The 59,252-nt window shown below is 35.2% G+C and overlaps 1 protein-coding gene across 1 annotated transcript; it reads left to right on the top strand.

Moving 5' to 3' along the window:
• The first annotated feature begins 33,240 nt into the window (after positions 1-33,240).
• LOC106710218 (organic cation transporter protein) lies at positions 33,241-54,920 on the top strand. Its single transcript, XM_014502226.2, has 6 exons — positions 33,241-33,458; positions 36,204-36,429; positions 42,428-42,683; positions 47,262-47,894; positions 53,628-53,806; positions 54,642-54,920. Exons 1-6 carry the CDS (start codon positions 33,289-33,291, stop codon positions 54,828-54,830), a joined length of 1,653 nt encoding a protein of 550 aa, XP_014357712.1. The 5' UTR covers positions 33,241-33,288; the 3' UTR covers positions 54,831-54,920.
• The last annotated feature ends 4,332 nt before the right edge of the window (positions 54,921-59,252 follow it).

The raw sequence follows: 59,252 nt of genomic DNA, 5'->3' as shown, positions 1-59,252 counted from the left end.
AATATATTCTGTGGCCTCATTTAACTTATGTTTGACGTTGATAGGTGTAATTTTGTAAAATTTTACAATTAATAATTGCGTGGAAACTTTAAAAATATAAATTCGCATTTGTAAGTAAAAATAAGCCATAAGTTAGTAGTCCGATAAACTTATTTGGCCAGGTGAGAGCATTGTTATCATTGCTAGTACTGTTGTAAAATATAGAAAACCTGATAAAGCATTACTCTTAATTGAAGATAGTAGATAAAAACAGAAATAAAATATCCAAACATCCTATGCCCTGTAACCCAATATGAAATGAAACAAATTGATACACTAGTAATTACAGAACTTTTACGGAAACCCTAACCCATTTTAAGGCTCAAGTAACTAATGGACGATCTCTAGATCAAGTGTAATAAACATCCATCGAAAAATTTTACTTTGGAATAAAAATATGTGTACTCCTTACCTTTAAAATCGTAAAGAAATCAAGAAAAATCTTATATCGGTAACAACATTATGAAAAGCGAATCATTGTAACCGCATTATTGTTGAGTTAAAAGAAATCGTGTCCAAGTAACCGCGTCATTCGATTTACACTATGAATACGGACGTACACTATGAATACGGACGTACACTATGAATACGGACGTACACTATGAATACGGACGTTACATTACATTGTCATGTTGTATAATAAACATTTATAGTACATTATTGGACATAGTTCATTTGTAACTAGGTTTTGCCTGCAACTTCATCTGCCCAGAACTAACAAAAAGGTGCAAAGCATCTCATGTATTATTTGAGATTATGTTCTATATGTGCCAAATTATAAGATATATTGAACCGTTACGGAATTATCAGTAAATGTGAATTAAACGTAGCCCACGGAAACTGTACAAGTTTCCGGGATTATACGTGTTTTGTTCCAGACTGTGTTACACATATATACACAATTTCATCAAGATCTGTTAAGTTCTGGAGATACCTTCTAACAAACATCCATCCATATAAACATTCGCATATATAATATTAGTAAGATGAAGTAAGATTAATGAGATAAGATCTTTTACCTGTCTTATCTGATTGGCCTAGGAAGTTAAAATGTTTGTCTTTTGTAAACAATAATGTTAGTCAAATTGCAAATTGCAAGTCAATTGTAACAGGCGACAAAGACTCGAAATATTCCGGAACAATTTTGGTATTCTTAGTAGCAAAGAAAGACGATAAATGATCAATCTGTGACCTATCGTTTCGTAGTACATACCCGGCAGTTAGAGGTTCGCGAAGTTATTTCACATGCTGAAAGTTTGAGTTAAAATTTTATGCATGGTAGAAAATACTGGCAACTTTTAATGATAATAAAAGAAAGAATAAATAGATTCGAAATTTAAAACGGCTTTGAAAATGGAACAGACATAGACAATAAAGGATCGCATCGCAATATTTCCGCGCAGCTTTTTATTGATATCGCATAGATATTAAAAACGGGGAAGTCCCTTTCGCAACGGTAATCAACATTGGGGGGAGGGCTAATTAAAATACGATCCCCGGGTATTACTCTCTTTCTATTAATTAAAACAAAGCTGCTTTCTTTTGACTCGGTTTATTATCTCGCTGAAAAATTGAAATGCATTTCAGAGTAAAGATTGCCTGGAGCGTAACCTGTTATTGGATGAAAAATTTTTATTGATTTTTCCAGGACTAGCTAGCTATTCTTTTATTTTATACTGTGGATTACTTAAAAATATGGAAAAAAATAATAGTTAAAAAAAATATAGAGCACGGTGAGTGTGCAAAAAATATATTTTATTATGAAACAGTTGAATAACAAGATTCCAGTTTCTAGAATTGTAGTCATTTTATTATTGGTACAAGCTGGATCGGGGATTAAATTCAATCTAAAATACGGGCGACATGCCATCGCTACTTCGAGGTTTTCGACTTACATTCTCCTGAATTTCCAATTGCTTTTTGCAAGCTACTACGTAATAGGTACCTGGTAGCGTTTAATTTATTTTTAAATTGAAACTTTTTTTTTACAAAGCTAATTTTGTAAAATTTATGGTTTATAAAATTTTAATTTTAGGCACCTAAAGTGGACCTATAATGAATATTTGTGATAATCACCTTCATATCGTCATCGACAAAATGAGAGTGAGATTTTTAGTGTCCGTACTTTACGCCCGATTTATGCTGCAAAAATTTTAATATTCGTGCCACCGAAACAGTTTGATACTTCTTAACTTTTTTATGATAGAAGAATAAAAGAGGAGACTTCATAATTACTATCAAATGTTTTTAAAAACGTTATATAATCCGGGTAAAAACAAAAGCTTAATCGATAACAAAATTTTAATATTAAAATATCTTCGTATCAATTTCTTCTTGAAAAAAAAAACTTCTTAAGATTTTTTTCAAGAAACAAACGAATAACAATAATAGTTGAAGATCGGGACGAGAAAATACACTTTATGTTTGGAAACTGTGTGCTGTCTGTGAGTAGTTCTTACTCCGTTTTGTATCGGATCCCTTTTTATTTTTCCGGAAATCCTTCTCTACTAAGTACTCAAAGTTTATGTGGCACGATGATAAGCAAGTTAGTTGTTTTGAGTGCTTTAGAACGAGCCTTTTATTGGGATATTTCGGTGCCAAATAACTTAGAAGTTTCAGTAGCTGTCTATTGAGGTATTCACGTTCCTTTAGTATATTTTTTCAAAGAGATTGGGTTGACATTCTTATAGCTTCCGTTTATTAAGAAACTAGCTGTTGCCCGCAACATTTAGTAAGTAGTCTATGTGTTCTTCCAGGCTATGTTCTACATGCCAAATTTCAGTGAGATCCAAGCAGCCGTTCTGGAGATACTTTCTAACAAACATCCATCCAAATATTCGCATCTTATATCTATATATATAAAAGAAAGTCGTGTTAGTTACACTATTTATAACTCATGAACGAATTATTGGTACGAATTGATTTGACTGAAAATTGGTGGGCAGATAGCTTAGAACCAGGAAACAGACATAGGATAATTTTTATCCCGTTTTCTATTTTTTATTCCGCGCGGACGGAGTCGCGGGTAAAAGCTAGTTTATAATATTAGTGAGATTAATAGATTCTTAGTACAAACAATTAAGTTGATAATATGTTAAATTATAGCAAAAAGTGTTCTATTCTTGTATTTAGATAATGATATGTTTTGTGAACAACACATAAATCATCTTAATTGCAGTTCTTTGTATGTGTTATTTTGAAATCGTAATTTCAGTACTGAACAATTATGCTCGTAGATTTTTTAGATATACATTTTATGACATTATGCGCACTGTATAATGACTGCATTCACACTGATGACAGATGACACTCATAATTATTTCTACAATCATCTAAATATACCTGATGTTTTTCTTTTAATTATTCTTAGTTGTTAATTTATGCAATTTTAAAAGCATTCCACGAAACATATAGAATCAAATGACACCTCATTTACCAAAATCTGTTAAGATTTAACAAACGTATAAACTTACATATCTTAAAAATATTATAAATACAATTGTTTAGATAGATGGATGGATGATTGCTACAAGGTATCTCCAGAACGGCTGCATGGATCTCGATGAAATTTGGTATAAAGTTTTTTTTTTAATTCAGCTAGTAACCTCTAAAAACTGTGTTAAAATAAAAACAACACATTTAAAATATTGTAGAATATTCAAGAGAAGATGAGAAAGGAAACAATCAAGTGTTTCTAGAGCACGGCACATATCTTACCGGATGCATCTAAGTATCAAGATGTGTTGCTGTAGTTCACCGGATGCATGCTGCAGTATCAAGATGCATCGCGTTGTACCGCGACACTCGCCCCCTTTGTTGTTGCACCGGGTCGCGGTAGCCCCGAATATTGCACTTCTCTTAATCGTTTACTAGTGTTGTGTGTTGTGCTATAGGATATCGATAGATATTAATTGAAGAAAAAATGTATTGGTGTTAACAAACGAATTAGATAAAGAACTAAAGGCTTCCATCTAAAAACACCATTTATAGTTATTATGTTCGTTGACTGTGTGAAGATGGAAATTGTTTGCGTAAAAGTAGACAGTAATTTAACCTCAATAGAAGTATATGTTTTCTTAATTTTTATAACTGATTGTACTCTCTAGGTTATTCCTCTAGTATGCTATGTTTCCAAAATACAAACAATTCATTCAAATGAAGCAACGTGACGCATAGTTTTTACCTTTTGTTTGTCGATATCGATAAAAAAGATAGAGCACTTTACTATTACCACCAAGCAGGCATAGAACGTAAAAGGCTCTTTGTGTGATTGAAACGCAGTAGTTTCGGAGTTATTATACTAGCGTACTGTTTGTTTTTGTCTTGAGATGATGAGACCCCAGACATTTGATGCCACATTCTTACAAGCACGTAACAAAGACGTTAAGAAATGCACACCAATAGCGGTTTGTAGGGGAGCTTGCAAATTGTTTTGCCCTATTTCTTAAATTTGGAGTAGAATAATTATTGTAGAGTTTCGAGGATTTATGGAAAGGGTCACTTAATAATGTTTTAATTTAGAACATCAGACAAGGACTTTCATAACATAGTTTAAATACATTTAACAGTTCAGTTTACTTTTTTTTCCATGATAGTAATTTCTGCAACATTTTCTTTTGATTTGGTCATCGTAACCCAAAAGCCAAGAATGTCGACTAATCTCACGACATATCCCTCGTCTTAAACACTAACTTGAATTATATAAATGTTCATGTTTCTTTGTACATAGTTACAATTTATTTTCGTCATCGTGAATAAAACATAATGATTCAGTCCCGCTTTAAATTGTTTACGGTACATAAAATATAAATTTATCTAATTTTGAGCATTTTAGTTAGTACTAAATAATTGTTAATTGTTAATAATTTCGCAATTATTGTTACCTAAATTACTCTTTGTTATGAAATTAGAACCATAATTACTATTCAAAGATACTTTTGTACATGAAATACTTCGACCTTATTTTCGTAACTTTACTGTTGAAATGTTCTTGAAAATAATTCTCTGAATATTTATTTTAATTCCCAAAGTTTAAAAGTATTAAATCTATTTGTTAGTTTCATTTATGAAGCTACTCCGTACGTGGAATTAAAAAAAAAAATAGTAGCCTACTTGTTCTTCCAGACAATGTTCTAAGTCTGTGCCAAATTTCATCAAGTTTCGTTTAGCCGTTCTAACAAACATCCATATAACCATCTTAACTCGCATTTATAATATTAGTAAGGTTTTTGAATACAAAAAAAAAACTGTATACTGATTATCGTATTTAAAATAATAAGAGTTTTGATAAACAAAATAAAGTCATTAAAATTGTTGACTTTGATTTGACTTTGACTTTTGATTGATTATTGCACATTTTTTTTGCTATACTCAGGAAACTATTAAAACGTTAACAGTATAAAAAAAATAGAACAATATATTATTTTTGAAGATCGATTCTTGTTACTAAGGATTCGTTTCATTAAATTTAAGCTTATTACGAAAGTAGACGTGAAGGAAATTACTTATTTCTAAGCGGATTTTCGTTGAGAAACAATTTTCCTAAAAATAACAATTCTTGTTAGGCCTCTTAGTAACGAAATCAACAGGATAATATTTACGATACAAAATTTTAAAACAACAACTAACTTGTTACGTTTAAAAATAACATCTCTTAATCAAAGGAGACAAACCCATAAAAATAGAACCCCTAATCTTTTGTCGGAAAACCTATGGAACTAATTCCTTGTAATGGCATCAACGAATTAAATCTTACTAATATTATAAATGCGAAAGTTTAGATGGATGGATGGATGTTTGTTTGAAAGTATCTCTGGAACGGGTCAATGGATCTTGATGAATTTGGCACAGATGTAGAACATAGTCTGGAAGAACACAGGGACTTATTAAGTGTTTTTAGCCAACTTCAAAAAGAAGGAGGTTATCAATTCGACTGTATTTTTTTTATGTGTGTTACTGCGAATCTCCGCCCCTGGTGGTCCGATTTTGATAAAAATTATTTTAATCAAAAGGAAGTGCTTGCAGATGGGTCCCATTGAAATAATCCATATAAAAATGATGTATGGCGAATTGTAGCTCTTCACTCCGAAGTCAAAAACCGACTCCAAAATAACAATAATTATACAATATAGACACGTTACATGAAAGAAGAGAATTTTCTTTAGAGTTTAGAGGGTTTTTGAAAGAGAGAAGAAAGAAAGAAAGAAGTTTTCATGATATTATTTTGTTTCTTTTTAGTGCATTTTTTATTTCACGCGGACGCGATATCCGTTGCTATGGCATTAACATTGTTAATTGTAGTCTTGTTGTAGAAGTATTTTATTGTAATCGCGGTGTAATTTTAGTGATAATTTGATGTTTTAATATACTGAAAAATATTTATAGCCGAAGAGAAAAAAATTTAAATACAGGAATTCATTTTTAAACGACAATAGTTCGTTAGTTCAACTGACGTTTACGAACAGTGTTACAATATCAATGAAGACAGTGGCGCCCTCATGATAGGATACTTTGAATTTTAAGGTTATATATAATGTTTATTAACTGCCACATTAATGTGTCACATAAGATAACTGTTACAGTGGGTTTTGATTGGCAAAAACATATCACTTCCATATCATTTTCGCAGAGACAACAATAAATTTTATATAATGACTTTTTAAAAGATTTTTCATTTGAAAAACTTTATTAGTGAATTAAATTAAATAAGATTTGACAAGTATTTCTAAAATAACCTTATTTTTAACAATGCTGGATAACAATTAATATTTATATTGGTATTCCGAATCGCTGGAGTATTTAAACTGAATGCAACTGCCATCGTTGCACTGTGCCACGCGACCTGAATACTATTAACATTTTGCTTACATAGATTCAAGTAAATCAGTGACACTGTACAACATCTGTACGACTATAATATTGTTCTCTGAAAAAGACAGTATTCCTATATTCGTACAAATCGTGGATTTAACTTTCAAATCTCTTGATTGTGATACGTTTTTAAAGCTTACATAACATAAATAAAAAACAATCTCAAACAAAAAGCACTGAATAGTAACAAAATAATGTCATGAAAACTCTCTAAACTCTAAAGAAAGTTCTCTTCTTTCTTGTAACATGTCTATATTGTATAATTTTTGTTATTTCGCAGTCGGTGTCGGCCGAAGTAAATAGATGACATTTTATATTTGAAATGTATTAGACATACTTACGTTTATGTCCCTACTTAGGCCGAAAACGACTCCAAAATAACAGAGACACACTTTTAAGATTTTTTTTAATTCCCCGCGGACAAAGCCGCGGGCGACAGCTCGTTAAAACATAAAAGAAATTAGTATTTAACGTGGTAAAAGCTAACAAAATTCCAATTTTAATTTGTTAAGTTGCCATGAAAAAGATTTCTCTCATTAATAATTCAGAAAGACTTACGGCGATGTTGGAAGTTAATTTACAATCACATTAAGTTCTCTAATGGCCGCTCTCTGCGGCCTTTCCTATTTAATTTGCGACCTACACGTAAGCTTAATAAGTATTTTAATTAATTACGAGGTTATTCATCTATGTACATTTATTTATTTTAATTAGTTACTACGATCTTCAAATATGATCACATATTACAATCTAATATTATAAATGCGTGTATGGATGTTTGTTTGTTTGAAGTTATCACCAAAACGGCTTAACGGATCTCTTTGAAAGGCATAATTATAGAAGATAGTCTGAAAGAACACATAGGCTACTATTTTTATTTAATTCCGCGCAGACGGAGTCGCGGGCGACAGCTACATATCTTATAATTTTGTGTCACACCGTAATGAGTTGATACTTTGAGTTGTAGTAACTAAACGGATAAAACATTAAGGTACAAACATCAAGCAAAGCATAAAAAACTATAATCTTCAAAATGTCTTGACTTATCTGGACTTTATAATATTTATCGAAACTAAGCAAAGAAAGGAAAACTAAAAGAAAAGTCTAATTTAAAAAAATATAGCATACATTGAAACATTTTTTAAATCTTTCTAGATCAAAATTAGGGACAAAATAAACATCTATCACTAGTAACAGCTAAATAAATTATTAATGTCACTGAAATAGGGTAACACTATCCGAGATTATATCCACGACAAAAGTCTTTAATTTTCTTAGCAGCCAGTATTTTTTTAAATAATGGACTCTAGAATCATCCGAGAATTAATACAATTTATAATTTCTATCTGTGCTCAGAAGATTTCGACGAAATAAAGCAAAATTTGCATTCCACCAACTTACTTGTTTACACTGCTCGCTTCAAATAAACTCTTCAACTTTTAAGAGACACGACCTGTCAAGCCTGCATAATGCTCTCTTCCAAAAAGAATCAAACACAAACTTGCTTGCGTGTGTGCTCGTTTTGTGTAAGTTTGTAATTTTTTTTTAAGTGACACCATAATGAACATCATCATTGTCATATTTACGTCACTGCCAGCGAAATCTGGCAGAATTTATTTAGAACAACAGTAAACTTTGTCTAGTCCGTTATTCCATAGTCAAAGGATAAGCCTGAACAACGGGCGTAACAAGAAATGTTTTATTGTTTTGCAACAAGACGTGAAAACGCCGCGAGTTACAGTTTTGTCATCTAGCATAACTTGAAAGGCGTAGTGCACGTTTATAATTTAATAAAGCCTTTGTAGTTTACACAGAACGATATATTCACATATGAGTTTTTGATTATTTAGAGTTCCATCCATCCATTCAGCCTCGTTACGCCCACTGCTGGGCATAGGCCTCCTCCAAAGATCGTCACGATGATCGGTCCTGTGCAACCCGCATCCAGGATACTACCGCAAACTCGACCAGATCGGTCCATCTTGCAGGAGGCCTGCCCACGCTGCGTCGATTTAGATTAGATATTATTTAGATTTATCCGACTCAAATGTTTTTTACCTGACTAATAGGGTAATGTTTCTCGCGATTATATATATATAAGTATGTTTTTAGGTTTATGAGTTTGTATGTGACGGCTAAGTTTTTCATTGAGAAATCCTCGATGTCTTCGAATACATCCTAAAATAAGAGTGTTACATATAATATTACAGTTAAATTAAAAAATTCAAATCTATGTTTTTAAATGCGGACAATAGATGGCGCTATTACATCTATTAGACTAAGGAGTAGAGCCTCAGTTAATCGAGTTTTTTATTTGTATGTATATATTTAATGTTTTTAAATATATCGTGCCATTGCCCCGATCGTAGTCTGAATGATTTGATCAATTTGAACTGTACGGTTCTTTTTCTTCAGCGGGGTGTTTTAAGGTTGAAGTCTGTTAGTGTTCTATGATTCCAAAATGAGTAAATAAATAGTTTTATATATTTATATATTTACTAACATCTTAATAATAAAACTCCTGAGAGGTTTGATCTTAACAGAATGAATAAGATTAAATTCAATATAAAATGTCGAGAATTGTTACGTCGACAATTCCTCGATGCGTTCCCGAGTAATGTAATTACTTTGCTCCCGACCTCTGTACAATTTTATTGTTACATTTTTATTTACATATTTTATATATTTAATTTACATTATTTATTTTGACACTTTTAGTATTTTATTCTGTACTAAATGTTACTATTTTTATTAAGTTTAGTCGAATGCTTAAGTTATTTAGTCGGCACTTTGTAACATTTTCATCTCTCAGCCATCATTCTACGTAATTTGGGGTTTGCACAGCAGATATTCGTGGGGAACGTCGGTGGCTCAGGGGTTAAGCTCTTGACTTATCTGCAAGTCCTGAGTTCGAATCCCGCCATGTACCATTATGTTTTTTGACTTTCAATTTACATATATACAACTATCCAACGTTCTTACGGTGAAGGAAAACATCGTGATGTAACCTGCACATATCTGCGAAGAAATTCAATGATATGTGTGAAGTCAACAAACCGGTACTGGGCCAGCGTGGTTGACTATGACCTAGTCACCGTAACTTGGGGTAGGCTCTGAGCCGTTCAGTGGGGACGTAAAGTGAGCTGATGATGATGCTCACGCATACCATATCCACAATTAAAATATTATAACATAGCAGTAGTTATACCATGCTTATCTTATGCTCTTAATTTCTGTATCCGTGGTGGTACCTTGAGGCTTCTCTCATTAAGGGATATCGTATACATTAGAGGACTCCTCTTATATTCCTTTCGTATCTTATCCATTCATGTATCAATATCGTAATTATAAATAACTATTATATCTTCAAGAAAAGTTTAAAGCATAAATTCGATTGGCATATATTTCCGTGTCTCTTAATACTCTTTGAAATAACATTCTGGCCTAATTTATAATTCTGGAAGATTAATTACTGCTCGAAGCTAATCAGATTAACTCTGTAATGGCGGCATCTCCGCAGACACACTTTATGTAGTTCGCAACCATAAGCTGATGAGTGCTTTTATGAACGCCTTGTCTAGACTAAGTATTTAAAACTGGCAGTCTGTTCTGGTTTCACACATTTTAAAACAAAATTGTTGTCTGTGTTATAAGGTTTTTAAATTTTATTTGTTAGAAACATACAAATTTTTACTCTTTAGTATCTCATCGGTTAAGTTAGGAATACTTTTACATAGTCGATGAGGTGGATATTAAAAAACTAAATGTTAAAAAGTTATCAATCGTGGCTTAGGGTAATCCACTACGACAAAGATAACGATGTTAATCCAATTCTAGAATAATTTTTAAGCTAAATTGACATTGATAAAAGATACTTGTATTTAAAAAATATATACGTGTTAGTCGCCAGTATAACCCACCTAAATTCTCGACGAGCAGTGTTTAAGATTTGCTTCTCCTGAAGATACAAAGCTTAATCCAGTGTTATTTAAACTCTATGGCTTCTCAATTAACATCGTTTACATTGTACAAGGGCTCTGAAATCATCCAATTTCCTTTAACGACTCGCGCCCGATTCGGCCGTAATCTTTTTAATTGCACGCCGATTTCATTTACAACGAAATAAAACGAACAAAATTTATGCTCCATGTATTTTCCTGTTTACACTCATTGGTGATTTTAAAGACAAAAGTGGATACAATAATGTTTAATGATGCTTAAAAATCTTTTTAAAATATTTCATTTGTTTATATTTCAGGTGTCTATTACATCTCAATGAAGACGAGCTGTTACCCGCGACTTCATCAGCGTAAAATTAAAAAAAAAACATACATAGACTAACATCAAATAAAAGTCCTGTCAAAATCGGTCCAGCCTTTTCGTAGATTTTACGACGGGAGATCTGAAATGACAGACAGATATTTTATTTTAAAAAAAAGATTTTGCATAATAAGGTACAAAAATATTAAAAATATCTTGTTCATGAAATATATGTATTTTATTACAAACAGACACATTATTTTTTTATATAAATATAATAAAAGGGGACAAACAAGTTCAATGACGCCCAGGACATATATAATACAAGGGGAACCGCAGATGCGTTGCCGGCCTTTGAGAAAAGGATACGCTCGCTTCTTGAAGGACCCCTAATCATAGTATTATCAATTGGAGATATTTGACAACAAAAACTCAATACCACTAATACAGTACACATAAAACTTATTGTAGTCTCAGTTATTTTTATAAAAATGAAAGGGATAGACAATATATTTTTATTCAATTTTTGCCCCAGTGTAAAACTTCACTAAAATTACAACTACTAAAATTATTCGCAACATCACAACAAAGAAAGTCAGAAAAAATATTTTCCTTCTCCACAAACAAAACTTTAATAGACGACTTATTAACCAAACAACACATTATAACACACATGAAAAAAATACAGTCGAATTGATAACCTCCTTCTTTTTGAAGTCGGCTACGAAAAATAAGTACTAACCAATAAGTCCTTAGCATCAAAACTTTACCAACTAAGGATCCATAAAAGTTCAACTGTTGTTTTTCCATAATATCTTTCATCAAGTTACAAGTTCACTTGATAATTAAGTTTGTTGTTTGCGAAGTTATTTCGTAATTAATCTTGCTTCTATACTTCAAGTTTAAAGTACTACTTTATTTCTTATTTGGGTCTCTCCTTTAAATAAGTAGATTTATTCACTGCAATAATTAGAAGACGTACAATTTATATCTTTTTAATGGTAGAAAAATTCAATAACCCACAGAGTTCTTTAGCCACTAATAGAGATCCTAAGTGGAGATTTACTTCAAGAAAACTAAAGGAAAGAATGGGAAGGCGAAGTGCATTTGATAGAGGAGGCGACGCATAGGAAGAGAAAATATTCTCTTTCTGTGCGTCTCCTCCTCCGTCGATTAAAGATCAAGGCAACAAATCTGCAGTTGCGGATGTCTATGGGCAGTGACCGTTTACCACCTCATAATAAAAAAGACTCCCTTTGTAACTCAGAGTTGATTGCACTAAGACAGTCCCTTCGTATAAATTACTATGAGAGGTCTTCATCAAGGGTTCCTTCGTGTAAATTATTACGAAAAGTCTTCAAATATATCCCTTTGTTTAAATTAATATGTCAAATCTTCACCGAGAAATTGCATTAGTAATCATGAAAGTAAGTGTACTGGACGTTTTACTGTATCGATCAATTCCAGTAAAAATTGAGTTTACACTGTCAAAACTGCAGCTTGTTTTACGACATTTATATTGCACGTATGCAATTCATTTCTGAGTCGTGTCCGAACGAGATTTATTACGATGAAACATCTGAAACATTTGCATGTTATTCTGTCGCTTTTTAATGTTTGAAACTGGTGGAATTGAGACAAGGTTCTAATTCTAACCAGTATTTTAAAATTTAAAAAACTTTAATGTATAAAGCAAAATGACTAATCTATTTGTCTAAAATTTCTTTCAATTACATCATTAGTATCAATGTTACCAACATTCCTGGAACTTTGCTTACTTACATTGAATATGCTACATACATAGTTTAACAAGAGGTTCCTTTTTATATCGTAAGGTGGCACAAGAGCAAGCGGCCACCTGAATTCGCCGAAATATCGAAGCGACCGCTGCACATAGACATTTCAATTCCAGATGCGTTGCCTACCTTTAATTAACGGAGGAGGGGACGCACAGAAAGAGAATATATTTCCTTCATATGCATTAACTTCTCCGTCAAATCCACTTCCCCTTCCCATCCTTTCCTTATAAGAAAATGGTGGGAAAGGAAAGGCGACTAAAATTAGGCCTCCGACACCACACTCATCAGACGAAACGTGGAACTTCTTCCACTTTACGCCTGTCTTCTGTGTGGTCGTGGTATTTCAACGAGTGAGCCGACCTATTCGTGCAACAGATGTTGTTGCTGCTGGACCGTCTAGTTAATCTTTCCGCGGGAGTTGAATTTACCTCTCATTTTTAGGTGATTAAGTAAAATCGAAATGTTTTAATTAACGCATACTGATTCCAAAATTTACATATGCAAAACGAGAACACTAGCAATTTTAGACTAGGTATATTGTTAATTATCATTTGATAGAGGGAAATGAGTACGCTTGACAGATCTTGTCTCTTAAAAGTCAAATGGTGTTGCTTGCGTCTACCACTGTTTCTTGCGACTGTCCGTCCAAGTTAGCAGATTAGATAAGAATAATGCTTAATACATGCTCATCCATCTAACTTAATTCGCTGCAGCTAATTAATGCTAAATGATAAATTGCTGCTTTTACTGTTGCATAATGTGTCTAAATTTCCAGCTTAAACTTAGCTTATGTTAGCTGGAGTCTTACAATGAGAATCCTATAAACCTTTGTTTCCTTATTTTTTCAGATAGTCTCCAAAAATACTGGTACGATAATAACGACTTCAATTGTAGAAATGTCTTTCAGTTGCAAGTAACCCTATAATTATTAATATTAAATTGCACCTGATGCTATAACAATTTTTTTTAATTAATTAAAATAAGCATAACACTCCAAAGAATACGACTCCAAAGAATATGACACCTCACTCATCAAACCCAACCAAGGCTAGAGGACTTCTCAAATGAAGTGTGTCAGTCATCAAAAAAAACAAAACTCCGAGTGAAAACATAAAGGAAGCAATTTCCATAGTCTACGAATATGCAAATATTTAATGTTACAAGGATCGTACAGCTCGTTATATTGTGAAACTAAATTATAAGTCTTGTTTCCGTCAGAAGCTTATTGTGTACGAAGGGGCTTATAGCACTTTCTCATTACCTCGCCGCGTAATGAAGCATTGCTTGGAATAAGCCAGACGCTACTAAACAAGAATTTACCTGGTAACATCATGTTTCAAATTGTATATACAAAGTCCATTACCTGACTTACAATACAGCAATATTTTATGTGGATGTATTTAGATATGTCCATGGTATCGAAGTCATGTATATGATTTGACGGACTTTGAAGAATGGTATTTTAATGGTATCATAAGGTGGCAAACGAGCGAGCGGGCACAAGAATTCGTCGAAGTGAAGCAACCACTGCCCATAGACATTCGCAATTGTAGATGAGTTGCCTACCTCTAATTGACGGAGGAAAAGACGCACAGAATGAAAATGTTTCCCATTACTATACATCGCCTACTCCAACAAATCCACTTCCCCTTCCCATCCTTTCCTTAAAAGAAAAGGGTGGGAAGGGAAAGAGGACTAAAATTAGGACTCCAGCACTACATTCATCAGACGAAACGAAATTTCTTCTACTTCACGCCTGTCTCCTGTATCTGTGTGTATTTGATTCGTACTCTTCCCCGAAGTGTCTTATGGTAGAGTTAGACATTAGACATGGTACACTCAGTATATATTTTAAAGTGTCTTCGTATGAACACGAGTGTCTCTTGATTTATGTATCTGTACAATTGGTAAATGGTAAAGGCTTTAAGTCTCGATTTCTGTCATTGTCTATTTGTCACCTTTAGGTCTACAGTCAGGTGTTTTGTTTTTGTTTAAATAACAATGGCTTGTCTTCTACATAATTTTTTCAACATTTAGAAGATTTAAAAGTGTAGATGAAAATGAGTGAAACTCGAAAATTACATACTTGTTTTTAACAGAAAAGGAAATAGGTTTGGAATGAAAATTGACAGTCTGTCGTTCTGAAACTTTTTGCCTTGTTTCGTTTTTCGTTAGATGACATACTGACTGATTAGAATTAAAAAAAATGATTGTACGCGAAAATAATTTCAAACAAAATAACAGTTTGAAAAATTAATGTTGTTAAATTAATTTTCACACTATGTTAAAAATCTATCCATTCGAATGTAACTTATGACGTCATACTTTTGAAAAAATGTGTAAAGTTTAAGTACTCAAACTCTATACTCGTGAACAACCTTATCTTACCTTCGGACAATTAGCAAAAAGCGCTGAAAAAGTACACAAAATAAAGTTATATTAGAGCAAAAAATTGGTTAAAATTACTGTTGGGAATAGTATAGTAAATTACTGTTTTTTTGTATAAAGTTAAAATACAAAAAAGATAACTTATTTTACATTTTGATTTCTAAAAGCAATTCAAATAAAGGTCTTACGTACTTACAATAATCTATCGCTTATCGATATCTTGGTAAAATGGATATATGGACAGCGATCGAGCGTTTTCATAAAGCGCTTTTCAATGACATTAAAAATAGATTTTCTTGATACGAATTTTATGGAGAAGGCGTGTTTGTACTTTACGTATTAGAATCATCTTAACTGCATACAAATATTTTATATTAACTTGATCTATCTCTAAATTATTCTAACTCCAGACTTATAGGCTTTCGGCTTGGATAGGCCTTCGGTTTGAAAAAAACTATATGAACGTATTTACCAATAGTATGTAAGTGTTCATGTTCGGAGACATTCGAACGGATAATTTTTAAAACCAAAGTTTTGAAAATGTATAAATGTTTATGCACCTGACTGTACAACCATATTTATATACTACTAGCTTTTACCCGCGACTCCGTCCGCGCGGAATAAAAAATAGAAAACGGGGTAAAAATTATCCTATGTCCTTTTCCTGCTAGTTCTAAGTTCTAATCTATCTGCCCACCAATTTTCAGTCAAATCGATTCAGCCGTCCTTGAGTTATAAATGGTGTAACTAACACAACTTTCTTTTATAGATAATATGAAAAATGGCCATCAGATTTAACTAAAATAAAGTTTGCTTAAGGTTGCTTAACTTAAATGAATAGAGGAGTGGATGTGCAGAAAGTCTATTTAACTAAAAAACGACAAAAGCATCAACTTAGTAAAGGACAGTTATAAATGTAAACAAGTTATTCCGAAGCGTCAACAACTGGTAATGGAGCGTCTATAGATGATTTCAGATAAGCTCTTATTAGTCAGAGCGGTACGAAGAACGATAATTGCACTCTCGAGTTTTGGGAAATCTCCCAACTTTTCGAACTTCTTAGCAACTATTTGCCATAAAATTATTTTCTCTAATACGGAAAAATTTGTATGTATTATTTATGTTATGTAGTTAAAAATGAAATGATTATATACAGGATCCGGAAAGAATATATATTCCAGTGATAAATTATTGTAAGCTTTTAATTTCAAGGTCAATGGGATTTTAAGAACAGCGTAAAAAATAATGAAAAACGCTTTGGCTTGGACATTAAATATGAACGTTTTAAACGACTTTACTATTTTATATATCTCACTTCATACTTATAATATAAATGCGAATGTTTGAATGTATGAATGGATGGATGTTTTTAGATGGTCTTTATAACAGCTGCATGGATCTCACTGAAATTAGGCATTGGTGTAAAAAAAGTCTGGAAGAACACATAGACTACTAATTAAGGTTTTTTTTTAATGCGAATGCGGATGTTTAGATGGATGTTTGTTAGAAGGTATCTCTAAAACGGCTTAACAGATCTCGTTGAAATTTTGCATTGATGTAGAATATATTCTGGAAGAATACATAGGCTACATAATATTTATTTTTTATTCTGCGCGGACGCAGTCGAAGGCAACAGCTATCTAAGTGTAAATGTATCGTAACAGAGCACATAGTCTTGAAATTTATCTGAGGAACGCTTCAATAACTTAAAGAAAACAACCTTATCGTTCAGACTTTTCGATAGGACTTAATTTTCTTAAGAACATTGGCAAATTACGTGCAAATTAACAAGCTTCTTCTACAACTTAATACCCACTTGTGATGTTCAAACCTTTTAGAGCTTCCTTCAAGTATATTATACTAAAAGTAAGTCAAAGATATGAATAAATCCAGTAATAACTTACTGGCTGTCTTTATTTAAGTCTACTTATATGTATAAAGATAAATAAATAAATAAAAAAACTACTTGTATCGTAATATGTTGACACAGTTTTTTATTATTATTATTTTAAAATGTTTATTACTTACTTTTGGCAGAACAATATGATTTCTGGAAGTTATTCGTTCTATTTACATTAATCTTACTAATATTATAAAGGCGAATGTAGAGATGAATGGATGTATGGATGGATGTGTGAAGGTATCTCCAGAACAGCACAAAGGATCTTGATGAAATTTGGCACAGATGTAGAACTTTGTAGAATGTGTGTATGGAAGGCTACTGATTACGTTTTTTTTTAATTCCGCGCGGACGGAGTCACGGGCGACAGCTAGTGATACATAAAAATATTATTAACCGTTGAACCAATTAGTAAATTTTTGCCTGAACGAATTCTACTATTTTTAGTCGACTTCAAAAAGAACGAGGTTATCAATTCGACTGTATTTTTTTTATTTGTGTTACCGCGATGCTCCTCTCCTGGTAGTCCGATTTTGATAAATATTATTTTAATCGAAAGAAGGTGCTTGCATATGGGTCCCATTTTTTTTAAATAACTAGAAGACTAGTAGATTTTAAATTTAGCTTCAAAATTTGTTGCGAAAATTGGGGACATTTTTGCTTTCAGCGCTTACAAATATATAAAATCTTTCTTCTAAAAGGACTTCAATATTTCTCAACTAACGGAGGAATTAGTATGCGCTTTGTGAGTTATTTTGGTCGTTACTTTAATGTTTAATTTAATTTTAAGTTCCTTCGTTTCTAACGAAGTCGAGTAAAGCCCGTCTCATTTGTCAAAGTAGACAAGTATGAAAGTTCAAAGTAGAGGTTGTCACAGTGTCCGAGAGAAACGAGCTCCGGGAACGCTAAACGATATTTTAATGCGGAAATAAGTTACTACATTTTTAATGTATCCTTCCATAAAATATTAGAAATGAAATTAAAAAGAAAGTAGTTTTAAATAATTCATCTTATATTTTAATTTTTAAAAGGCTTAAGCGCAAACTCCATGTCTATAATTTCAAACCTGAATTACTAACGAAACAATAATTAGTTTTGGTTGTTTTAATATTATTTCTAAAATCAGTAAAACCGACTGACTGACCCTGAAACATTCCGGGGAAGAATATGAATCGAATAACTGTCGCACTTTAAAATTAAGTCATTTAATAAGTTACAATATAACATATTAATAAAATTGGAGCGGCTGTATTTAATATCGATAAAAAAGTTACATTTTGTACACGTGATGTGTTCATCACCTTTCCTTATCCTTATGGAGGGTCGGCACAGTATGTACTACTCCTCCATACATCTCTCTCAGCCCTCATATCTGAATTTACCTCCTACTTACGCATATCATCTTTCACACAATCCATCCTTACTTTCTTTTGTCTTCCTCTACCTTTATAGCCATCCACATTCAAACTCATTACTTTTTTGTTTATATGATCATCATCCCGCCTCATGACATGTCCAAACCACGCTAACCAAGTGATATGTTAGCGTTCTTAATACCGAAAAAGCAATTTTTAACATTTTAATCTGTCTGTACGCATGGCCGTGTTTGTTCCAGGTAACCTGCGGAACGGCTACACCAATTTTGACGGGACTTTGACTTGAAAGTAGTTGATGCATGCTGACATATTATAAGTTACTATTTTAATTCCGCACTGACAAAGTCGCGGGTGACAGTTAGTATCCAATAAAGATTAAAAACATTAACCGTATATATTAGACTAAATAAGGAAAATAAACTTTAATTACCTCAAAGGTTTTACATAAGGAGCGTTGTCTTTTAAAACAAGAGCCGACAATGTTGCACAAAGGTAATTAAATATTGTGAGCTCGACTCACTTCGCTTGTCTAACAACTAATGAAACATTCCACGTTACTGGTACATACTAACTCCAGAAAAGATGGTGGAAATAAAAATAGCATTTATTCAGAGAGAAAAGTGTTTATATAGATGTAATTAGAAGTTTGGCTTTTGTCTTTACAACTAACTAACGGCCACCCGCGACTTCGTCGGTGCTGTTTAAAAAAAAGTAGCCAATCCGTCAACCGGCAACGTGCCGTCAAAATCGGTTCAACCGTTCCGGAAATTACACGGAACAAACGTGGCCTTGTCAAACAGGCAGACAGACAGACAAAAATTTTAATAATTGTTTTTCGTCATCAGAAACGCAAATACCATATTATGTCATCATCATCAGCTCACTATACGTCCCCACCGAGGGGCTCGGAGCCTACCCCAATTTAGGGGTGACTAGGCCATAGTCAACCACGCTGACCAAGTGCAGGTTGACTTCACACATATCTTTGAATTTCTTCTCAGATATGTGCAGGTTGCATCACGATGTTTTCCTTCGCCGTAAGAGCGTCGGTATATAAGTAGATCGAAAATCGAAAAACACATTGGTACATGGCAGGATTCGAACCCAGAACCTACAGATTGCAAGTCAAGCGCTTGACCCCTGAGCCACCGACGCTCTATATTATGTACGAAACATATTTTTTTTTCGATGTTCGATGACGCTTCATAAAAATCGTCAAATTGTGAAATAAAGTGGGTTTTCAAATGAGAATGTGTCTGTTTAGTGTCGTGTTTTCTTCGATAAGTCGAAAGTAATAAGTCTAGACATGCGAAAATAACATCTTTTCATAACATCTCATTAGTACGGTAAAAAAAAACTTTAACAATGTTGTCTGAGCGAGTGAGCGAGTGATTTTTACCCTCTGAAGTTGTTTATTATACAAACCAAACGATTGTTAATATCAAAGTAAAGTTGTTCTTGGAAAAAAAACTCATATCTTTCTTATTAAGATGGCCCCTAATTAATAACAGCTATTAAAAAGTTGATACGTTTTTAATAACAAGGTTTATTATTAGACTAGCTGTCGACCTCGTCAATGTGTTCTTCCAAATTATGTTCTACAACCATGTCTTTTTCATCGAAATCTATTGAACCGTTCTGGAGATACCTTTTAACATTCAGTACAATTAGTACGATTAATAACAATTGAAGGGACAAATGCGACGATAGTCTGTTGTTTTAAATCATTAATTTTTTTGTAATTTAAACAAGGAGACATTTAAATTTCCTAGCGTTTGAGATGAACAGTGCACGACAAGACTTTTGGAACGAAGTTCCTTATCGCGCGTTGTGAAAGGGGGCTAGACGGAAAAAAATCTTACGAAAAGTTGTCACGACACTTTTTGCTATAGTAAGTATGTTAACGACGAATGAGGGCTACTTCACCATGGCAACGACGTGACAATATATAACGAAAATTCATAGAAATAAAATGTACTTCTTGTGAAGACTTAAGTTTTTTATTCATAGAATAAACATTGGTTCCTTCACTAATTAATCGAAAGGAACTTCGTTCCATCCGGGTGTCCCTTGACACCTTTCAAGTTTTTTTTTAGTTCTTACTTTATTCAGAGTTGGTATTGTAATAATAATTAAATAAACGTTTTATGTAAATTGATCAAGATAAAGGGTTGACGTCGATAACCACTATAATAGATACAAAGCTATTAATTATATTGTGATAGCTCGTCTTCCCTTCCAATAGTTTAAATTACTTCAAGCGTCTCTCCCGCATCGGTTTATAAATAAACAACGCTGAGAACAGATGCTTTCGAGATATTCAATTCCATTGTAATTTGTTCTAGCATCTGCCGTGTTATGCAGTTTGCGTTGAAATGACGTAACAAAATGTATAACGATAGAAGAAGGTTTAAAGTGCGCTAATAGTTTCTCATTGTGTTTTTACTTACACAATAAATATCTAACCTTAAAAGGCTTAGACAGTATTTCAATTACATTTTAGTTTAAACATTTCAACCCTTTTATAACACGTTGATATTAAATGTTTCCAAAAATCATGGATAAAATATGATTATGGGTAGACTTCTGAAACGCTACCTTTACAAATCTTACTAATATTAGAAATGCGAATGTTTAGATGGATGGATGTTTGTTTGAAGGTATCTCCGGGACGGCTTAACGGACCCTGATGAAACATTAGCACAGATATAGAGCATAGTCGGGAAGACACATAGGCTACTTATTATGTTTTTTTTTGTTAATTCCGCGCTGACGAATTCGCGGACGGCAGCTAGTAAATAATACAGTTATTATATCGGAAGTAGTTTTCGTGATACAAAAGGGGTTCGAACTTGAACTCCTCTGAAACGGCTTGACCTATTCTCATGAAATTTTGTGAGCATATTGAGTAGGTCTGAGAATCGGCCAACACCTATTTTTCATACCCCTATTAAGTTTTTTTAACTGGGCGCGGACGGAGTCGCGGGCGACAGCTAGTACTTTTATAACTATATTCAGTTTCTTCCAGGTTCTTTCTTCAGATTTTTTCAGATTGCAAAATCATATTGTTTAGAATAACTTTAAAAATTGTCGTTATGACTCCTCTTGCTTTGGTTATGAACAAAAGAACAGTAAAACTCTTATTACAAAAGTTTAAATGGGTTTTAGATAAGCGCCATCTATAACAACCACGCTATAGTGTCTAGGCAAAAGAAGAAAAAAACTAAAATGCCTAAGATTTAACCAAGTTATTATTTATTGAAATTTAAAACCAAAGAACCTCGGAACGAGACATTCTGTGAATCCGATTTTATTATTCACCTTCAGAGAACGGAGTCTTTAACTTAGTGATGGACAGCATCAATAATGCTTCACACAAACGTCGAAGCGATGCCACCGCGTAAAATGTTACATTTAACTATCATTACAATAATGTTATATTAAAATATAATTTATTCTTGATATTACATACATACACTCTAATTTTAATTATATATGTAAACTAGCTGTCGCCCGCGACTCCGTCTGCGCGCAGTTAAAAAATGGGGGGGGGGGGTTATGAAAAATAGATGTTGGCCGATTCTCAGACCTACTGAATATGCTCACAAAATTTCATGAGAATCGGTCAAGCCGTTTCGGAGGAGTACGGGAACGAAAACTGTGACACGAGAATTTTATATATTAGATAGATATAAATTGTTTTTAAAATAAGTAAGAACTTACCCACTTATTATTAATTTAGTTTAACTATTACATAGCTCTAAATTTCTATATTTAATTATGTATTTCCGATTTAAAAAACTTGTTATTTTTTATATTTATCAATAGATCGCTTTCTCTACTCTTTCTGTATAAAACAAACCTTACTATTGCATATTCAAACGCACCATTGTAACTTTACAGACTTTTGTATTACGTTTTATTGAATTTATCACCCGCAGTGTTGTTTATTAAATCTAATATTAATAATTGCATTCCACGAAGTGAGAATTTTGACGTCGAAATGAAATGTAAATTAACAAAAATAAATATAGAATTGATTGTTTTGGCACTCTCAGTTATAACATATTAAAATATAAATATTTGTTCGTAGTCTATATCAGGTGACAGTACTGCAATCGTAGGTCATTCACCCGAAGTTTGAGCTTATAAAGCTTTCTTTTGTTAATACTTTATAATTTCTTCATCCAAGTTAAATGTAATTCTGTCTATAGGTGCTCTTTTTTTTAAAGAAAAAAAAAACAGTGGACATCTGCTTATATATGAATAAATTCTTAATTCATTTATTTACAAAATGTTTCAAAATTTAATTAGAATTAAAGCATAATTATTCAAACTTTTTTTCTATGACGTAACAAACTTAGTAGAAAAAACATGGAGTAAACTAGCTAGAGACAGAATAGGATGGCAAAAAATGGAAGGCTTTTACTGCTATTGGCGGTCCTTACAATTAATTAAATAGATTTTTTTAGTAATATTTAGTAATCTTTATTACATACTTCGTAGTTGTAAACTATATAAGTCATAAATATTGTTACAAGCAGTAGTATGGATAGTAAATATGTGCAGCATATATAGTATATATGTGCGAGGATTTTTACAAAAAAATTTGGCTACATAAGCCACATGCGAGCACACCAACGTCAAAACCGGAGTTGAAGACACTCGGCGTTGCCGATATCACCCGCGATTACATCATCATGTGTATGTGTAAATTATAAGGAATTAGTAAAGCTTTTTATATTTTGTTTTATTGTATTATATACAAACTTTTTTCCATACATTACTGTAGTCCCAAACATTTACTGTGGGACTAGCACGAATATCTGTGATAATCGCCTTCATATCATGATCATTAATTACGTCAAAATTAGTATGATATTTTTGTTGTACTATGCGCTCGATAGGGGGCGCGTTATACACATTTAATACAAAGTTTGTCGTTTACGATACGATGGCGATTGTATTAAATATTCACACTAGGCCCATTTTAAGAAAACTAATTTAATAAAGCACTATCATTATAGTAAAGAAAAGGAAGCTGGAATATTTAGGCCATATAACGAGAAACAGAAAATATGAACTGCTGCAGCTCATAGTCCAAGGGAAGATTCAGGGAAGGCGAAGTGTTGGACAAAGAAGGATGTTCTGGCTAAATAACCTACGCTAGTGGTTTGGAAAAAGCACCCGCTCGTTATTCAGAGCCGCGGTTTCGAGAATGCAGATTGCCTTGATGATCGCCGACCTAAGCGAGAAGATGGCACCGTAAGAAGAATAAGATAATTTAGTAAGTATTAGCAATACGTACACTCCTTCCACATCCCAACATCTTACTAATATTATAAATGCGAATGTTTGGATGGATGAATGTTTGTTTAATGGTATCTCCGGAACAGCTTAACGGATCTTGATGAAATTTGGCATAGAGGTAGAGCATAGTCCGGAAGAACTATGTGTTCTTATAAAGTATGGCTGCTAATAAAGTTTTTTTTTTATTTCCGCGCGGACGGAGTTGCGGGCGACAACTTTTATACCCTAATACTAGTACATTTTAAAGTAGACAGTCTCATAACATCCTATTAACTGGCAAAAAAATTGCCAGTAATTTAGAGCTCATCTGAGGGCAGTTACGAGACGCAAGTGTACTCTGAAATTAGAAACGTGTTTAACGCTTTACACGGCGTCGCACTTACATCGAACAGTACAACCTACAGAGTAACAAAAGATAGAGTGTTCAAATTCGAAATTACTTATTAAAAACTTGTTGTCTAAAAAAATGACGACCTTTTTAGTTTACAGGCTCATCTATGCTATTTAGATTAAAAATCTATTCCTTTATTTTTATTTTCCTTTAAGCTTTATATTTATGACTTAAGATAATACTGGTGTTACAGAATCCTATTATAGCGGAATAACGGATAAAACAAAAACATAGAAACCCGAGAATTTTTCCTGGAAGAAATGTTTTTGGCCTTTTTTCTTTAGGATAAAACAAAAACATAGAAACCCGAGAATTTTTCCTGGAAGAAATGTTCTTAGCCTTTTTTCTTTAGTATTTTTATTATACTTGAACCCAAGCAATCTCTATTTGGTCATATTTTTAAATAGAGACAAAATTCCATTTTGAAATGTCTAAATTTTATAGATAGTCTGTGTTTCTAACAGATTTATTCATCGCTGGGGGTTAGGCATTAAGGGAAAGACTCGTTACCTTGATGTATTGTTAACGTAATTAATGTATCATACTTATAAGTGGATATTACGCGCCGCTACCGCACCAAGCTTACGCGTTACGTGAAATGCGTAAATAATTGTTAAATGGATACAACGTGGATGATTGATGATGTTATAATGTGTCTTATTTATTATTTAATAATACGTCTTTGGATTTACAAAACAATAAAATATATATATGCAAAATATGATTAAAAATTACGTCACACCGATTTCAAGATTTTTGACATCTCCCCCGTCCACGTCACAGCTGGTCACATTTGTAACACCCCCTTACTTGTGTGATGTCACACATTCCAACGTCAAAACACCTCATACTTCGGAATTAATCAAGCCGTGTACACGTGAACTACTACGTGTACTAAACGCAGTAGTTTTGTAAGAACATTTTTATAACAAATCGATAAAAAAATTCTGTTTTGAAAACAGCGCATACGTTTAAAGCTACTTTGCGGATAACAATCCCTCAGAGTCAAAAACTTTCAATCCCACAAAGAGCTCTTCTTTAGGTATACATAGGGTTGTAGATACCTTGTAAATATCGATAAAATTTATAACGCAAAACACCTAATAAAAAGTAATACGCAAAATTTTAAATCAAAAATATTTAATCCAACGTATATTTTTAATAAATCAATGCTCTGTATAATCAAAATAGTTTTATCTGTTAATAAAATTTCACACAGTACAAGTGTAAACAAGAATTATTTTGCTTTGGTTTTCGTCGACATCAAAGATGCGAAGAGGCAGCTACCTCGGACAAAGAATTAGTCTAGCTATTCAAAAGGGGAACGCTGCCAGTATCTTCGGAACCTTGCCTCATGAGACTCCTTTTAATTATATATTTTAGTATTCATATTATATTTTTTAAGGTTTTTAGTTTTAGGTTCTAGCGTAATTTATATTTAATTTAAATCTCAATTTCATTATGCTAAAGATTAAGTTTTGCTTTATCTGTGTACAGGTAATGTTCCAAAAGCCTAGTTCTATTCTACCTTCCATTATTTTCTAATAATGGAGGTTCATACAGAAAAGGAAACTGAATAAGACAGATGATGTCAATTACGCTATCTATATAAAGTGCTTTATTTATCGATAATTAATCGTTAGCCGTCGGACATCACTAGCGGCTGCACGGAAGTGCAATATCGGATACCGACTTCACGTCAATAGAATAAAACACGGAAATCTGCGATACAAGCTGGCTGAGATCGGAATAACAAATGTGCATTATTGAATATTTTACAAATTCTGTTCCTCGGAACTGAAGGTAATATATAAAAAAGAACCATTGTATTGCAGCTGATTAGCACTTTACTTTAAATAGAACACGTGAACTGGTGTTAAGTGACAAATTCAATTAACTCTGTTAAAACAAATGGATAAGAAAATCTTATTAAAGTTAATAGTTTGTTTTATTGAATACACTTGATGACCGCAGTGTACATTGAAATAAAATAAAATAATTCAATTAACCTCTTCATGCTCTTTGATCGCCCATTGTTCGAAATCTTACCATAAGAGTGCAATTTCATTCGTCGATAACTCGATTATTATATTCCGTATGCTGGGAGAGTCCACGCATACAGGATACTGATGAAAATGATCGGTAGATGTAAAGCAAGCGTCGTGCTAAGACTCAGTTCAAAAATGTAACGTCCGGTAAAGTAAGGACTATGGCCCAACGCATGCCGGTTCTAACGACTCATGAAAACGGTTAACGCATGCCAGCGCTATGGCATGCGTGAACAGTAAATCTCTCACACCACGCAAGCGGTAACGACTAATGAAACTGCGCCTTAATTAAATTTAAAAAAATAGCTTTAGTCCAATGCCACGTACATCTCAATGTACTTAAAAAGAGACACAATGTTGTCACTTCAAATATTAATATATAGATTTTGGTACAAGTGTCTGCGTCTTTGATATATATTGTTATTGGAATTTAAAAGCGGAGAAACAAAAAAATTTACATTATGATTATTTCTTATGTAACAAACATTAAATCATTCCATTGAACATATATAATGCGCAATCAGAATAACCGAGAAATCGATTAACCGCAGTCAATTACAGACTTACAGGTGCCAGTAGTAAAGTAATTTAACTGTTTGCCTACATCATATATTTACATATACTATAGTCAAAAGATGTATGAACATGATATATGGAACTGATTCGCCGAAATAGCGAAGCGACCGATGCCCATAGATTTCCGCAATTACAAATGCGTTGGAACCAATAATCGGCGAATCCACGAAAGAAAATATTCCCCTTCCTAGTCTTCTGTGAAATCCACTGCCCCTTCCCATCCTTTCCATATAAGAAAAGGAAAGAGAAAGATGACTAAAATTAGCCTTTATCAAATGTAACTTTAAAATACTACTCTTTCTTAAATTTTTTATCGAAAAAAAATCTACTCTCTGTATGTCACAAACAAAAAACTAACTTATAAATAATTACCATTCCACCCGGTGTAAGTAAATCTCAAGTTTAGTAACCGTGGATTTCTGAGACCTAAATATCTATTAAAAACATATCGTCAGATTTTGGTCTCGGTAACCCACGGTTAGTGCATCATATTCACTCTTGATAAAAACAGTTTGACGTCATTGATTCTAAAATACAGGAAGATACAGTATGTATCCTAATCCAACATGTTTTATATAAGGTATGGTACAACTTTCAAATATAACTTGAAGGTTACACTTTGACGTCAACAACAACAACGCATTCCTCTCTGACAAACACCATAATGTACACGTAATACCAAAACAACTCACCTTGAAATTCCGAACTTTGATCTTGTAAACAAAGATCTCAGATAATTTATTAAGATTTCATTTTAATGAAGGTTTTATTAAAAACTACTATCGAAGGAAAATTTGGACACTTACGATTTGAATTTTCGTTTAAAAAATAAACAGCTTAGAGTGAAGTGTAGAAGTAGAAGTGTCTACCATTCGATTTAAACTAAAACAATCTGTCGCCTACAACTTCGTCCGCGCGGAATTAAAAAAAATAATTAGCACCCTATGCGTTCTTCAAGACTATGTTCTACATATACATATACCTAATTTCATCGAGATCCATGCAGCCATTCTGAAGATACCTTCTAACAAACATCCATCTATCCATACATCCAAATGGTTATTCTTAAATATGGTGCGAATAAAGTCACGTGCCCTCAAAATTTTTATTCATTTTTACATCGTATGATAGTTACAATGTTAACTCAATATAAAAATATACAAACATTATTTATTACAATCTGGAAAATGACATACGAGTATGTCATTTTCTTGATTATCATTATCTTAACAATAGCATATAAAAGATGGTTGAAATATTGCGGTCATATAAGAATTACCGCATTATGAGAGTATTTATTCTTTTTCTTTTCTTTATTTAGTTTCTTGTTAACCAGTTGCTTGATTTTTTATCACACTAATTATTCACTGCTTAACTCAAACCGCTGATTAATAATGCTGTTTATTAATTCATCTACCATATTGTCATAATCTTCAAAGACATATCCACTGAATTAATTTACACTGTACCAGGGATAATACTGGTAGTAGGCAAAGCGGGGAATTTTGAATTTACTAGATAGAGCGTGGCAGTTGAACATACGGGCAACCTTGCACCCAATGGAGTACTCCTACTACAAATGGAACGATTCTTAAAGAGCCGCGGTTTAAGGGTGGTCAGTCAAAACAGTATAAATGTTAAAATTTCTTGTATTATTTAATAATTAAAAGCACTAGTGCTACTGCTATAAGTGTGTAAGAAATTGAGGAATCATATTTCTTGGTCTAAATGGCCATAAATGTTTGACTCCAACATATTTTGTTACTCCAGCCCATCCAGTTCACTGAAACTTATATCCGATTTGATATTTCATTAGAAAAAATAATCCCCGTTGATATTGGATGTTTGGACGTGCTTATGCGACATCATGTGTCCGATCGGACGTGAAAGGATTACGTGACAAAATTGATAATTGCTGTTTCCATCGGAGGCTGAAACGTGCAATTGATTTAATTTCTGGATTTTTTTAATTAATACGCTTAACGACTTTATTTGTATACGATTGCTTACTAAATAATATTTTATAATATAATAATATTGGAAATTTATCGTTTGTTTGTTTTGATTTAAAGCAAGAAATAAAAAACCTCCAATAATATTAGAGCTATGCTTTTTATTATTCTACTAGCTGTCGCCCGCGACTCAGTCCGTGAAGAATTAAAAAGAAACATAATTAGTAGCCTATGTGTTCTTCCAGACTATGCTCTACATGTTTGCCAAATTTCATCGAGATCCATTGAGCCGTTTTGGAGATATCTTCAAACAAACATCCATCCATCCATCCATCCAAACATTCGCATTTATAATATTAGTAAGATTAAGTAATGAAATGAAATGAAAAAAGACGGTCATTAGGAGTAGAACAAGAATAAATTAACCACTTATGTTAGAGAAGATTGCCTGTTTACGACGACTACTAATCGAGTAATTTGTCAACGCGGGTCAAATGACCCATCCGATAAAGAGTTACATCTCTTAAGTGATCTTATCTATCGTTCGCGCGGAATTAAAAATAATCTAACAATAAATCTAGTACTAAACATAGCCTATAGGCTATGTCAGTTGGGGATAGTGTAGCTAAACAATATTGAAACAAAAATTTAAATCGATTCAGTAGTTACCTATTCAATGCAAACAAACAATCCAATCTAATATATAAAATTCTCGTGTCACGGGGTTCGAACTTGAACTCCTCCGAAACGGCTTGACCGATTCTCATGAAATTTTGTGAGCATATTCAGTAGGTCTGAGAATCGGTCGACATCTATTTTTCATACCCCCCCCCCCATTTAGTTTTTTAACTGCGCGCGGACGGAGTCGCAGGCGACAGCTAGTCTCTTTATAAAATTAGTATGGATGTAACTCTATTAGTTTGGTCGAAGTATGCCTAATTTGTAAACAAGATTTACCCAAATTAAATCTTATTAGCAGTCTCCCATTAATCGTAATTAAACTTTAATTCGTAAACAAAGTTTTTTTATTACTTTCTGCTTTTGTACTTCACTAGTATGAGTCGGGAAGTTCTTAAAATGTTACAGATGAGTCGACTAGCTGCCTCCTTGCTGCCCTGTCTTTGGCTTTTCTTATTCAGTCGGGTTATAGAGCGTCGGTGGCTCACTTGACGTGCAATCTGCAGGTCCTGGGTTCGAATCCCGCCATGTACCAATGTGTTTTTCGATTATCGATTTACATATGTACTCGTACATTTATCCGACGTTCTTACGGTGAAGGAAAACATCGTGATGCAACCTGCACATATCTGAGAAGAAATTCAAAGATATGTGTAAAGTCAACCTGCACTGAGCTGTGGTTGACTATGGCCTAGTCATCCCTAACTTGGGGTAGACTCCGAGCCCCTCAGTGGGGACGTATAGTGAGCTGATGATGATTGATTTATATATGTGAGATATTTTTCATTAAAAAGACGTGTCCACATGTGTCTTTCAATTACAGTTCGTGCTATTTCCTTAAATGGAGTATATTTTTTTCGCTTCAAGTATAAATATCATAATACAACGACATCTCGTGGTTAAAATAGGGAATCTAGTCACATAATAACAATGGTAAAGATGTAATTTACTAAGTGGTAATTCCACGCATTTGCACGTTTCTTTTCTTTATATTATCGACAAGAATATGTCTATTAATAGGTGCATTGTGTTTTATTATATGTATTTTATATTTTATTTTCACATAAAGTGTGCTTACAGCTATTAATGAAACTTATATATTAGTTTTAACGTTCTTTACACACTTTTATGCGTAGAATATGAAATTAAGTAATAAATATTGTAAAGTAATAAGGAAATATTGCAATTTAAACCTAAAACGTGACGCCTTGAATCGGGAAACTTATGTCTACTGCATATTAAGGCCAGATTGATTCTTTTTTCATGTTAATTGTTTACGTTTGTGAGAAAATGTCCTTATGCTGAAAAGTGGGAACAATATTTTTATTATTTATCTTTTTTATTTATCTATATATCACAAATATTACAAAATTGTAATACGTTTACAGTCGAAGAATTAAAGTTGATTGCTCGTATAAGGGTCAAGTAAGTGGGACTACAATAATCCACACAGAGCCGTATAGAAAATTGGTAGAAAAGGACCAAACGATCCCACAACTGAATAAAATATTTAAGGTCAAGTGGCCTTAAAATATATTTTACCGTACACTTACAGTTCAGCCATAAATGCGTCATATCTTTTAGTCTTTTTTCTTATTGTTAGTCAATTCATGTTTACAAATATAATGGAATCTCTATACATCGGACCTTGTTAAATTAAAATCCTCAGTAAGTCGAAAAAATACCGTTCCCTTCAACTGAACTTATAAATACTCGGTATCTTGAATAATTTAGACTTGGTAACTCGAACAAAATGTGATTTCCCTGCATATTTATTTTAATAATTACATATAAACTCGATAACTCGTATTTCAAAACAATACTAGTCAAATTTAGCAATAAATAATGACTTACTACGGACTTACTACGGACTGCAATGAAAATTGTATCGACACATACAGTTTTCTCTATTTTTCATAAGAAAATGTGAGTGATTTTTACTTAAGAGAATGATTAATTAAGAGAAAATTAAACTTAACTTTGACACACGAAATGCACTTTAAAATACTTTTTCCTTGTTATTTAATATGATATTAGGTCGTAGATACTTCTACAGTGAACCTAATAATGTCAAATATTGTTCGAACATATATTACAGGCCCATCTTGTTTTAAGATAAATTTGTTAACTAATACTTGAATCTGGTTTTGAATTTGGTTTAAATTACGTATACGGATATCGTCCTTGTAATAAGACCTTGATTGAATGGTTTCAAGATAATTTATTACATGTACAGTCAGAGCGTTTCGCGGTGTTCGTTTTTCCTTGCAAAGAGACAAAATCCGCCTCTTCTTACAAAATAACCAATTAGGTAGCAGTGAGTTTTACAAACGATGTTATAATAGTAAAAAACAGTCGTATACACTGAGCGATTTTTTTTTCGTACAGACACATTTGCAGAATTATCTGTAATAATAATTAAATGAATAACAAACATATAATTTAAAAGTTACCTACGGTTTGGTGGCGAATCTTTCGGTTTTAAGATCCTGCTAAATTCCCCGATAGTACACATAAAAAAACATAAGCCATCGTACTTATAATAAATTCAAATAAAATATTGTTCAGTGACAGAAATATGTTTATTTAATGTAAAAGTGACATGACAACTTATTACCACTACTTCCTCAACAAGTTGTGGGTGCAAATATTACTAACTAGCTTTTACCCGCGACTCCGTCCGCGCGGAAAAAAAAATAGAAAACGGTGTAAAAATTATCCTATGTCCGTTTCCTGGTTCTAAGCTACTTCCCCATAAATTTTCAGTCAAATCGATTCAGCCGTTCTTGAGTTATAAATGGTGTAACTAACACAACTTTCTTTTATATATATAGATAGAGATATAGATGTAGGTTTATACGTTTGTTAAATCTTAACAGATTTTGGTAAATAAGGTGTCACTTGATTCTATATGTTTCGTGGAATTCTTATAAAATTGCATAAATTAACAATTTTCAGTCAAATCGATTCAGCCGTTCTTGAGTTATAAATAGTGTAACTAACTCGACTTTCTTTTATATATATAGATATTATAAATGCGAAAGTTTAGATGGATGTATGGTGGTTTGTTAGAAGGTGTCACCGTGACGGCTCAACGGATCTTGATGAAATTTAGCACAAATTTAGAACATAGTTTGGAAAAACACATCGGCCACATATTACGTTTTTTTTAATTCGGCGCGAACGGAGTCGCGTGCGACAGCTAGTTATTTATAAAAAGACGATCACATTTAGATGTAAGTTTTTTATTTTAATGCATCTCAAATTTAATTTATTAAACTAAATTAAAAACTATTAAACATTCCTACAAAAGAAAACAAAACTTTCGCGCTAAATAACATCGATTGCGTTAACAGATTATAAAGCGTGCAACATTTCTCCTTGATAATGAATTCTAATGCAGTAATACGAGTTAACGTCACCGTGAAAAAATACATCGACTCGATAAATCGAAGGCAATGGATTTTTACTTTAACAATAAAATCTATAAAGTGACTGCGCACGCGCACTTGAGCCCCGGTGATCGAAGCTACGGTCGTCTCTTGACGACCTAACGCAATATTATTCTAATTATTCATTTATTATAATCTATGTAAAGAAAGAAAAAAAAATCTAAATATATTTTATAAAAATAGTGCATCATTAGCTACATATTATTGTTAATTATTTTTATTAAAAAGTCAATGTGTTGAATTAAAAAAATGGATGCAGAAAAGAAAGATTCTGAAGTGACCGTGGATGATATTTTACAAATATTGGGACCTTTTGGAAGATTCAACGTTTACAATTATATGTTGATTTTATTCCCCGTCTTTCTTGCCGGAGTGTACTCTTCGGTTTTTAATTTCGAAGCTATGGATTTAAAGTACAGGTGAGTGATAAATTGATATAAAAATCATTTGATATATTCATTAAAAATTAAATTCATTTTATAAAAAATGATTGTGTTACACTTATTTATTATTAATAATAATAATAGATAGTTAAAAATAATTGTATTTGTTAACTGCAACCTTATTATATTTTTTATATGTCTGAAAATGTTATAACCCTTATTCCAAAAAATATTTGTGCTTGTAAATTTAAATTAATAAATTTTAGGCGAAAATTAAACATTCACACTACATTTATATCTTAAAACAAAACTTATGTATTTGCCAAAAGATTATTTTCGAAATAGACCAGAAATATGTATTGAAATATTTTCTATTCTTGTCGATATTTAGTAATTTAAATGCAACGGATAATATATTTTGTCATAAGACGATTGCGTTTTGTTTATCAAATATTACCAAACAATAACACGTATACTTACATAAAATACGATTAATTTTCATTTGATAAATTAAAATTAAAATAAGATATTACTGTAGTATACTAACTTAAATTACTAACGTTGGGTTTCTGAGATTAAGAATTCCGTTTTGTCAAAAATGACAGAGATAACTATATGTTTTACACAAAGATTTTGGTCAGAAACCCACGGTTAAGTGGTCAACTTTTATTTACTTTTAGTTACATTTAGTAGAGTTTCTACTTTTTAGATTACAACAACATTGAAGTAACCGACAATATTCCGTTGTTACCGGCAGTCTTAGGCCCTTTGTACAATATAAATCTTCCAAACTGATCGATTTTAGTCGCTAAGCTTTACGCTATAAAATGTCATAGAGATTACTAGAGATTCGTACACAGCGCGATTCGCCGACATTTCTATCTATCATCGCCAAAGACAGTCGCTCACAACCTGCTTGTCAACTACGTCGTGAGAAAAATCGCTGCGATCAAGATGGCGGAGCAATTATAAAATATACAGTTGACATGTAGTCGCTATGCCTTTACCGACCGAATAGACGATTAGCGTCGCCGATTCACGCGCAGTATATACGCGACGCAAGCATACAATATCATTTTCGAAGATTTAAGATGCTTTGTGTACGAAGGAGTTTATGTAACGAAATTGTAATGTTTCCAAAGCAGTTATATGTTGTACAACCAGGATACACGGTTTTCATCATAACCAAAAACTTATTAGAATATATATCGTATTAAGTTTTTTCTACTCCTTTTTCTATAGTTAAAATTAATCATTAAAACCATTAATTCATTGTAACCTTGTCCATACTTATGTACTTACAAAGTTCAACTTAACGTAACTTAAGCAAGAACATGATTACTTTGTTGTGATACTTAATATGTGCATCACAAGTCAGCATATAAATGTATATAAATTACTATGTCAACATGTTTAACTTCCACACCTTAATGTGCGTTTCCACTAAAACGTTTATATTAGCGATTGAATTCATTTCCTATTTATTAAATTAGTTGATAGTGCGATAATCAATACTGAATTCTAAACTCCGCCATTATATTATACGGTGGATTTATATCATTCAATCACATTTTAATATTTTCCGCTTACGCGATAAATATGCAAAGAATGCGAACGTAGTGTTACCAGTCTTAATATATGGGTACAGGTTAGTAATCGATACACACTTAGACTTAGCACTTCTAAAGAAGGAAACCTTAGTAATCATAATTTTTCACTAACATTTTCAACTTGTTGAGCGTAGAATTAAACATTCTGCCAAATATGTGGCATACTGGCCAGGACCTTTGCCTTTTTATTTAGCAAAAAGATAGATGTAAAAAGAGAGAATAGCGCGGGAAGTCAAAGAGTTAATAACGAAATGTAATTGTTATTTTTGTTGAGGATATAATTATTAAAAACATGTAGGTTTATAGTTTATAATAAGTAATTTTAACAACGTGATAAATGCATTTGTGCTGGTGTTTTCAACTTATACACAACTGCTTAAAGGAATTCATTTATAGAGCATAATTATTGAAATCTTGGTATACAATTTCGATCCCCGAAACTATTATAAGGATAGTCAGAGATGAAGTAAAGTCAATGGACTAATGGTTGAACAAGACATTGTAGTCAAGGTAGTAATAGTTCATGCGTAAAAAAACACGTCGTCCACTTTTTTACTGATAGAAGTCTATGAAAATAAATCTTCTAACAACTAAATTAGTAAATCTCATTTTAAATGAGTAATGGTAAAAACATCGAAAAGCGTTAAAAAGTTGTTAATGAACATACCAAAATATCCAAGTTCAAATCGAATGACCTCTGAATATACTATTTGTATATACAGTCAAAACCGTTTATGACGACATCGTTTAGAACAACATACCGGTTAAATTGATCAAAATCAAAGATCCTGGCTGAATGTTATTACATATCTTTCCTATTAATACCTGTCACCGGTTGTTACAACTATCGGTTTTTACGACTCAATATGAGTAGTCCCTTCGATGTCGTTATAACAGATTTTGACTGTATTTGGATAGTTCAAGGTCAAATATTCAGGGAAACCGTTAGATTGTTAATGAAAAAAATAAACACGATGACACTATTCCATCAATGCCATAGTGTTATTTACTCGTCTTGATACACTTTTAAAGGTCTTAAATAGTCAAATGGATAAATGTTACCTTTTACCTTTTATTTGTTAAAACTCATGTAGTTTTATGGTGTAACCAAAGCTAAAATCTAAACGAAACCCTAAACTGATACATTTAAAGTTCATATTTCTATTTCCAGATGTGCTATACCAGAATGTGATGACACAACAGCTGTATCAAATTACACAATACCCCACCATGAGGACGGAACATACGCGAAATGCGTTCGGTACGCGCCTTTCTCAAATGTCAGTAACTTCGTCAACAACAGCATAGGACGATGTTCGCCACACTACTTTGATACTTCGACTGAAATCGAATGCGAGTCCTATGTGTACTTAGAGGAGCACTCCATTGTTAAAGAGGTTAGAATTTTCACTACTTTAATATACCGGCGGTAGAGTTGGCACGCCGGGCTAAAGTGTACTCTTGTTCACAATGTGCCAATTTAAAGTCTGTTTGCAGCAAACACCAAGAGTCCGGAGCGGCCATAAAGATTTCAATTCGATGTGATACTGGATATTCTCTTTCATTACATACATGCTTGTCGGTTACGTAGGTTTCCACTGCCTAAACAGTTACACGAAAACATATTGCCATCCTCTTTGAAAAAACACAATTAAATTCAATGCTTTGTCAGTTAAATTCAAGGCTTGGAATGTTATTAGTTACGTGAATATTATGCATTTTTCAGACACATTACGTTTGTAACTTAGATTATATATCTCTCCATAGTTGTGTTAGTTCGTCTGCTTTTGGAACGAAGTTCCTTATCGCACGTTGTGAAAGGGGGCTAGACGGAAAAAAATCTTACGAAAAGTTGTCACGACACTTTTTGCTATAGTAACCATGGCAACGACGTGACAGTATATAACGAAAATTCATAGAAATAAAATGTACTTCTTGTGAAGACTTAAGTTTTTTATTCATAGAATAAACATTGGTTCCTTCACTAATTAATAGAAAGGAACTTCGTTCCATCCGGGTGTCCCTTGACACCTCTCAAGTTTTTTTATACGCTTTTGGTATTATGTACATATAACATTAACATGAAACGTAAGATTTATAACCCTGGTACTGAATTAAGAATAGTAATTTGACAAATACATTAGTTAACTTGCAAATGATTTTGTCCTTGTTGCTACGCCTCTCTAAGCCCGATTGCTGCACCTCTCTAAATCATTGAGTAAATTCCCTTCAAATATTTCGTCACTCAGATTTTTTGTGCTTGTGCGTTTTCACTGCCGAAAAACCTGTTTTAAAAATATAAAATCAAAGTTTTGATTATACATATTTATCGAAGGACAAAACAAAAGAATTAACAATAAATCGTAATTAAAAAACAAATTACTGGTACAATAAAGTACAATTTGTCGGTAAATTATTTTAAAACAATTCACAGACAATTTGTACCTGATACACTGAAAGCATTTCCCCTCGCAAATTATTTACCTTCATACTTTGAATTTTAAGAGACAGGATCTGTCAAGCGTACTCATTTCCCTCTATCAAATGATAATTAACAATATGGTCTTAACTTTGTTGTGTTCTCGTTTTGAGTATATAAATTTTTGAATTATTATGCGTTCATTAAAACATTTCAATTATAACTAATCACCTAAAAATGACAGTTAAACCTAACTCTCGCGAAAAGATTCAAGTTCAAAAATAGTGGTAGACACCAGCAACAACGACATCTATTGCACGAATCCGACTCGCCCGGTGAAATACCTCTACCACACAGAAGACAGGCGTGAAGTGAAAGCAATTCCGCGTTTCGTCTGATGAGAATGTTACCGGAGACCTAATAGTCGTCTATCCTTTCCCACCCTTTTCTTTTTAGGAAAGGGTGGGAAGGGGAAGTGGATTTGACGGAGGAGAGAATGCATAGGAAGGGGAAATATTATCTTTCTGTGCGTCCTCTTCACCGTTGATTAAAGGTGTTAACGCATCTGCAATTACGGATGTCTATGGGCAGTGATCGCTTCGCTATTTCAGCGAACCAGGTAGTCGTTTGCTCGTTTGCTACCGTACGATATAAAAAAGAGTCCTTTTTTCTATAATCAAAGTCTTCACACGTTCGAACAAACAAAGTCGTTCAGCGTTAACGATACCCAAATACAATTAATATCGAATTAAATTAACACGGAATTGAAATTTACCTTCTCTTATTTGATAAATACTTCATCTGAGAATATTTACTGCTTTTATTATTATATATATTTTATTGAATGGTTAAACTCAACCTTGTATTGGAGATCGTATGAAAATCTTACTAATATTATAAATGCGAATGTTTAGATAGATGGATGGATCAATAGATGTTACAAGGTACCTTTGATAATTTGGTATAGATTTAGAACATAGTCTTTTTTTTATATCAAAAGGTGGCAAACGAGCAAACGGCCACCTGAATTCGCCGAAATAGCGAGGCGACCGTTTAATACTACCGTACCGTACCGACCGTACTAATTTTGTTTTTAATTCCGTGCAGACTAAGTTGCGGGCGACAGCTAGTATTTTATAATATAATACAATTTTTGAATCATAATCTGTTGTATACTAAAATATACAATTATGAATAATGTATGTAAATGTATTAAAATTCTAATTCATAGCTATTATTATAAAAATACTAGATTTATTTTTAAATTTTTAATCAGTTTTATTATCACGCGAACTTCTGAGACTTGTACTTCTTGACTCGTTTTCAATACGTAAAATTATAATATAAAACATTTATATTTGCGTTTCTGTGAGTAATTAGTTAAATTCTAGTCCCATTCGTGTTGAAAATAAAGTCATTATTATAGTGAGGTCGAATGTATTATGAAAGATAATTTGTATATCTAAATACAGTGAACGCTCGCTTGCTTACGTTAATGCTTTAAAATTGTGACTATGAGCAATTTGTTCGTTATTAACACCTTTTGTGATGCATTCTATTGTAACTGCTATGTTAAATTTTATTTACGGAAAATATGTTACTTGAGTGTGTACATCTAAAAATCGTTAAATGTTTCTCAATACATAATTGCCTACTTGATTTATTTAAAACTAGCTTTTACCCACGACTCCGTCCGCGCGGAATAAAAAATAGAAAACGGGGTAAAAATTATCCTATGTCCTTTTCCTGGTTCTAAGCTACCTGCCCACCAATTTTCAGTCAAATCTATTCAGCCGTTCTTGAGTTATAAATAGTGTAACTAACACGACTTTCTTTTATATATACCTATAGATTTAATTAATAAAATTGAATATTTGAGCGACTTTATCAATAAACAATTTCTAATTTAAAAGTTTTCCCAGAAAATATTCCATGTATTAATTATTACTGAAAATTTTATTGCTGTGGTTTTATATTTTTTATTTTGTTAAAACAAGGTATTGGAATGAAATATAACATTTAATAACATATAATATTTACTGAATGTATTCTTATTACGTCTAGTAGTGGTGATTGAAATCGATTTCAATTCTATGAAATAGGTATAGCTTAGTAAAGTAAGTGAATCAATATCAATAAAGCTCACAGTCATAAGGAGCGAAGCCAAAAATCGCATCTGATCAGTCACACGAACTGAATCCTATCTGCCTTCGAACTGATATTCAACACGAGAGCTAAACAATTATATAGAGCAGTAGACTGTGCAGTTGCACTACTATTGTTTTAACGCACAGTTACTGACAAAACTGTACAGTAGACAAAGTTATATACGACTAGCTGTCGCCCACGATTCCGTCCGCGCGGAATTAAAAAAACTCAATAAGTAGCCTATTTGTTCGTCAGACTATGTTCTACATCTGTGCCAAATTTAATCAAGATCCGTTAAGAGTTACCTTCAAAAAACATCCATCCAACCATCCATTTAAATTTTCGCATTTATAATATTAGTAAGATTAGCGCTATAACCAGTAGAATCGTTAAAATGTGACAAAATGCTGAGGAATAAAGTCGTCGCATATCATTTCAGTTCCATATATTTTAGACCTTTCGATTTATAATACGCCAAACAAATTTAATTGTCTACGGGGCAGTTCTGCCTTAACGTTGTACGTTCATAGCAGTACTGTCATGCTTCAATTTTCTATCCTCGTGTGAAACTTAAAGAGTGGTTCTGTGTTGTCGATACTCATTACTTACCGATAGATACACTGTGTCAGGCTCTATCAAGTTACATTGAACAATGATTTGCATCACATGTTCTGGATTACATTTCATACGGTATTTTCCATGTTCTTGATACTGTACAAAGTTTCCATTGATATTATTGCATTATACCGCCTTGTCACAGTTTTGCACTGGTGGTTTATCTTTAAAACATAAAATTAAATTAAATTAAATTAAATTAAATTAAATTGTAAATATAGATCATATTATTCAAAGATAATATAGCTTACGAATTTTTTAAATTTCTCCAGTAGTTTTTATTCGTGACACGTGACGTAATATACAAAAATGTCAATCTTTCTTTTTTATATTATTAGTGTAGTTTTTTTTTATATTATGATTTCAGACATTTCACACATCAACAACATAGTGAAAATAATTCCAAGCTATTTTAATTTGCTGTCTTGTAACAAAGCGACTTACGTGTGCGACGCGACGTTGAAAAATTTTAATTGATTTCACGATTGAATTCGATAATCTCGACGGATACTCATATCGAGCTATGCAACTTCGATGAGGAATTCACTATCGATATTGTACCCTATTTTCACTACCGCGACTATCATTGCGACTAATACTCTCGACTGTGGCTGCTGCTGAACAACACTAAATAGCTCTGCACTTTTTTTTTTCGAGAGGGAAATCTTCAGAAGATACCCTGCCTTCTGGGGGAAAGACTGGGCTATGTGAGACTAGACTCACTAAAACCCCCCTCGGTGGCCATCCTCAAGTGCAACTGGTAAGAGCCCCGGGATCTCCAAAAGAACGCACCGGGACTAAACAGCTCTGCACTTGGCCAATATTGTGGCAAATGGCATTGGCCTTTGTTTGTGTGTCTTGCTACATAATAAAATGATGGCTCACTAGTTGGTGTTACATTCGTTTAGTGTCATTTTTAAACATAATTTAATTACATTTTGCAATGACTCAGCTGCGACTGTCATTAAAAATTAGCAGTCTGACTGATTCTCGCTTAGTGGAAATAGGTACTTATTAAATTTAAGCTTCGGGACAATTGCAATGTGTAAGCCATTGTTGTGAGATCGCTTTAAGCCCCATAACTCAATAGGTCTCATTTTCAATACACCATTCAATGAAAAGCCTTAACTTTGCATTCAGTTAGCAATTTTATTGTTATCAATAGCGTGGATGCACGAAAATTTTTAATAACACACGCTCAATTTTGAAACCGTATCACAATGGTTTTTGGAATTGTTGATTTGACTTGAATGATTTTATTAACTAATAGCGTCCTTGGAAAAATATTGCAATTTCAATGTGTGCTATTTTATTAATGATTTCAGTTCAGTTTATCTAATATTTAGTAGAATATAACTTGTAAAAAAAATGACGCAGCTGGTCTTACTAAAGTAAAGTAGTCACCATCTATAATTGTGATTTACCACACCAATTCATAGGCGTGAGTCAGACCATACTCGAATTTTCATCAATTTCGCTACGTTTACGCATTTCCTGAAAGTCATATGAACTATAGAAAACGTACGAAATGTAAAATACAAGCCACTCATTCACTCTAACTCATACGAAAATATATCGACATTACTGTCGTTCTACTTGAAAAAACTGAGATGAATATAATTTTTTGTACGGGTGTTCGCTCGTGGAAACTCACTTATTAAGGACCAAAACTTATTTTTAATATTTATACAAACAATAGACTCAACATTCATTTCGTATTAAAACGAAGTGAAGTCAAATACGATAAACAAGCTGAGTTTATTTTGGCAAATTTTCAACTCCCGTTTGTTTCTTTGTAAATTTAACGAAGATGCACGGGGAAGTCATTTTGATTTTACTTTTTAAGCTTTAGTACTTTTATTCTCTCTTCTTGGAAACAAACATATAAACTTTTTGGTCATTTTTATTTTTAAAACATGTACATTCTTGTGTGTCTCTGCCCAGCCTTCTCTTTGTATTGTTAGTTAAAACCTATTGTTTACTCAATTGCGCCAAAATAGGGAAAAGGCCGCTGCCCACAGAAGTAGCCTACCTTCGATGGATAGAGGAAGGGACGGCCAAAAGGAGGGTATTTCCCCTTCCATGCGTCCGTTACCAAATGCCATCCTTATAAAAGTTTCTATATGTTGTTATCTTTCATCAATAAATTCATCCTTGCCTGTTTATGACTGTTAACAAAAAAAAAAAAAAATTTAATTTACTTTTTTTTTCAGTTCGACCTCGCCTGCCAGGATTGGAAGCGGTCACTGGTCGGTACCGTTCACAATGCAGGTTTCTTCCTCTCAATTCCACTGACTGGTCTAATATCTGACAAGTACGGTCGTCGACTTGCGTTGGTCTTCGCTTGTGTAACCAGTGGCATCTTTGGTGTTATCCGAGCGTTCTCATTGAATTACAACATGTTTATTGTACTCGAATTCTTGGAGCCGGCGTTCGGAGGTGGCATTTATACAGCGTGTTTTGTTTTGGGTAAGTAAAGTTTTACTTGAAAATTACATTGAAAAGAAAACAAATGAAATATTGAATAGTTTTTTTTAAACAATTTTTTTATGTGTACAAGTATTTCAATATTTTATGAGATTTTTCATTGAACACGTTATTTCCATGTCAGATGTGACTCTGTTTTTCAATTCATAAATAAGCGATTTATGTGCCTTGAAATAAAATTTATTAATTTTATAAAAGTATGTAACTTGACAGATAATAATCGAGTTAACAAGCAACGTTAACAATCGAGTTATTTAAACTGTTGTCGAGTCGCATAGTTAGAATCAGGATTATTACTAACTAACAATTGACCGCGACTTCATCCGCGCGAAAAACAAAATCCAGTAATAAACATAGCCTGTAACCCGGGTATAGTGTAGCTTCAAAACAATGAAAGATTTTTTTAAATCAGTTTAGTAGTTTCGGAGCAAACAAATAAGCAAATCTTTTTTAAAATATTTGTATAGACTAGCTATGTTGCGAGGTTTAACTTTGCTGCATTAATTGCCAAGGGCTGCGTCTCTACGTGCGATAAAAAAAAACTAGAAAAATGTTTAGGATTATTTATATTAAAGTATCATGGTTATAAAATATAATTAAGTTTATTTGAAGTATTAAGGTCAATGTTTACGGAACTCTAGATTGTTTGTTAGTAGACCGGTAGGAACGTGTTAACTTCCTGATCGTATGATTGATAAGTTAAAATAACTTGCTAAGATTTATTCCATTAAAATAACTGATTTAGAAAAAATATTATTGACTAACTAACGGCCTAACCCAATAATCAATCCTAAAAAATGAACCGTAATTTATTTTGATTACTTTGTACGGGTGGATATATAAAAATAGATCGATCGCCTTCTGCAATGCTATGCTGCTTTAGATATGCAAGAGTTGGCCGTAAATGGAAATAACTTTAAACCACTTTCATCTAACATAAAAAAAACAAAACAGAATTGTTACGCTTCAAATAATTCGTACAGTTAATCGTCAGTTATAGTTTTTACCATCGCTTATTCAACCGTATCAAATGACGTCATGAAAAAGTTAAACTAAACTAGTATTACTAAATATAGTTTCACTAACATTCCCTCAACTTTTTATCACAGGTGGGCACAGTTAATCGAAAAGTTAACTTCGTTAATCGTTAATTCGTTAATAAAAAAATTAACTTCGTTAATCGTTAAAGCGTTAAATTCTCGAAAATTTAACGCAAGTTAAAGTTAATCGTTAACAGTTAACCATACCAAAATTATACATACTAATTTCAAACTTATTGTGGCGACACTTGTTTAAAATAGTAATTTGACTATATATTCTATAACACATTAGTATTAGAGACAAGTATGAATGCATTATAGTATATTTCATTACGAGTGCGGAAAGCCTGTCGTTGCAAAGAGTTCCGACAAATGTCTAGTTTTGTGTTGACAGTTGGAACAAGTTCTAATGACAGTTCCGCACGTGGACTAAACAACTATTTTTGATATAGTTGCGAAAAAATGAAGCAATTTAATAAAATAATAAAAATACAATAAACTCAACTAACTAAAATTTTTGGAAAATGGCGCCAACCGTAAAAGAATACAAACAGAAATTTTTTTGTTTTCTTCTCCCATTCTGGGTAGGCAAAGGGAACTATGCCCAAACGGCCAAGTCTTCAAAAGATTATTTTTATTGATATGAAATGAAAATAAAATTTAATGAGATGAAATAAAATGAAACCTAACCTAATTCATTGAATAAAATCATTAAATCTGACATTGTAACAAATTAGGAGCTTCTTTTTAGCAATATTTGCATGAATCATAAAAACTTCAATGATTTTTTATCGTGAAAACTTCGTGGTTGGTTTTTTCTTTTTAATAGACATTATTTTGACAGTTGGGAAAGAGAAAGCACGAGTTTGGAAAAGCTAAAGAAAAAGCACGAGTAAAAAAGTGTTTTAACACAGTTGCTCAAAAAGTGGCGTATTGCAGGGATGAAGAGCGTTCGGAATGTGGGCTATTACATACTCGTGCTTTTATATACTCGTAATGACAATAAAATTGATACTTCGAACCTTCTTTTGATTTTGTCCTGTTGGTCACGTCTTTCCCGGACGCTCTGATGCATCACACTTGCACGCGAACTTCACATATTATATCAATTATCAACTCGTTCGTTCACCATTTGAGTCGCCGACAGTCGCCCAACATAGCTGAACTTACGAGCGTGGCGTGGCGCTCAATTAAAACAAAATAACAGCACGTCTCCAAGTTTCTAATTAACGGTTAACGGACTTTTATTAACGGAAGTTGAGTTTAACGGAAGTTAACAAAAGCGTTAACACTTTTTGAAGTTAACTTAAAAGTTAATCCGTTAAGCAAAATGTTAACTTCGTTAATTAACGATTAACGGATTAACGAGTTAATGCCCAGCTCTGCTTTTTATATATATTATTTGTATTTAAATTGCCTAAATTTATCTAGATTCCAATTTTTCAACCCATACATTTGTGACCTAGGCAATTAATTTTAATATTGCAATTAGAACAATCATCAGCTCACTATACGTCCCTACCGAGGGGCTCAGAGCCTACCCTAAGTTAGGGGTGACTAGGCCATAGTCAACCACGCTGGCCCAATGCGGGTTGGTTGACTTCACACATATCATTGAATATGTGCAGGTTAATAACGTTGGATAAATGTACATATGTAAATCGATAGTAAAAAGCACAGTGGTACATGTCGAGTTTCGAACCCAGGACCTTGCAGATTGCAAGTCACCGACGCTCTCACTTAAAACAATATCAAGTCTTCATTCTAGTTATAGTAGATTTTTTACGTATAACAGTTATAAAAAAACAACGCTTATCATTTTGCTAAATTAATTGTTTTCTGTATACTAACTAGTAATTTACCCTTTAATCTTTTTATAAAAACAAACATTATATTCGATTTTAATAGTACATCACTAAGCAACATCTTTAATGTTTCACCTTTAACGCATCAACAGTTCTTTGTGACTAATTAAGTGTTTTCGTTGAATGCTCGCTTCCGCAACATTTGTTTTATGTTCCTACCTTCACAATGACGGATCAGCTAATCCAAGTTTCCGTTAGAGACACTACGTATTTAGTTAGAAAAAATTGTAATTAATTTAATTTAATTATTTTTAAGAAAAGGTAGATAAAGTAGCAAATTGTTTCGCGATGGTGCCTTAATTTCAAAGCTGCTGTCGTGTCATGGAAGAAAAATAAAACTGTTATGTTTCTTTTCCTGTTATCTTTGTTACTCCTCTTTGAGTTGTTTTATCCAAAAACTATTCGTAGAAATTCACTAAAAAATTATCACCTAAAAATTTTCATTGACTAGTCCTTTGTTCATTGAGATTTGCTATACATTTGTACTCAAGGAAGAACTGTCTTCACCCTATATTACTTCTTACTAATAACATATATGTATAAGTTTGGATGGTTCTGAATGAGTACGGATCTGGATTAAATTTTCAAACAGATTTACATAAGTACGTTCCAGAATAGCACATAGGCTACTAAGTTATATTTTAAATCAACAGCGATTAAGACAAATGCGCAAGCGAAAGCTAGTCTATACTAATATTATAAATAGGAAAGATTTGTTTGTTAATTTGCATTGAATAGGCCCAAAAAAATTTGATTTGAAATATTATTTCATTGTTGGGAAGCTACACTATCCTTTTGTGACATAGGCAATACTCATTACTAGATTTTTTTTAAATTCCACGCAGACGAAGTCGCAGACACTTGCTAGTTCTACTATAAAGTTAACAATTTAATTAAGCCACAGACTCTAAGTAATCATATCTGTTATCATTGTATTATTCTTGACCATACCCGTGCTACAAAGTTTTAGAACTTTCTACAACTTGCCCACTAAATTTACTTCGCAAAAGTTCCATTCAAGAAGGCGGGTTACGTTTTCGTCCGCAACATTACTTAACGTCTATTTATGTTACTTTACAACTTTGTCCAACTAAACGTGCTAGTAATAAAGAATAGGTACTGTTAGTAATACAGCATTTAAAGGTATTGATAGATATAAAGTGCTTTCATTTCTAACACACGTTTTTTAATATCTTTCGAAATCTTATATATAAAATTCTCGTGTCACGGGGTTCGAACTTGAACTCCTCCGAAACGGCTTGACCGATTTTCATGAAATTTTGTGAGCATATTCAGTAGGTCTGAGAATCGGCCAACATCTATTTTTCATAACCCCCCCCCCCCCCATTTAGTTTTTATTTTTAACTGCGCGAGGACGGAGTCGCGCGTGACAGCTAGTATTAGAAAAAAAATTGATGATTTTACTTAATAATCTTCCAAGTTAAAGCAGAAATCCTGAAGATCTAAAAAAATGCTAAAAATTATTTTGACCACGATCATAGAAAATTTGATAGAAGTTTACCAAAAAGGAATAACATAGAAAATTAGACATTCCTTCCTTCACCCTATTCATTTTGAATTTAAAACTTAATTTTAACTGAACGTTGTATAAATTAAAAATTTTTCGGATACAAATCAAGAATTTTTTTTTCTAGCATTGGAGCTAGTCGGACCTAAAGGTCGAGTGTTCATCAGTTTACTTTTCAACACGATGTTTATCCTCGGTGGAGTGACCGTCACCTTGCTATTCTGGTGGCTGCAGAACTGGCGACACCTCCTTCTCATCATCTACACACCTGCTATCTTCGTCTTCGTATACATGTGGATGTTAACAGAAAGCTTCCGATGGTTCTTCAGCAAAGGTCGTTACGAAGAAGGTTTAAATACATTGATTAGATCGGAAAAAATGAACAATGTAACTGTCCCAAAAGAGCATTACAACCAAGTGGAAAAACACGCAATGCAGCAAAGAGAAGCAAAGAAATTCGAAAACAGAGAAAATAATCAATCATCTTTCAGTCAAATTTTATCATCGGCGATGATTTGGAAGAGAGTTTTTATTTGTTCTTTTCTCTGGACATCTTCTACTCTAGTATACTATGGTCTTTCCATCAATGCTATAGAGTTATCTGGGAATAGTTACTTGAACTACATCGTTGTTATCATCATAGAAGCGCCGGCGAACGTCTGTAAATTAATATTCTTGGATAGATTTGGAAGAAAACGAGTCATTGCAATTGCTTACATTTTAACTGGTTTGATTTTAATTAACTACGGATTCCTTCCAGGTTTGTAAAGTTTTACATTAACTTTAATCTTTTTTTTTTTTTTTTTTTTTATAGTCAGGAAATGCGTTTACGCACGCCTACGCCGGGCTTGTGCAATGGCGTAGGGAGTGTGGGACTCGCCGGTCACAGAAGGTGGCCGGAATACCCACTAAAACCTGACTGCCCTCTAACGCATTATGGCGGGCGCCACGGGAACGCTTTAGCTTTCTTCCGTGGCCCCGCCTGCGTTATCGCCCTGAAGGGGCCTCCCTCTCACGCATGGTTTGTGGGGAGAAGTACGGCGGCGAAACCCCGCCTCCTTCTCCCCATTCTCCTGCGTCTGAGCGGGGGCGCGAGGGGATTATCCTCGCGCTCTCGCTCTCTTTCCTCCTTCTGCGAAATTACTATTTCGCAGAAGGAGGAAACCGCCTCCCATGACCCCTCACTGCCCAGCATGGCGCGAATTACACCTGGGAGTGAGAGGTCATCACCAATCGTCGCTGCCAGAGTGCGGCGCTCTTCGGACCACGCTGTGCATACCTGAAGGGTGTGTTGCGCGGTGTCCTCATCAGCGCCGCACTCGTGGCACGACGCCGTCTCTTCTCTTCTGATGCGGTGAAGGTACCGCCCGAAGCAGCCGTGCCCTGTTAAAATCTGGGAAAATCTATAATTCATTGCGCCGTGGCGCCTCCCGCACCAGTCCGAGAGCCGTGGGCGTATGGCCTCTATGGTGCGGGCGCCGTATTTGGCGTCCGCTAGGCCAGCAGCCCACAGCTCTATGGTCGTTCGCTTTCTCTCCGCCCGGGACCGGGCGAGCTCCTCTGGAGCCGGGGCTTCGCCCCGAGCTCTCTGCTCGACCCGCTCCCGGTACGCTTCGGCCAGCACACCCGCTTCTATCTCCCACGGGGGAGTGCCGGCCAAAGCGCAGGCCGCTGCATGGCCAACCGTGCGGTAGGCCCTGCATGCGCGCACCGCAACGATGCGCTGCGGCCTGCGGAGGAGGGCCCTGTTTGACGCGTCAAGGGCTTCTGCCCATATCGGCGCGCCGTACAGGGCCATACTGCGAACGACCATGGCATACAGTCGTCTGGCCTGCATGCCCGGACCTCTCAGGTTCGGGAGGAGCCTGGCGAGGGCGGAAGCCGCGCCGACGAGTCGGGGGGTTAGCGTCCGGAAGTGATCTCCGAACCGCCAACCCCCATCGAGGATAAGGCCAAGATATTTGATCCGGGCCTTAACCTCGACCTCGTCCCCGTTGATCCGGAGGGTCGCTCCTGCGGGCACTCTCCACCTCGGCCCTTTGAAGCAGAGGGCCTCGGTTTTGTGGAGTGCCACGCGGAGTCCGAGCGCCTCGATCCTCCGGACCAACAGGGTGGCCCCGGCTTCCGCCCTCCTCTTAACTTTCCTCCAGGTGGTGTCCCGGACGGCTATCATCGTGTCATCTGCGTAGCAAATGACAGCCATCCGGGGCAGCACCTCCCCGCGGATGGCCCAGTCGAAACCGATGTTCCACAGCAGGGGTCCTAGGACGGACCCCTGAGGAACACCGGAGGCCATCCGCCGCTCCTCTCTTCCCCCCCTCCCCATGTAGGACACTACCCGCTCTCGCAGGTAGTGTCCCACAATCCTCCGGAGATAGAGGGGCAGTTCATGGTACCGAAGTGCCTCCTCTATAACTCCGAAGGGGAGGGAGCCAAAGGCGTTGGCGATGTCAAGTGACACCGCCATCGCCCCCTGTCCCCTCTCGGCCGCATCCTCCGAGAACCTTTTCAGGACGGTCAGGGCGTCCAGGGTGGATCGCCCGGACCGGAACCCGAACTGGTTCTCGGAGAGCTGCGGTCCTTCCGTCTCCAGATGCTGGATGATCCGGGAAGCCAATACCCTTTCGAGCAGCTTCCCGGCCTCATCCAGCATCACGAGCGGCCGGTGGCCGGAAGGAGAGTCGACGGGGCGACCCTCCTTCCTCAGCAACACCAGTCGCCCCTCCTTCCACACCCCGGGGAAACGCCCCTCCGCCAGACAGTCGTTAAACAGTGTGCGGAGGCGCTCCCCGAGGTGTTCCAGCGCAATGTGTAACGCCTTACCAGGTACTCCGTCTGGCCCGGGGGCCTTACGGGTCCCCCTGAGCCGGCCCGCCGCCCTGGCCATTTCCTCCTTTGTTATCGGGGGTGGGGCGAGGGCGGCAGACCGGTTCAGCTGTTCGTCGTCGTCCGCCGGCATGTCTCTTGTCATGCGCGGTGGTACAAAAGAAGGGCTATCCGGGAACAGCCCTTCGACCACCGCGCTAAGGACCGCCGGCTCCATCGTTTCCGTGGGGGCCGCCGCCCCCGACGGCACCCTCCACCTCGGCCCTTTAAAACATAGGGCCTCAGTCTTGGAGAGCGCCACCCGGAGGCCCAGCGCTTCGATTCTCCGGGTCACCAGGGAGGCTCCGGCCTCAGCCCTCCGCCTCAATCTCCTCCAGGTGGTGTCCCGGACGGCGATCATCGTATCGTCTGCATAGCAGATAACCGCCATCCGGGGCAGCACCTCTCCGCGGATGGCCCAGTCAAAACCGATGTTCCATAGCAGGGGTCCTAGAACAGACCCCTGGGGAACACCGGAGGCCATCCGCCTTTCCTCCCTTCCTCGCCTTGTTATGTAGGACACTACCCGCCCCTGCAGGTAGTGTCCTATAACCCTCCGGAGATAGAGGGGCACTCCATGGAATCGGAGTGCCTCCTCTATCACTGCGAAGGGGAGGGAGCCGAAGGCGTTGGCAATATCCAGAGATATCGCCATAGCCCCCTGCCCCCTCTGGGCCGCGTCCTCCGTGAACCTCTTCAGGGCGGTCAGGGCGTCTAAGGTCGATCGCCCCGACCGGAACCCGAATTGGTTCTCGGAGATTTGCGGCCCGATCCTCTCCAGATGCTGGATGATGCGGGAAGCCACCACTCTTTCAAGCAGCTTCCCGACCTCATCCAGCATCACGAGTGGCCGGTGCCCGGAAGGAGAGTGTGCGGGTCGACCCTCCTTCCTTATGAGCACCAGCCGTCCCTCCTTCCACACCCCAGGGAATCGCCCCGCTGCCAGACAATCACTGAACAGGCAGCGGAGGCGGGCCCCGAGGTGTTTGAGGGCGATGGGGAGCACCTTGCCGGGCACCCCATCCGGTCCCGGAGCCTTCCGGCCCCTGAGCCGGCCAACCGCCCTATCCATTTCCTCCTCTGTTACCAGAGGAGCGTCAAGGGCGGTGTCCTCCTCCTCCGCATCTGGCGGTGCCATGCGCGGTGGTTCGAATGGGGGGCTGTCAGGGAACAGCCCCTCAATCACCGCGCTGAGGACGGCCGGCTCCATATCCTCCGTGGGGGGCGCCCTCTTCAGTTTAGCTCGTACCATATGGTACGGGCGCCCCCACGGGTCCGCGTCAAGGGTCGCCAAGAACTCCGCATAAGCAGCGTCCTTGGCGGCCCCTATGGCGGCGGTGAGCACCTTCTTGGCTGCCCGCACTTCAGCCTGAAGGTGCTCCAGTTCGCCATCAACCCGATGCCGACGTCTTCGGCACCGGGTGAAGGCGCGCCGTGCGGCGTTACTGGCAGCGCGCAGGACCGCAAGGTCCTGCGTCCACCAGTATACGCCTTCCCTGGGCGCGAAGCGTCGCGCCCGGGGCATCCCAGCGTCGCAGATGGCCGTCAGGTCCCGGCGGAACCCGACGGCCCTTTCTTCGACCCCCAATCCTTGATGGGGGTCCGCCGACCATGCGCGGACCACGGCCTCCTCTTCCGCTAGGTCCGTGTCGAGGCGTGAGAGCTGCCACCTCGGAAAGCCTCCCACGCCTCTTCCGCCCACCGCCCAGGTTTGACGCCCGCAGGGCGCGTTCGAGACCCTGAACCGGATATACAAATGGTCGGACAGGGTCTCCACCTCCTCCAGGACACGCCAACACGTTATGCGTGCACCGATGGCAGGGGTGGCGAACGTTACGTCCACCACTGAGCCACCCCGCCCGCGCACGCACGTGTAGGCGGTGCCCTGGTTCTCCGGGGCTAGGCCGATTACTGTAGCCCAGTCCCGGAGAAGCGCCCCTTTTGCGTCGGTGATGGAGGACCCCCACTCCGCGCACTTAGCGTTGAGGTCCCCCATCACGATGACCTGGGCCGGCGATGCCCTCTGCACCACCGGTTCCAGGCCATCCAGGAACCTCTCGAACTGCGAGAGGTTCCTGTTTGGGGAGAAGTAGACTCCGATGAGAACTACTTCCCCCCAGTTTGCCGCCACGTAGCCGGCACCCCTCTCCCTGAGGGAGAGGCGTTGTCGGCCCGCCGGCGGCGCCACTATGCCGACCAGACCCTCCGTGTCCCCAACCCAGTTGGAGTGGGGGGGGATCACGTAGGGTTCGGCCACGACCGCAACGGCAATTCTCCACTCCGCCAGAACCTGCATGAGCAGGTCCTGTGCGCGGGCGCAGTGGTTGGCGTTGGTCTGCAGGAATTCGCTATGCAGGTGTCGGGGCATTAAGACACCTGCATAGCTTCCTCGGCCGGCGGGCTAGGCTGCGGCGGGCTAGGACGCAGCTTGGGCATCTTTCCTTTCACGGTGGGGGGTACACATTTGTCGCCCCCCATCACGTGCGTGTGCGGGCGCCCTGTGGTGGCACACACTGTGCATTTACAGGGCGCCTCACAGGCGGCCGCTTTGTGCCCCGCTTCGCCGCAACGGAAGCAGAGTAGACCGTGCTCCGCTTCCGTTGGGCATAGGGCGCGCGTGTGGCTTGTTGTTAACTCACCTGCTCATTTGATATTGATTGATCATCGTTTCTCATAACAGTAAAGACGTTTACAAATCTTGCATATGTTAAAAATTTGGATGGATGGATGTTTGTTTGAAAGTATTTCCGGAACGTTTCAACGGATCTTGATGAAATTTGTCACAGATATATAGTCTGGAAGAACACATAGGCCACTTATTACGTTTTTTTTAATTCCACGCGGAAGGAGTTACGGGCGACAGCTAGTGAGTTTGTAATCTATATATATAAAAGAAAGTCGTGTTAGTTACACCATTTATAACTCAAGAATGGCTGAATCGATTTGACTGAAAATTGGTGGGCAGGTAGCTTAGAACCAGGAAAAGGACAAAGGATATTTTTTACCCCGTTTTCTTTTTCTTTTTTTTTTATTCCGCGCTGACGGAGTCGCGGTTTAAAAGCTAGTACTTTGTAAAAATAACACTGGTTATGTGTTAACAGTCAGTTGTGAAAGATCCAATAGTTTTTATACAATATACATTTTGTTATTCATGTGATACATTTCCTTCTCGCCTTTTTTTGTATTAGCCTGCTTTCTCCTTAACCGTCCCCTCGAAATATATTGAAAACAATTTATAAAAGGTACAAGCAAAGGATTCAGTTTCTGTAACTTATCAAACGAAATACGCATACAGAATACGTTATCCTGAATATTTTATAAGTAAATACAAGAATGACAGGGAAAAGAAAACATAATACTTATGTTTTCTACAAATATGAAAAGCTTTTAGCCAAACTTAACCTTACCAAAATGTTGTAGCTATAAATACGAATTACGTAATCGAAATATTGCTAACTATTTTTTGTCAGGCGCAGTTGGAATAAAGATTTTCATAGTTCACATGAAGACTAAAGACCGTAATGGTTTGAATTATCTACAGTAAAAACTTTAAATAACATTTCCACTCATAGTTATAAGTGTGGTACCAGTCAACTTTTATTATTAACATAATTTTTAATTTCTTTAGATGGCAATTGGTCTACTGTATTTTACTTGGGTGGAAAGTTCTTCATAACACTCGCCTACAATTCACTATATGTGTTCGCTGCTGAAGTGTTCCCAACTGACTACAGGACCACATTACTAGCTGTGTGTTCTACTATCGGAAAAATTGGTTCCACTATCGCACCACAAACACCGCTTTTGGTAAGAAAAATTAAATATTTTTTTTATTTAATATCAGTAAAGTATTTGAACATTTATTTTTTTTTTATTCATTTTTTTCTTGTAGCCATTCTAAGTAAACTCCAGACTTGTGCTAATAGTCATCAATAGTCGAATGAAAACATTAGTACCGACGACTACATGATCGAATGTTTAAACCATGAATTATTATGCTATTGACGTTTTGTTTAAAATTCTGAGTGCATTATTTACTGACTTTAGACTTTTTTAAACACTAGCAGTTGTACGCGACTTCGTTCGCTCGGAATTAAAATCTAGGAATAAATATAACTTATGTCACCCATAATAGTGTATTGTAGTTTTTTAACAGTGAAAGAATATTACAAATCGGTTCAAATCTTTCCTCTTTATAATAGTATGTACGAATATAGTATAGATAGTAGTATGGACGAATTATATTTGAAATAGTTCCTTAGTTAACTACGTAAAATATTTCCAGTGAAATTTATAATTTGATACACAAAACAACGCCTTTACAAAGTTAATAGTCAAATTTCACGTTTGTATTTTGCTATTCAATTACTAGTAAATTGGATATGCGAGAAAAGAGAAATTCATTATCCGTATATAGTTTGTTACAAAATTGATTCCAATAGCTGTAAATTAAATAATAAATTAATATTTAAAAAAACACTCCATTGATTTCATCTATTCTTTTAGCATTTACCGAGTACGTGAAATAGAATTACAACGGATGAATTTATCCAAAATTATCCAAAGTTACTAGTTTTTTTAATTCCGTACGGACGACAACTGCTAGTTTACTTATTATTAAATTTAATATTTCTATTTTCAGGCGAAGTTTTACGTTTACTTACCAACAATACTGTTTGGTTGTATGGCAACATTATCAGGTTTCCTTGTATTGACTTTACCGGAGACGAATAATCAAAAATTACCAGACTCGTTAAAAGAAGCGAAAGAACAAGACAGAAGAGGAACTAAGAATAAAGAAGAAAGGTCAGAAACAAAGACTAAACTTTAAGAAGTAATAAATTGTATGAAAAATAGTGTTTAGAAGAATTAGACGGTTTTTAAAAGTATAATCTAGGCTGTGAAATGTTGTGATGTTTTTAGTACAAATTAAAAGACATTTAATTCTATATTCTATTTATTTTTATCAATGTTACTTACATTTATAGGATACGAAGCAAATAGAGTATAGGTAGAGTAACTGTGAAATTTTAAAAAGATATTTACATCTCCCTCACTCCCTTTCAACTAAAAAAAACCAAAAGGATATTTTGGTGGGTGTTTCCTGTTGGTTTGGCCAAATTATCCATCATTCCAATAGAATTTTTTATTTTATTTTATATATTCTTTCAGTCTAATGGGAATAAAAATAATCACTGAAGTTAGAGATAAAGAAAAAGTTGGAAAAAAAAAGAGTTATAAACTTTATTCCAAACGGCCAACATTGTAAATGATTGCAGAAAACGTCCATTCAATTTTTTAGCGCAGCTAATCGAATCACGTTCGGAATTTTTATTTTTACGTGTTTTTTTTAGTGAAAAAGTCGCGTTCCAACTGTAATTAGTTGCCACGACGTGATCCCATTCTATGGCACGTGACTCGTAAATACAGATTATAAAATATATTAACGAATATTTAAAAAAATACAGAAATCACATATAATATGTTGAAGGGTCTGTCCTCTGCTATATCTCGAAGTGACTTAGAGCCCTTCAAGAAGCGAGCGTACCTTTTTCTGAAAGGCCACGAAAAGTCGTTAGGCGGTTTTCCCTGGCGGTTATTTAGTATGAGGAACTTAGAGTAAAAAGTCCCTTAGTATAAATTTCTCATACAATATAAAGACAATTTTCAATACGTGAAATGAAAACTTTATTCCCCCTTTTTAATTGTGAACAATTCCATAAAACTATTGGTAATCAAAAAAAAATCAAATTAAAATTTTAACCAATGGGCAAACTGGTTTAATAGTTTTTTTTTTTTGTATATTTTTAATAGTACAGTATTACAAGAAAATATTTTACTAAATGTTAGGCAACGTTTTCACCTTTTACTTGCTGAGGTTCATTTGTATGCATTGAAAAATTGAAACTTCGATGAATTCATTATAAAATGCTAATTTTTAAACATTATAAAGGTTTTATATGTGAACGAAAACGTGCCCGATTACTAGTTTACGTTTCATGAAAAATATTTCAACAACGCCATGATGAAGATTTTATACCATTATTCTAATTGTAATATAGATAAATGGATTAATAACGAAGTGACCAACACCTTAAGCTATCGTTAAATAGTTGAATTATGGGTTCAATACAAAACGTAGTTATTTTAGAAACGCATTGTTAGGAGGTTTCTTTCTCTGCAGCCCTAACCACTGGTTGAGTTAGGAATTTCGCAGCCATTGGTTCACTTTTTTAATACTTGACACTATTATTGTTTTGTTTTTATTAACTTACATTTTTAAAAATATAACTTTACCAATATTATAAATGCGAAAGGTTAGATTAATGAATGAAAGGATATTTGTCAGAAGGTATCTCCGGAACTTGATGAGATTTGGCATTGATGTAGAGCACAGTCTGGAAGAACACATAGGCTACTTTTTTAAGTTTCATTTTTCTTCTGAGTAGCGGACGACAGCTACTATATACATAAGTAAATGAAAAGGTATGAGTACAAAATAAAACTTAAATAAGAGATATAATTAAAAGTTACTGTTCTCGAAATTACCTAAAAATACCGAACCCGAACTATGCAGAGAGTAGCAACTAATTTGGCGAAACTCATCAAAAACTACACACATTAGGATCGTACCACCCTAACATATTACAATCCACAATGGAATGCTGCGATTTCAACCCTTATCCACCCACCCCTATAGAATTAAATACTAATAAAATAGTTCGAGAACAAAATATGGAAACAATTTATTTCTCCTTTACACATTTTTATTGTAACATTTTTTTTTACATTTCATAAACATAGGAGTTACCAATAAACTGAAATGTAAAACGTAACTGTCACACTCAGAAACATCTATACTTATTTATGTCTATACTAAAAGAAATCTCGAAATAACCATTTTAGAATACACACGAGTTACGAATCGTCAAACAATCTTCACTATACCATTTATATGCATTGAAAAATTGAAACGTAGAACTCATTTTAATATGCTAATTTTAAACCTTTCCGTTAATAGACCAGTGGTGCCATCTAACAATTGGAAATTTAAACACCATTCTTGGAGGAGTAAGATACCGTTTTCTTATTTCTAACGTTTTAAATAACCAAATATTTCTACTAAAACATTTTGTTGCTATCTCTATTAATTTCTATAGATAACGAGAGAAATCACAATATATTATCTTACAATCCTTAATTATCTAGGGCTTATCCCCTTTATGATATAAAAGTAATATCAGACCATATAGAAGTATAAAAGGAAAATAATATTAAAAAAAATCCAGTTAAACTGAGAACATACGTACTACGATCACTAGACCACAGTCCCATAACTACCCAAACTATCTCTTTCGCTGGGATAACGACGAATTCCAGAAAACTCATCAAAAACTCTACACATTAGGATGATTCCCCATCCTTATACATATTAACTAATACATAATAGAATACCACATTTCCTTACCCTAAGTCATCGAACTGAAACTATGTAACAAGTTAACGAACTTTTTGAGATGAAACATTTTACTCCTTTTAGAAAACCCCGACTGTTAAATGTATAAATTATTTTTATTCAATAGAAAGAATCCTATACAGTGTAATTTCACTAATCCGGCACTATTAAAACCGGAGGGTGCCGGATTATTGGAATGTTCGGATTACTGGGTTATACTGAAAAAGTCATCGGTAATAAAAAAAAAACTTTCCTTGAGAGAATAAATGTATGTAATGTATTATGGAACAAAATTAATATGTAGGCACATATGTAATTAACTAGTTTTGAAATAATCACAGGCACCCTCCGCCCACGCCTCCCTTTCCCCTCTATACCTGTGCGACCAAAGCGCAAAGGGAAAGGGAGGCGTGGGCGGAAGGTGCCGGATTATTGGACGTGCCGATCTATCGAAGTGCCGGATTAGTGAGATATTTTCTACATCATTTGACCATATTTATGACATAAAAAAAAACATTTTTTGTATAAAAATTATTTTATCTCTCATCATAAGCTCAACCGTGGGTAATCATTTAAGATCTTATATCAGTAAATAGTGAATCCAGAAAACATTCCTAAGTCCAGCAGTGATGGCTGACACGATGATAATGATTACCCCAACTCCTTTAATATGAAACAACTGGAGACAAGTCAATACGTTAGTTTTTAAGCTCAGAACAATTCTACAATAACACGGTATCGGTTTCATTCTCCGTAAACAAAATGTTTTGTACAGCTGTTGTAATGTCAACTCTGACACATTGAACTAATGTTACCAGTATGTATAAAGTCGGTCGAGCAATAAATCCAGCTACAAGCGAGGAATGCTTCATTACAGCGCTGTCCCATTGTTGTCGTGCAGCACTGCAAGCGCTGCAGGGGTACACAAATCTAATTCATTACAACTATACTCAATTGTTTTACACATTGACATACATTCAGAAGACATAAATTGTTGATAATATATCGGAAAAGATACTGTTAAACTTATACCAATGTTCATACTTCTAGAGAGATCCAAATAGTTGCAAATGCATGCACATTGTAGAAGTGAAGGTTGAAGTACACGTTATTATGCTGCTACAAATAGACATCTGCAACGAGTTAAAAGGTAGATGGACTGCACTGGATGCGGACAGCACAGCACAATCGATGGGAAGGTCTACGTTTAGCAATAGACGACCTTAGGCTGATGATGATGAGATTGCTTACCTTTAATGGACATATAATATAAGGTAATAAATAAATTTCCTTTGTTTCCTACTGGACGCTTAGTTATTTTTTATTTACTCTTCAAACTGTTGCGAATATTAGCTACATAATATATTTGCCAATGACCTCATTAATAGTGGAAATATTGCCAATGTCAAATGATATTGATGCTGTCACAGCAACTGTCAACAATCCAAAATGGCGCACGACAGTAATGGCGTAGCAAACACTAAGGCCGCGGGGAATTGAATAATAAAACATTTATGCGACACTCAAGTAGAAAAACAAATATATTGATGCAATGTTTTCGGTATTTTGTCGTACGAAAACTAACAAAATCAGCATAACAAACGTTGATTTGCATACATAATAGACAGAAAAATATTTAAAAAAAAATCCCAATGCAAACGCCACCTCCTTGGGACCCACTGACACATATAAAAAGAAAGTGCTGTCGCCAGCGACTCCATCTGTGCGGAATTAAAAAAACTTTAATGCCTATGTGTTCTTCCAGACTATGTTCTACGAGCACATCTGTACCAAATT

The sequence above is a fragment of the Papilio machaon genome, chromosome 20 (genome assembly GCF_912999745.1).
Source record: "Papilio machaon chromosome 20, ilPapMach1.1, whole genome shotgun sequence".
NCBI lineage: Eukaryota > Metazoa > Arthropoda > Insecta > Lepidoptera > Papilionidae > Papilio > Papilio machaon.
The sequence above is the reverse complement of the archived record's forward strand: the minus strand, read 5'-3'. Positions and strand labels throughout refer to the sequence as shown.

Excerpts from the sequence above, each read along its gene's own strand:
- LOC106710218 (XM_014502226.2), top strand. The coding sequence starts at position 33,289 with ATGGATGCAGAAAAGAAAGATTCTGAAGTGACCGTGGATGATATTTTA. Across the intron at positions 33,459-36,203 it reads GCTATGGATTTAAAGTACAG|ATGTGCTATACCAGAATGTG; the intron begins GTGAGTGATAAA and ends TTCTATTTCCAG. Across the intron at positions 42,684-47,261 it reads TACAGCGTGTTTTGTTTTGG|CATTGGAGCTAGTCGGACCT; the intron begins GTAAGTAAAGTT and ends TTTTTTTTCTAG.